We start from the raw sequence: 72089 nt of genomic DNA on the forward strand, positions 1-72089 counted from the left end.
AGTCAATACCTGTAATTTATAAAATAACCTAAGGAAGTCAGCAAGGAACTGATTTTTGTAATGCTGAATCTGTTAGAAAAATGGGCAAAGAACTTGAGTAGATAGCTGACAAAAATAACTGACAGAACTAAAATTTAAATAGTTGCAAACTTAAAAAAACAGTTCCAAGTCACTGGTCAGCAGTAAAATACACATTTAAAGCAGCAGGTCTGCTTATCCATCAAATTTGTAAAGATTCAAAGAAAGATCATTTGACCAGGGAGGAGGACTCAGGTACTTGTGTTTATCATGTCTCATATGGTGGTAAAACTTTTCTACCCTTGGTTCAGTAACTCCACTTTTATGACTGTTTTCCTAGGAAATACTAATCATTTGATAAACCTTCAGTATGGGAATGATTCAACTGTAATGCATCTTAATGATGACTTATTAATGATTCACATCATTCTTATGAAGAATTATCAGTGAGATGGGAAGGAATTATGAATGAAAAAAGTAACACTACATGTTATACATAGTTTTATATTTAAATGTATAGGAAAGCTTTATTCTAAAATATAGAGAAAAGTTTCTTTAAAAAATACACAATTTTTAACAACGATTAGCTTCTGGGTAATAGAATTTTCGTATTTTATAGTTAGCTCTTTCAAAAATAATTTCCTGAGGGACACATGGGTGCCTTAGTCCATTAAGCATCTGACTCTTGGTTTGGGCTCAGGTCGTGATCTCATGGTTTGTGAATTTGAGTCCTGCATCCAGCTTAGAATTCTCTCTCTCTCTCTCTCTCTCTACCCCTCCCCCACTTGTGCTCATGATCTCTCTAAAACAAATATTAAAATATAATAATTTATGAAAGTAACAGTGCAATCTCAAGTTGAATGATAATGGCTAGTAAATGAATTCAGAGTTCTGAGAAGAGTGTAAATAGAATATGGTATTAGAGAAGGCTGTGGAGATTGTGGGACTTGACCCCTAGGCCCTGTCAAATTTATGTGCTTGTAATAGTGAATAGTTGAATAGTGCATAGTGAATGCTTGGGATTGCATTTGAGGTAGTATGAAGACTGAGAGAACAGGATTGAGAATACCATAGTGTTGTAGGGACAGCAAATGGATGCCTGAGTAGAGCGTATCCATAAGATTGGTAGGGCCAGACTGTGGTAACCTTTGAAAGTCTAGCGTAGTTGATGTTGTGTGCCTGTGATGTGATCAACATTTTCTATAAACTTAGTGCTATTTGGCTGCTTTGAGAAGCAGTTTGGTAGAGGGATCAAAAGAACGGGCTTTGATAAATAAACATTTTTTAAAAATAAAATGATTAAAAAATAGATTATGGGCTTTGGTGCCAGACTAGATTAAAACCTGCCACTGACAATACATGTGACCTTGGGTAAGCTCCTTACACTCCATGTGCCTAGGTTGTCACATCCACAAAACAGGGATAATAACAGGACCTGCTTTATAGGGTTGTTGTGAAGATGAAGTGAAATACAAGTGCCTGATGTGGGACCTGGCGTTTACTAAGGATTCAGTAAATGTTTGCACTGTCATTATTATTTGGAAAGAGGATAGACTGGAACTAGAGTAAGGTCGAACCTATTAGAGAAATTTGCAATGAGGATAAGAACGTGCGTCTTTATTCTAACTATAAAGCACAAACTCTTCGTTTTCCTCAGTATTTTTCCTAACCCTGTATTTACCTAGTTTCTCTCTATTACTTTTTTCTTTGTTTTGGACGATTCTGAGAACCGTCCAAGCCATGCTCCTACTGTTCATAGTCCTTACTATCTCTCTTCCTGCTTCAGTCCCAAATATGATAGCTTCCTTTACTACAACAGGACATACCCTATTTATTATTTCTTTTAGAGTGTGAAGCTAGAGGTGAACTGAAGGAATCCTTTCGAAATCAAGATGCTCTCCTGGATGAATCAACTTTAAATAAAATAATAGAAAGATGCCTAATGGGTGGGGATCATGGCTTGATGGGAGAATCCCGGAAGCGTAGCAGTAAGGAACATTCACAAGGTGCAGTCACACAAAAGAAATCTCATGGGAGAGGCAGTAAGGGTGAGGAATTTGACCCAGAAAAGAGCCCCTTTGGAAGTAATTTCAAACAAACCTCGGACATAATTAAACATCTGAGAGTCTACTTAAGGAAGAAATCTCGGAAGTATAACGAATGCAAGAAACCCTTCAGTTTTCATTCAGATCTTATGAACCGCAAAGAGCACACTGGAGAAAAGCCACGGAAATGTAACGAAGGCAGGAAAGGCCTAGGTCACTCTTCATCTCTTAATGAACATCAGAAGCATCAGAAAATCAGTAGGAATTTGGGGAGGAAGGCCCAGAAATGCAGTAACTGTGGGATAGCCTTTACGCGAAGCCTGTCCCTTACTAAGAGAAGAAACTGCACTATATGTGAAAAATGTTGGAAAAATTTACATCAAGATGCAACCTCAGATAAAGATGAGGGAGCTGAGATGGGAGAGAAGACCCACAAATGTAGCAAATGTGGAAAAGCCTTCGGCTATAGTGCCTCCCTGACCAAACACAGGAGAATTCACACAGGGGAGAAACCCTATATGTGCAATGAATGTGGAAAAGCTTTCAGTGACAGCTCATCCCTCACACCGCATCACCGAACTCATAGTGGAGAGAAACCCTACAAATGTGATGATTGTGGAAAAGCTTTCACCCTGAGTGCCCACCTCATTAAACATCAGAGAGTTCATACTGGAGAAAAACCCTACAAATGTAAAGAATGCGGGAGACCCTTCAGTGACAGTTCATCTCTTATTCAACATCAGCGAATTCATACTGGAGAAAAACCCTACACATGTAACAATTGTGGAAAGTCCTTCAGTCACAGCTCATCCCTTTCCAAGCATCAGAGGATTCATACTGGAGAGAAACCCTATAAATGTGGTGAATGTGGAAAAGCCTTTAGACAGAATTCTTGCCTTACTCGACATCAGAGAATCCACACTGGAGAAAAACCCTATTTGTGTAATGACTGTGGGATGACTTTCAGCCATTTTACATCTGTCATTTATCATCAGAGGCTTCATTCGGGGGAAAAACCCTACAAGTGTACCCAGTGTGAGAAAGCCTTCCCTACCCATTCACTCCTCAGTCGTCATCAGAGAATTCATACTGGTGTAAAACCTTACAAGTGTAAAGAGTGTGGAAAATCGTTCAGTCAGAGTTCATCTCTCAATGAACATCATCGAATTCATACCGGAGAGAAGCCCTATGAATGTGACTACTGCGGAGCGACTTTCAGCCGGAGCTCAATCCTGGTGGAACACCTAAAAATCCATACCGGGAGGAGAGAATATGAATGTAACGAATGTGAAAAGACATTTAAGAGTAACTCAGGCCTCATCAGACATCGGGGATTTCACTCTGGAGAGTAATTCTTGAAATACTGTAAGGTGGCGGGGGTGGGAGGGTGGAATATCACCAAATTGTCCCTTATTAAAAACCTGGGGTGTAAACTACCACAGCATTGATCCGCAGCCACCACTTTGATGGGTTGGCAGCTAGGAAAAACACTTTTTCCCATGCGCACTTTGGCAAATCATAATTCGGGTTGGTAAAATCACATTGAAAGTGAACACAGGACAAGATGACCAATGATTCTAGAAGGCCAAATGCACATTTAAAAATCAAGAAGAGGTGCATGGGACCCACTTAACCTTTTTCTTCCCCAAGAAGTTTCTCTCTTTTAGCTTCTAGCAAGAACTGGTCGAGATCTGTTCCAGTTTGCCAACCACTTTGCTATGTCACCTTGGGGCACGTCATTTGCCCTTTCTAAATTTGAGTTTCTTTACTGGCACAGTGAAGGGACGAGGGCTCATAATTTCTAAGTTTACCTCTGATCCTGTCTGAAGCTGTGGGAAGAAGCTGAACACTTTTGATTCATTGGAATTTTCAAGTTTCTGTGGTAGGAAATTCCTTAAGATCCTGAGCTTCTAGCTTAGTGAGAATGAAGTATACTCTTTGAATACTTGAATACATTGGAATTTTCAAGTTGCTGTGCTAGGAAATTACTCACTTAAAATCTAGCTTCTAGCTCAGTGAGAATAAAGTATACTCTTTGAATACTTGACACTGAATCCCTAGATCATCAGCAGGAACAAGTCAGTGAAGCTCACACAGGTGTGTCTTCAGGGAGTGTTTTCATTGGACAAAATACCTCAACTTGTTTTTCCTCTGGGCTTCGGTTAGGGGCTTAGGGAACTAGAGGGTGTTCACAGGAACCGTCTCACTCGAGAGAGTAGCAGTCCTGGGAAAATAGGTTGGGGCTGGGGAGGGGGGTGGGGGGAGGAAACAGGTGCTGAAAGCAGAGCTATTCTGGATGGATTGTCTTTTGCAAAATAGAATTCTATTTTTTTAAAAGTTTGCTTATAGTAAGTACAGCTCCTTGTAATCAGAGCGCAAACATTGTGTATGGCAGAGGTCACAAGCTAAGAATGGGCCGTTCGATACGTTTTATTTGGTCTGCACGGTAAGGTGTGTGTGTGTATGTGTGTGTTTGTGGAGTAAGTTGTCACTATTTAAAAATTTGATTTCCTATTTAAAAAAAAAAAAGGGCTTGCCTTGAATAATTGCAAGGGCTGACCACACTGGCCCATGTTTCAGTGGAGTAGTCAGCTGGTTTAGGGTGGCGCCTGCTGCCCTTACGTGAGGAATCCACTCCTACTTGCCAAGTTCTCTCATTTATAGGACCCGACTTGCCCACTATAGGAACTTGATGTTATGATCCCCTACCATCTGGAGAATGCATATTCTAACATTTAAAGAGACTCTATTGATAGTAAAATTCAAGAAAAGAATGTAGAAATCCCACAAAATAACTTCTCAGTTAACATTTTTTGTTGAAATGGGACCTGAAAGGAATAGAGTGTGCAGATATTAGTCGAGTGTTCCTTAGATATCTCATTGGTGGAGTGTGAATAATAATTTCTAACTGAAAAAGGAACTAACACCCAGAATCAGAGTTAGTTCTCAAGTGATGGGGTTCTGCAGGCACCCTACTGATTCAACAGTAGCACCAGAAAGTTCCTCAAGTTGAAATTTGAGGCAGCTGTAACATGAAAGAATGAAACCAGAAAACTTAGGGCTTATGGAAGAAGATCCTTCATGCTTATTGGAGACTCAGCAAGATTGGCTGTGATTTAATGGGTGTGGGTTTGCAATAATGCTACCTCTGTCCATTCTCTTGTTTTCTTCCTTGAACCCCAACTCTCCCCACCCTAAAGCTTGTAGTTCAGATACTGCTGGGTGATAAATTGGTCTGCATAATTAATTGCTCAGTGGACCAACAGACATTCTAACCATGAAAGGAATGTGGTTTATGAGAATCATTCATCCTGTGAATATATATAAACCCTGGTTTCTTTTTTTCAAAAAGATACAATGTGTAAAGGGAAGTATATAAAATTCTTGAGAAGCTTGTTCCAGGATGTTTACTAGTTCATTCTCCAGTATTCTTAAGAGGATGTTTATACCATTGTTAGTTGGGAATCTGGAACATAGTTTTTTATAACCAGTTTATTGGGGTGTACGTTACATCTAAAAGTCATTTCAAGGGTACAATTGAGTGAGTTTTGGCAGATTGACTGAGTTGTGCAGTCCTCACCATACTCCATTTTTAGAACATTTTATAACCTCAGATTCCTTGTGCCCACTTGCAATTAATCCCTGTCCCTACGCTTAGTCACGGGCAACCACTCCTCCGTTTACGCTGTCTGTAGAGTTGCCTTTTCGGGACATTTTATATAAATGGGATCGTATGTGGTCTTTTGTTTTTCATTAACATGTTTCTGATTTCGTAGCATATCAGTCTGTTGTTTTTATTGTTAAATAAGACCCTATTTTATGGGTACACCCTGTTTTGTCCATTCACAAGTTGAAGGACATTTGGGTTGTTTACAATTTTTGCCTGTTAAAAAAAATGCTGCTTTGAACATTGATGTGTAAGTCTTTCTGTGGACAGGTTTTCATTTTTCCTAGGTAGATGCCTGAGTGACTGACTCATCTGGTAAATTTTTGTTGAACATCTTAAGAAATTGCCAAATTGTTTTCTCAAGCGAGTGCATCATGTTGCATTCTGAGCAGCACTGTATGGTCCCCTATAATCCGGGAAATATAGATCCTAAAATCTAAAGAGATTGACAGTAACTAAAATTTAGGAAAAGAATGTAAAAATCATACAGAGTAATTCTTCAGTTTTCTTTGTGAAATTATACCTCAGGGGGATAGAGTGTGTAGATATTAGTGGATTTATTTCTTACGAATTTCATTGGCAGAGTCTGAGTAGTAATTTCTAACTGATGAGGCAGTGGAAGCCGAGTCCGTCAGGTATCTCTACATCCTCATAACCCTTGTTACATTGTCCGTTTTTATGAGAGCCCTCCTGGGTGTCAGAATGGTATCTCTTTGTGGTTTTAATTTGCGTTTCCCTGGTGGCTAATGATGGTGAGTCTTTTCATGTGCCCGTTAGCTATTTATGTATCTTTGGGGAAATATTTATTCAAGTGTTATTTTTTCTTCCATTTAAAAAATTGCCTTATTGAGCTGTCACGTTTTTTAGTCTATGTAAAATTCTTCTCTACAGTATGAATTCTCTAAAGATATGATGTACTAGCAACAGAGAGCACCTCAGGCCCTGCTGCGGGCTATTTATCAGAAGCTTTCAGTAACTACTTCTGCATAGTTGCTTAAAGGATATTTGATCCGAGCCATTATCCAATTACTTAAATTCATTTTTATGCCCTAGGAGCTCATCAAGAGATTTTAAAACTTTTTTTTGATTAATAGATTTGTTTTTATTAACTAGTATTTGACTTTATGCTATTTAGGTACATTGACGGGTATTAAAATCAGCCCTTTTTTTTTTTTTTTTTTTTCTAAAAAAATCAGCATTTTAACACATTCTACTTTAAAATGCAGACCTTGCTTTTAAAACTGTTTCTTCTTAAGGAGAGTTTCTCTTGAAGAAACTTGTTTCAGCTCACAGGACAAGATAAAAGCTTTTCCTGTCAGTGAGTCTACTTTTATTTACTTATTTTTTAATTCGTTTTGAGTGTGGTAAAGTACACAGAACATAAAGTTGACCATGTTAGCCCTTCTTGGGAGTACAGTTCAGGGGCGTGAGGTGCATTCACGTTGTTGTGTGATCTTCATGACTGTCTATCTCCAAACTTGCTGTGATCCCAAATGGATGCTTACTAAACAGTTACCCTCATTCTATCCTGCCCACAGCCCCTGATGACCACTCTTCAGCTTGCTGTCTCTCTCAATTTGAATATTTGTCCTTTTGTGTCTTTCACTTAGTTCTTTCACTGAGTTTTTTTTTCATGTTTTTAAGGTTCATGATGTAGTATGTGTCAGAATTTCATTTCTTCTTGAAGCTGACTAACATTTCATTGTTTGGATGTACTATGCTTTGTTTAGTCATCCATCCACGGACATTTGGATTGTTTCCGCCATTTTGGCTATTGTTAGTGGTGTAAAATAGAGTCCCTACTTTCAGTTCTTCACGGATGTTCTTAATAGTGTTCAGAATCATGACTCCATTCCAGAAGGTTTTCTGTTTACTTTGTCGAGTTCCATCAAAGGAATCACCGTCTATGGCAGCTACAGCCTTATGAAGTGTGTGTGTTAAATAAATAATAAGACCAGGAAGTTGAAATTAGGCCTTGCTCCAGGGGCTGCAGAGTAGATATGTTAGCAGTGATGAAAACAGCAATCTTGTACATCTTCATCAGAGCTCTTGGGTGACCAGCTAAATTGTCTTTGAGCAGTAATACTTTGAAGGAATTTATTTTTTTTTCTGAGCAGTAGATCTCAGTAGTGGACTTAATAAAATTTAGTAAAAACCATGTAGGAGGGGTGCCTGGGTAGTTCAGTCGTTAAACATCTGACTCTTGATTTTGGTTCAGGTCATGATCTCAAGGTTAGGGGATTGAGCCCCGCATGGGACTCTGCAGACGGCAGGGAGCCTGCTTGGGATTCTCTCTCCCTCTTCTGTGGCACTGCCCCCACTTGCACTTGCATGCTCCCTCGCTCAAAAAAAAAAAACAAAAAAAACCCATCTTGTAAACAGATATGTTGTCATCTAGGTTTTATTGTTCCATGTGTAGAGCACAGGCAGAGAAGATTTAGTATGATTCTTAAGGGCCCTAGGATTTTCAGAATGGTAAATGAGCATTGGTTTCAACATTCAGTCACCAGCTGCATCAGTCACCAAATGAGAGTTAGCCTTTCCTTTGAATATAGGCACTGACTTCTCTCTAGTTATGAAAATCTTAGATGGTGTTTTCCTAGAAGGCTGTTCAATCTGCATTGAAAATCAGTTGTTCAGCGTAACCACCTTCGTTGATTGTCCCAACTAGATTTTCTGGGTTACTTCCTGCAGCTTTCACATCAGCATGTGCTACTTTGCGTATTGTTATGGAGACAGCTGCTTTCCTTGAACCTCATGAACCAACCACTGCTAGCTTCAAACTTTTCTTTCTACAGTTTCCTCTCCTCTCTCAGCTTTCAGAGAATTGAGGGGAGTTAGGGCCTTGGTCTGGATTAGGCTTTGGCTTAAAGGAATGCGATTGGTTTGATCTTCTCCATATCGGCAACGAAGCTGCCTTGCTTTCTTATCATTCACGTACTCACGGGAGCAGCGTTTTTAATTTCCTTTAGAAACGTTTCCATTGCATTCACAACTTGGCTAACTGGTGCAAGACGCCTAGCTTTTGGCCTATCAGCTTTCAACATGCCTGCCTTATTAAGCTTAATCATTCCTAGCTCTTGATGGAAAGTGAGATGTGTGATTCTTCCTTTCACTTGAATACTTAGAGGCCACTGGAGGGTTATTAACTTCAGTATTGTTGTGTCTCAGGGAATAAGGAGGCCAGAGGAGAGGGAGGGGGACAGGGGGACAGAGGGTCAATGGAGCAGTCAGAAACATGCACAATATTTATCATTCGAGTTTGTTGTCTTATGTGGGTGTGGCTCGTGGCACTCCAGGACAATTACATTAATAACATCGAGGACCACTGATCATAGTTTACCATAACAGCTATAATAATAATGGGAAGGTTTAAAATTTTGTGAGAATTCCCAAAATGTGACACATAAAGTGAGCAAATGCTGTTGTCAAAATGGTGTCGGTAGACTTACTCAACACAAGGTTGCCACAGGTCTTCAGTCTGTAAAAACAACAAACAAAAAACACCACACGCTATCTGTGAAGCACAATTAAGTGAGATATGCCGAGGTTCATTTTCACAAATGCTACATTTATTAATGCTTCATATATACCATGCACTTTAAGAGATGAGGAGATGAATAATAAATATTCTCCAGAATATTCCTGCAGAAATCCAGTCGTGTGTGTAAGACTGATGGGCATTGGAGGGGAGGTAGAACGCATGTCAGAGTGTGGTTGCAGTTAACGGCGAAAACGAACTGTGTTCAGTGCTAAAAACGAAATGTAAACATAGCACGTGGGAACACCCAGGAAGGTGGCTCTGACACTTGGGGATAGGAGTCTCTCGTGCTCCTTGCTGCCACGGTGCAGGCCCTGTATTGTAAAGACCTTTCTTTCCAGCCCTGGTGAGGAAAGGAAAGGCATTGGGGAGCCATTGGAGGTTCTTCACGTATACATGTGTTTGCTGATAGAGAACTTCTATTTTTGCTGTGTTTTTGTTTTGTGTTTTCCTCCGAATTGTTTCTCCAGTGTGGGACTGTTTGACGCAAAGACAGAAACGTTTTGAGATTCTGAAAAATACAGTGTCAAACTGTTGTCTGTAAAGGATAGCACATTCATAGAGTCTCTCCCTATGAGAAATATGGATGTCTCTATAGATCTGATCCAAGGGATCTCTTCCCCAAACCAGGGAACTTGTTGTTATTTTTCTCTATTTTTTTATTTTTAGTGTTTTTATTTATTTTTTTGAGAGAGAGTGTGTGTGTGTGAGAGGGGGAGGTACAGAGAGAGAGGGAGACACAGAATCCAAAGCAGGCTCCAGGCTCCAAACTGTCAGCACAGAGCCTGATGCGAGGCTCGAACCCACAAGCTGTGAGATATGACCTGAGCCGAAGTCAGCTCCCCAGCTGACTGAGCCACCCAGGCTCCCCCCAGGGCACTTATGAAATGTCTCTCCAGAGTTAATCTGATGCTTAGTAAATTGCAAATTACCAGCAAAGTGTTTTCTACCCTGAGAACATTGGTGAGATCCCTCTGCTGGGCTTTCTCTCTCACAGGTTCCAAGGTTGAGAGATTCTTTCGGGTTACAGTCCTCAGATATCTCTCCCTGTAGAGTGGTTCTGATAATCTACAAGCTTTGCTAAATTATCTCTAGCTCTTCTGGGGGGTTTATGCCATTGGTATGCAAGATGTGTTAGTCAGGATGTCCCATATAAAATGGGACCAAGGAGAACGTTCGCCTCTAAAGTAGTAATTAATGGATGTATCGTTCCTGGTTTTTACTCTTTGAAGAATCTTCATTTTTCTCACTGGATTTGCCAACCTCATCAGAACCTTCCTTTAGCTCTCAGAGCATCTCTACAACCATTGTTTAAAGGTTTTGTCTAGCAAGTGTGACCTCTGGGCTTCCTGAGGTACATTTTCTGTTGATTTATTCCTTTGAATGGGTCGTACTTTTTTGTTCTTTGTATACCTTGTGATTTTTTTTTTTTTTTTTTTGGTTGTTGAAAACTCAACATTTGCATCTTACAGTACGGTAGCTCTGGAAATCAGGCTTTCCCTCTTTTCAGAGTTGTTTTAGTGTGTTTCTGTGCTAGGGACCAGTCTGTGGTGAATGCTTAAACTTTTCTCAGCTCTCTTCTGACTTGTATTTCACTGGGCCGAGTCCATGGTATTCTAAGTTCTCCCATATATCAGTTGTTTTTTCAATATCCAAAATAACCCAGATCTTGTCCCTTAATCCTCTGAAAGCTACCTGAGCCAGCAGGGGCTGGAAAAATGGTGAGTGGCTTCAGAAGCCACCCACAGTCAAAACCCAGAACTTCGATTATTTCGAGACAGAGGTTTTTATTGCTTCTCTGGCTTCAGCAAGCTCAACTACAGATGTGGCTTTCGTCTCCACAGCTGCCCCCTCCCCGGGCTGGCCAGTAGAGAATGAGTGGCTCCTACTGCCCTGAAGGCTAGAATCCACCACTAATCATTGCAGTTTACCAGTCAAGATTTCCCCTGGGAGCTATGTTTTAAAATAGTCTTCTTCTATTCCAGAATAGTCATTAGATACCTTCTTCAGTACAATTGTTGTCTATGTGGAGAGATGGATTCCTGGCTCTTCCTTCTCTGCCATCTTTCCTGACATCACTTCCTTCATGTCTTTGATCTTTATTTTGCTTTCTGCAAAATTTTTTTAGCTTTATCTTCCAACTCTACTGCTAAGTGTTTTGAATGTTTTATTTCTGTTGTCACATTTATAATTCTAAGTGCATTTTCTGATTCTCTGTTCCTTTTGTGTTTCATGGGTGAATTTTTTTTCCTCTGAGAATGCTAATAGAGTGTCTTTATTTAAATGTTCTTCTGCTCCCTGCATTATCTTTCCTCTGAGTTGTTTTTAACCTGTTTTCTGTCTTTTCACATTGGAGGCTTTCCTCAAATGTCTGGAGAGCTTAGACTGTCTATTCACATTTAAGAAGAGGGCTCTAAAAAGCTGACTGGAAGGTACTTCATTTAGTGCAGCACTGTCCAATAGCATAATGTGAGCCACATACATAATTTCAGATTTTCTATTAGCTGTTTTTAAAAAGCAAAGCAGATGAGGTGAACAATATATTTAGAGACATACTATTTCAACATACAGCCAGTATAAAAATTATTGATGAGACATACTATTTTTGCATGTCTCCAAAAGCCAGTGTATATTGTATAAGAGTTGCAGGACATCTTAATTCATACACTGAATTTTCCTTTGGAGTACTTGAGCCATGTTTAGATTTATTAAACTTAGCGTTGAAAAGTAGATTCACCTCGTTCTTTCAAACACTTCTTGTTGTTAATCTGAATGTACTTAAAGTTTTCCAACAACTGGATCAAATATCAAAAAAATTACTTTGATATTTGCATCCACATTGACAAAACTGTTCATCGTTTTATTGGAAGAATCAATTTGATTTTGAAGCAAAAGCATATCATTTCGAAAATTAAGTCAGTTCACTACTTGTGAATTTGTGGATCTTGGGTCCACTCAGTATTAACGTCAAATTTGGCAAAGTGTTTTATAATATGGAAACAAAACTAAATTTATCCAGTCAACAAACCATTCTTCACATTTGTTTTTTGGCAGCCAACGTATACAAAATACTATCGATTACATTTAAAATTTACATATTTACCAGTGTTAGAAAAATGTGTAAAATTGTCATTTTTATTTGTATTTTGAAATGTTTCGATTTTAACTAAATTATTTTACCTAAGTAGGTACAAGTTTTTCCTGTTCTAAGGAGCTTCAAATTGAGCTTACTCACATGTAGTGTTCTGTTAAGGAGAAATATGAATCACACTGCCACTTTTTGTCCATGAGTATTGAATATATAGCAAGCATTCCTTTCATTTGAAGAAACCTTAAATTGGAATTCCTAGTACAGGAAATCTTTGTAAAAATTACTATCTAACTCAACCAAGGAACATTGGTAGAGAACACAAGATCATTAAAAACATTATCCTCACCAATTCCATAACCTGGCAATGATAAAAATTTTATAGCATTTGCATATGATATACTGAAGAATTTTAACATCTGTATTCTTGACTCTTTTTAGAGTCTGCTTGAGAAAACTGAACACAAATATTTTCAATAGTTATCAGACAGTGGAACAAAGCAATGAGGGAAACCTTCTCTTGCTTTCAAATTCTAATACAGCTGGTCCTTTGACTTAGCATAGCCTGAGTCTCATTCTTAGGATAGAAACTCATTCTATCTCTAGCTGAAATTCTTCTTTGACAGATGGAAAAATGTCAAAAATACCTGTCGTGAGTTTGAGTTTTTAGGCTGCGAATTGATATTTCTTTGTAAATTTGGATGTTCTTTGAGACAGAATGTACCAGATTTTCAGTGGGCACTGTCTGATATTACATGACTCATCCAAAGCTAAAAGTATACATGGAACTTTTCGAATTTTAAGTCAATTGTTCTTTAATAGCATTAGAAACTTCTTGTATTCTATGAACAACTTTGTTTAGAGAGTTAATTGAAAATTTCAATTTTTGTAAATGTCTTAAGTCTTTCTCATAATTTTCTATCTGAAGTACCATAACTAACAATTTCTTTTTCTTGTCTCTCCATCCAAGATTCTTTGTGTATGTGTTAATTCGACTATTGTACAGCTGGCCAACTTTACAAGTTCAAAATCTTGTTAAAAACTGTTTCAATTTTTTTGATGGAAATTGCTCATTTCGTGTAACTAATTTTGTGGGTTTTTTTTTTTTTCTTTTACTGTTAGGAGAAAACTTAAACTCACTAGATTGTTGCTGAAAATGACAAATATTAGCTATTGTCTTAAACATTGTCTACGGTATCTAACACATTTGTATACAGCAAACCGCTTTCTCATTTTGCTGTGCCTGCCGTCAGTTGCAGTGGCCATTCATCATTGAATGTGCACTATATACCCTCTTCCCCTTTTGTCTTTACTAGTTGTAGTACTAGCTTCTGTATTGCACTGAACTCTGCCTCAGTAACATGCCTTCATTTTAAAATTTAAATATTTTCCCTTATTTTTTTTATCTAGAAAATAATTATAATTAAAATAGTGAGTGTCTCGGTGGTTAGGATTTGCGTAGGTGTCACTGTAACTATGCTGTCTGCATAGGTATGCTTTAACTTGTGCTAGCTACGTAAGATACCCGAGTAAACACATTGTGGTGTTATTTCAGTGCATACGAGAAAATCATCTGAACCGAAATCAATTCGTTGATCACTGTCTAGATTGGTGAAGTGTTTATCTGTAATACTAGAAATAATGCACGCTTCTGTACAAGCATTACAGTACAACAACATCCTATGCGATGCAACAGTTAAAAGTGAATTGTAGTTCTTCAAAAACAATAAAGTTGTGTTCAGTGGAAAAACATGGACTCTGCTTCAGTTTTCTAAGTCTCAGAATGTGACCCTATCCTCAGGCACCTTCTGCAGCTACCATATTGGATGGTACAGTGTCAGAATAAGCACGAGCCACAGAGAGCCCAACAGATCGAAGTGACTTAACTGAATAACAAACAGTTCATTTCCCAGGCAGGCATCCTACATTTTGTTGCGTTCCAGCGTTTTGTAGCTATGCCATCTGGAGGTCTCAGAAGCAGAGAAAGCCAGAATGGAACATCATACAACGTATTTAAGCACTATCCCGGGAATGGCTTAGAACTGTGGGTCCCAGATGGGTGCCAAGGTGTCCCAGGTCACTGTAGACAATTCTTAGGGGATTCCAAGATATTTTAAACTAGGGAAACACAGCTATAACTATTGGGCATAGCCCAGCTACTACTATTTTATTGTTTAGAACTTATTTAGCAAATGGAACAGTTTGGTATTTCTTGTGACCAGAGGCACTGTGAAAAGATGATTGTGATGCTAAGAATGCTCTAACCAAGAAACTTTGGGAACACGTAGCTTAGAAATAACTTCTGCACTCCCCCATTGGCCAGAAATCAGTCACATGACACTAACTGCGAAGGAGGCTGGGAAATTATCTTCCCCTCATTGTGAGTACTCAAATTGCTCCTGCCACTACTTGTCCTGATCACTTCTATCCTTTCATTCTCCCTGCCCACCCTCCTCCTCCCTTCTTTCCCCAAGGTAGATAATCCAGTCTGTTGATCAGTGTTTCCACCTTGAAGTCCAGGGTCTCTGGGTTAGAAGCTTGAGTACCTGGGAGCAGCAGGTCAATTTGTGGGCTTCACAGAAAGATGATTGCGTATCCACTTAGTTTTTGCCTCGGGGACCCCAAATGTCAGTGTTTGTCAGTCCATCTTGGAGCGGTATAATTTCTCCAGAAGGATCTAGTTTTTTCCAGAAAAGGAGCTAACCTGCCAGGGGCTATACACCTGGCTATTGTGTAATAGGCAGAAGAAATGTTGCATTGCAGGATGGGAGTTGAGAGTTCACTCCCTTATACAGACTTCCACTTAATGTGCTTGCAGCCTGGCAAGGTAGGAGTGCCATTGTGGGCTTCAACTGCTCTTTCCACAAATTTTCAAACACTGGCTTTCTTTTTGGCCCTCGATTGCCCCTCAGGTACACTTCCAGAGTACCTGATGCCTTCACCTCCCAAATTTTTGTAGATTTCATCAGTACCCCTTGAAAGAAGGCAGTCATTGGGGCACCTGGGTGGCCCAAGTCAGTTAAGCATCAGACTCTTGATTTCAGCTCAGGTTATTCACGGTTGGTGAGATCCAGCCCCACATCGGGCTCTGTGCTGACAACATGGAACCTGCTTGAGATTCTCTTCCTCTTGCTCTGCCCCTCCCCAGCATGATCTCGTGGTTCCTCAGTTCGAGCCCCGCATCAGGCTCTGTGCTGACAGCTCAGAGTCTGGATCCTGCTTCAGATTCTGTGTCTCCTCTCTCTGCACTTCCCCCACTCACACTGTCAAAAATAAACATTAAATTTTTTTTAAAATAAATAAAAGGCAGGCGTGTCTTTTTTTCCTGTGCTGTCAATAAAAGTTCCTCTAAACAATGTGTCTTCATGTAATATTGTTTGCAGTTACATGTGTTTAATTTTTTATAACAGCTCTAATGAGATAATTCACATCAAAATTTTACCTCTTTTCAGCTTTGTAGAGGTAAAAGTCAACAAAATTGTAAGATACTTAAAGGATACAAAGTGATGATTTGATGTGCATATACATTGTGAAATTATCCCCCCCCCGCCCCCATTGAGTTAATTAGCACATCCATCACTACATATTTACTTTGTTGGGAACATTTAGGTTGTACTCTCCTAGCAAATTTCAATTAGGAAATAACAGTGTTATCAACTATACTCCTCATGTTATACAGTGGGTTCTCAGAACTTCTGGGGCACCTGGGTGGCTGAGTTGGTTAAGTGTCCAGCTTTGGCTCAGGTCATGATCTCATGATTCATAGATTCAAGCCCCATGTTACGCTCTGTGCTGACAGTGTGGAACCCGCTTGGGATTCTCTCCCTCTCTCTCTCTCTCTCTCTCTCTCTCTCTGCCCCTCTCTGACTTGTGTTTTCTCTATCAAAATAAATAAATAAACTTACAATTTTGACTTTTTTTCCCTTTTTTTTAGACTCCACATGTAAGTGATGTCACACACTATTTGTCTTATTCTGACTGGCTTATTTCACTTAGTATAATGCCCTCCAGTTTCATCCATGCTGTTGCAAATGACAGAATTTCCTTTTCTATGGCTGAAGGATAGTGTGTGTGTGTGTGTGTGTTTATCCATTCATATAGATACTTTATCATTCATATGGATACAAACACTTAAGATTGTTTGCATATGTCAGCTATCCTGAATAGTGCTGCAAAAATTCATTTAAGTGTACAATTCACTGGTTTTTAGTATAGTCACAAAGATGTGTAACCATCACCACTATCTAATCCAAGAATATTTTTATTTCCCCCCAAGTAAATTCCATACCTATTAGTCATCACTTTCTATTCCTCCCTGCCCCATCTGTCCAATTACTAAATTTTCTTTCTGTCTCTAAATTTGCCTGTTTGTTCTGGACATTTCATATAAATAGAATCATACAATGAAATGGCCTTTTGTGTCTGTCTTTTTTCACTCTAGCCTAAGATTTTCAAGATCTATTTATGTTGTAACATGTATCAGTGCTTCATTCCTTTTTATGGCTGAATACTATTCCATTGTGGATATATCACATTATCGCCATTCATCATTTGATGGACATTGGATTGTTTCTTCTTTGTGCTATTATGAATAATGCCACTATGAACATTGTGTACAAGTTCTTGTGTTAGCATGTGTTTTCAGTTCTCTTTGGTGTTTATCAGTGAGTGACATTGCTGGTTCACAGGGCCATTCTGTAGCATTTTGAAGAACTGTTGAACTGTTTCCCAAAGCAGCCACACCACTTTACATCCTCACTAGCAATGTATGGGTACTGCTAAAATCAATTTTTCACCTCTTTGCCATCACTTGTATTGCCTGTCTTTTTTTTTTGATAATAATTTGTTACAAAAATCCTACTAGTTCCTCTTTATTTTTCTTAAATGGAGTTTGTATTTTTTTTTTTAAGTAGGCTTCATGCCCAGCACAGAGCCCAATGTGGGGCTTGAACTCAAAACTCGGAGATCGAGTCCTGAACTGAGATCGAGTTGAATGCTTAACTAACTGAGCCATCTGGGTGCCCCTGGAGTTTGTATTTTTGATCCTTATGACTTATGTTATTTTGGATGATTTTCCAGAGGAGAAGGCAGAATTCTTTACTCCCTTAAAATTAGAAGCCCTATTCACATGTACCCCAATGTTCATAGCAGCACTCTCAACAATAGCCAAAACATGGAAAGAACTTCAGTGTCCATCAACTGACGAATGGATCAAGTGGTTTATCTACACATGGAATACTACATGGCAATGAGAAACAATGAAATCTGGCCACGTGTAGCAACATGGATGGACCTTGAGGGTGTTATGCTGAGCGAAATAAGTCAGGCAGAGAAGGACAAATACCATATGTTTGCATGTATAGAAGGAATAGGAGGAACTTAACGGAGGACTGTGGAGGAGAAGAAGGGGAAAAATAGTGGGGGATGTTGCGGACGAAATGACACAAGACACACACAAAAGACCGACAGAGACACAACTCCGGCCGGAGGAACAATTCTATGCAAGCCCCTCTTGCGGTTTATTTNTTTTTAAAAATTTTTAATAAATAAAAATAAAAAAATAAAACAGTGAATAGGAAAAAAAATTAGAAGCCCTATAGATCTTGTTAAAATTTTTCAGTTGGGCTAATAACACGCTATCAGTGCTGATGTCCTGCCTGGTTCTTCATCTGGAAATGTCTGTCACTTTACTATTAATATTTCACTGCAAAAATTATATTCCTGGGCTATACACAAATTCACAGAACATATTACATGCTGGCAAAAATCACATTTTTTGATGCAATCATTTGTATCACCTCAAGTCCAATTAGGCACCTGGAAGCAGTTCTGGATTATGTTGTCAGCGTCAGGCTAAAACACTGCAGTGACTGTTTTAATAATGAGTTCATCTGAAGTACTATATTAAAAAGAGCACTCTTTTCGGGGCACCTGGTGGCTCAGTTGGTTAAGCGTCTGACTCTTGGTTTCAGCTCAGGTCGTGATCTCACAGTTTTGTGGGTTCAAGCCCTGTATCGGGCTCTGCACTGGCAGCATGGAGCCTGCCTGAGATTCTTTCTCCCTCTCTCTTTGCCCCTTCGCTGCTCACCATGTCTCTGTCTCTCTCAAATAAATAAACTTAAAAAAATATTTTTTAAAGGCCTCTTTTTTATTCCAAAAATGCATAATTGTGCATAGATTGACAAATTATTTAAAAACTTTCCCAAACCCTGGGGCACCTGGGTGACTCAGTCAGTTAAGTATCCGAGTCTTGATTTTGGCTCAGGTCATGATCTCACGGTTTATGAGACTAAGCCCCTCATTGGTCTCTGCACTGATACTGCAGAGGCTGCTTGGGATTCTCTCTCCCTCTCTCTCTGTCTCTCCACTGCTTATGCACGTGCATGCACCCTCTCAAAATAAATACATAAACATTAAAAAAAAAAAAACTTTCCCAAGTTCTAGCAATAGCTAATAAAAAATTTAATAGGAAAAAATCCTATTCCCATTAGTGACAAAATAATAAAACATGAAGATCAGTTGAGCAGGTTAGTCTAGCTATGAACCAAGTACCGATGAATAGAAAACAGTAAAAGATGTATTTCAGATCAATGAAGGACAGATGGAGTATTCCATAAACGATATAGGAAAAACTGGCTCCTAACTTGGAAAAAATAAAGAGGGATATGTATCTTACAGTGGGGACCAAGATAAATTCCAGAAACAGATGTAGATGAGAGTGGGGAAACATGAAGACCTGTGTTCATCCTGCCTCCTCTGAAGTTGAAGATATTAATTCCCACTTGGGAGGCTTTCCCACAAAGTATGTACCTCGTGGTTGCAGATCGTACAGACAGACTTTGGCCTTATGGTGGCTGTTTATCATATTTCTTTCTCCCTGCAAGTAAGTCAGGAGTCTGTAGTGGTTTGGTAGTGGCCTGCCTTTTGTACTGGACATATTTTTCTTCTTTCTAAAAATTAACTGTATTAAGGTATAATTTATATACAGTAAGATACACATTTAAATGTACCACTTCATGAGTTTTGACAAATGTCTCCCGTTATGTAATGCCCACCCCAGCAGAACACTGAAATCACCCCCAGATAATTCTCTCTTGCTTCTTTGCAGTCAATCTCAATCCTCTATTCTCTGCTGTCACAGATCTAACACAACAGCTAAAACTGTAAAACTTACAGAATAAAATATGGGAGAAAAATTTCATGACCCTGAGCTAGGCAAAGATTTTTTAGGTGTGAAACTAAAATCAGTAACCATCGAGGCACCTGGGTGGCTCAGTCTGTTAAGCGTCCCACTCTTGGTTTCGGGTCAGGTCATGATCTCGTGGTTCGTGGGTTTGAGCCCTGCATTGCTCTGTGCTGGCAGCCTGAAGCCGTTGGGGTCCTCGCTCTCTCTCCCTCCCCCAATGGCCCTGTCTCTGTCTCTCTCAAAATAAATAAATAAACTTTAAAATAAAATAACATCAGTAACTATAAAGGAAAAAAATTATCAAAATTAAAAACAAATGCTCTTGACTTCCAGTTTCTGGGTCAGCCTGTGTTGCATTTGGATGTCATCACTCTTTCCTAACAAGAAATAAATTGAGGAAACTGAAAAATCAACTCTCTGTAGATACAGCAGAGAACTCAGGCCACAAACTGTTGGCCCCCAAGTTAGAGAGTCAGACAGACAGATACAGAGAGTCATGTTATTGGAGTCAAAGCCCAAGAGTAGAAATCTCCATGGGAACCAGTAGTCACAGGAAAACTTAAACTGTAATTGAGGAATTACTGGAGGCTCAGTTTGGATATCTTTGAGAGTTAAAAAAAAAAAACCAGGGGTGCCCATCTTGGGGATACCCCCACACTTGCTTTTTATCTCATCCCTATATGGGGGACCCAGAAGGGCGAAGATTTTTATTTTTTAATTGTATTTTTAAAAGTAGATAATTTGTAAGACTTAGAATTTAAAAAGTACAAAAGGTTATATACAGTGTAAAGTTTCTTTCTTATCCCTTGCCCTTCAAGCACTCACTCCCCAGTTCTCTTCCCTGGAGACAAATCATATTATCAATAGTTTATTACATCCTTCTAGAGGTTTCTCTCTCTCTCTCTCTCTCTCACACACACACACACACACACACACACACACACTCTCTCTCTCTCTCTCTCTCTTCGATTTTTTCACTTCCATTTTTCACTCTGGTCTGATTTAACCCTTCCCCTATTTGGAGGCAGAATTGACATCTTCATAACTCTGGATCTTCCTATCCAAAAGCATGGTGCCTTTCCAAATGTTTAAGTCTTTTGTGTTCCTCAGTGATGCTTTAAAGCTTTAAAGTATTTGTGGGTGGGCACCTGACTGGTTCAGTCAATAGAGCTTCTGACTCCTGATCTCAGGGTCATGAGTTCAAGCCCCACATTGGGTTTAGAAAGTACTTTAAAAAAAAAAGCTTGAAAGTGTTCTTCATATAAATCTCAAACATTTTTGTAGGCTTATATCCCAATGTGTTATCTTTTTGTAGCTGTTGGGAATGATAAATCCCTTCCTTGGTCTGTCATATTATTAGACTCAGCTGCTGAGAACCAATGTGGGCTGCCCTGAGATCCCCATGCATGAGCAATGATTATTTCTTCTCGTGTATAATAAGCAATAAAGGTGGTAATCTTATGATTTCAAATTCACTGATTTCTGCAGGGAGATAACTAACACTGGGTACCTAATACAGGCCAGGCATTAGGCTGACATTTTAAATAAATTTATAATATGTACATAAAACAGATGTTACTATCCTCACTTTACATATCAGGAAAAAAATCAGAACTCCAAAGTCACAGAGGCAGTAAACTTTGGGCCTCCCAGCCATTATTTTCTCCCATAACCCAGAAGGAGCTGTAGTTGGCAGTGACGTGACTGGCCATTGTTCGCTAGGAATTTTCACTCCCTGTTGCTAATTACATACCACTTAAATGTGTTTTATTAGATAGATCAAACTGATTACAATTTCTTAGATAATGAAGGTAGTATATATTTTTACTAAATGGTTAAAAAGACCTGTGGTAATCATCCAAATGAGTTCCAGATTCCATGTGTCTCTTTTTTTTTTTTCATACTTTCACTATTGTTTTCCCCAAATTTTCGCCTTTCAGCATTCCCATAAACGCAGCTGGCATGTTTTCAAACCCTTCAGTGATGTATTCATGGTACTGGATCTTACCCTGTATCAAAACGACAACAAATATAGCATGTTAATTTCATATTCGGAATGATATACTTTACTCATCATAGCAACAAACTTATCAGAACATCCTTATCTTGGACATCTAAGAGGGAGGCCCAGTCTGCCGTGAACGCATAGGCAATCTGGGGGCATGAGCCACAAAGTACACATAATGATTTGGTAACAGGCGTTAGGTCGCAGGGTAACAATAGGGGAAAGGTCACAGGAAGTGATTAAGCAATTTCTAAGTAAATCATATGGAAAAGTTTGATAATGCAATGATCTCAGAAAAGGCGGAAGAAGATGGAAAAAGGGGCCCCGTCCAGAGTATTATCTGTTTTCATCCTTCCAGTAGCTTCATGACGTAGCATCATTACCTCTCTTGGACCCCTGAAGCGGCAGAGCCCGTTCAGGAATTGTGAATCCCACGGCAGCCTAATAATCCAGCCTCCCTTCAAGCCCAGATTCTTTCAATATGTGTTGAACATTCACTTGGGCACATGGGAGGGAAGGGTTCATTTAGTGAGGGTTTTTCATTTCTCTGCTGCAAGGCAGTCTACACAGTGGAACTAATTTACATTTTCAAGGTTTTTATAAGGGATCTTCTGTGGAGACTGGAGTTACCTGATACCACTTATTTTCCTAACGTATTCCAGTGATGGCTTAGCACCCTTTATGGATTTATGGAGGGACGATTTGCTTGGGGTTACTCAACTAATTAATGTATATGGAGGCTGGGATTTGAAGAACCCTTGATGAGAAAGCCCAACTCTTTCCTATTCTTAAAGGAGGCAGAGAGCCTGTAAAGAGGCAAATGCTGTAATCAAAAGTTTGCAAGTTAAAAGTAGAGGATGAATAGTAATCTGTAGGTGATAATAATATGATAAATCAAGGTGCAGAATTCAGGGCATATGGACCCCCTTTGTACTATCTTTGTGATTTTTCTATAAATCTAAAACTATTCTAAAAGAAAAGCATGTTTTCAAGAAGAGAAAGAGATGAGGAAACAAAACTGAGTAGATGAGAGAGAAATTAGGCCAATTCACTAGTTACTGAAAACAAGACTGTAATTAGGTCCACTCTGCTAGAAGGAGGCACTAGGAAGACCAGCACAGTGGTTTCTCGTTGTCAGCTGCCATCGTGGGAGGGCTAGGTCAGATTTCATCAACAGGGACAAAGAGGCTCCGCACTGGGAACTTGAAGATCATTTAGCTCTTCCCAGCTTCCTGGAAAGAGCCCGGCTCCACACTCCCAGCATTGGACCGGGAAAAACACCAAGCTCCAGTGGCTGCCAGAGAAGCAATCTATTTCTTTGAATTGGGAAATGATGACAAAGCCAAGAGTTTAGAAGTGTGATACCACTTTTCCCCTCTGAAACTAAAATAATACCCTTTGGTTATTCAGAGTTCTGTTGACTAAAACTCCAAACTGTGCAAGGTGGGAAAGTGTCACAACATAGGACAGGGTTGGCCTTCTCCTGTGGATTGAAAGCCATGGCTACAGGAAGATGCCAATCTGGACCTGGAAGAGCCACAGCCCCAAACAGATGTCCCTCCAACATTTGTCCAACCATGTTCATCTCGTGTTTACATTGATTCAGGCAGCATTCTAGGTGGTGGGGATACATCAGAAAACAAAATGCATGAGCGTTGCTGCCTTCATGGAGGATACATTCTCACAGGAGGGTGATGGGCAATAAATATAAGTGAATTATAGTATACATTATGTTAAAAGATGATAATTGCTATGGGTAAAAGTAAGATAAGGAGGCTCGAGAATGGAGGGGGACTGCAATTTAAAATAGGGGCATTCTGGGTCACGTGGGTGGCTCAGTCTGTTAACCGTCCGACTTTGGATCAGGTCACAATCTCGTGGTTCGTGAGTTTGAGCCCCGCATCCAGCTCTGTGCTGACAGCTCAGAGCCCAGGGCCTGTTTCAGATTCTGTGTCTCCTTCTCTCTCTAACCCCTTCCCTGCTCGCACTCTGTCTTTTTCTCTTACTAATAATTAATAGATAAATATTTTAAAAATCATAAAAAATAGAGTAAAATAGGGCCATTTTAAAAGTTTGCCTCATTCAGAAGGTAGTTTTTAGGAATGACTTGAAGGAGATGAGTGAATTAAGGAAGCAGTTATAGAGGGACAGAGCGAAGTGGAGAGAGATGGCAAAGTAAGCAAGGGATGAACACTAAGAAATAAAATTAGAGAGGTAATGGGGGCCAGATCACGTAGAGCTTTGTAGGTTTTATTCTAAGTGAAATGGGGAACTTTGCAGAGTTTTGAGCATAAGAATGACATGGTTTGATTTATGCTTTAAAAGATCACACTGGCAGCTGTGTTGGGAATTGTCTGCTGGGGCACAAAGTTGGGAGGCCAGACAGAGGCTACTGCAACATCTAGGCTGACAAGATGGTGGCCTGGACCAGGGTGGTAGCAGTGGAGATGGGAGAGCTGGACAGATTCTGTGTATATTTTGAAGGTTGAGCTACCAGAATTTCCCAAAATATTAAACGTGGGTTTGAGAGAAAGAAAGGAATCAAAGATGATTTCAAGGTTTTTGGCCTGAGNATATGGAATGGATTTGGCAGGGAAGATCAAGACATATTTAGCTTTTGACGTGTTGAGTCGAAGATGTGTATTACACATCTAAGAGCAGCTGTTGAGCAGCCCGGAGCCCAGGGGAGAGATCCAGGCTGGAGACAGACATTCAGGAGCTGTCAGCATACCAATGATATTTAAAGCCAAGAGCCTGGGTGAGGTAAGTAAGGGATAGATAGACTGTGGGCAGAGAAGAAAAGAAGCCCAGTGACCGTATCTTGGGACACTCTATTATTAATCTGAGAGAAAAAAAGAAGCTAGTAGAGGAGGAGGTCCTCTGAGGAAGACAAATCTGTGAGGAAAACCATGAGCCAAGGGAAGGCAAGGGAGGAAAGTATACTAAGGACAGTGTGATCATCTCTGTCAAATGTCACCCAGAGCCAAAGGATTTTAAGAACCAACCACTGCAGTCCACAATCTGAGGACACTGTCAACCTTGACAAAAGCAATTATGATGGAATGGCAAGAGTGCAAAAGCCTGATATGTGGGTTTAAGAGAGAATGGAAAGAGAGGAACTGCAGACAGTGAATGTAAACGCTTCTTGGGGCGCCTGTGTGGCTCATTTGGTTAAGTGTCCGACTTGGGCTCAGGTCATGATCTCATGGTTCCTGAGTTCAAACCCCCCATCAGACTCTGTGCTGACAGCTTGGAGCCTGGAACCTGCTTAGGATTTTATGTCTCCCTTTGTCTCTGCCCCTCCCCTGTTCACACTCTGTCTCTGTCTCTCTCTCAAAAAAAAAAAAAAAAAAAAAAAAAAAAGCATTAAAAAAAACCCACTTCCTTGTATTTTGTTCTAAAAGGGGGAGCAGTGAGGTGGACCTGTATTTGCAGTGGAAACGAAGCCTATCATGTCAGAAGGGAATGGGATCCAGTGTACAATTGGGGGAGTGGCTCTGGAGCCCCTCACCTCTAAGACCCATTTCAGCAAGTCTTTCAGAGCCTTCTGGCGGACATCTCCTTGCCAGCGGGTGACGATGAACCCTTCCATGCGGAGTTGCTGATAGATGATAATCTCTGGGGGTGGGCCTGTGAAAGAGGAGGACACATTTAGCTGACAGGGTCCAGGGAGGTGGCCATGGTGAAAACACAAGCAGTACAAGTCACATCACTGTTCTGAATTTCTGTATTCTTTTCTGATCCACAGAGCTATCCACAAATCAACATATCCTCTGTGGTAGATGGAGTCATGGTCCCCAAAGATGGCCATATCTTAACTCCCAGAACCTGTGAATGTGCTTCCTTACATGGCAAAAGAGACTTGGCAGGCATGATTAAGTTAAGAGCCTTTAGATGAAGAAATTATTCTGTATTATACAGGTGGGCCCAATATAATCACAAGGGTCCTTGTAAGGAATGCAGAAAAGTCAGAGTCAGGAAAAAATATATGATGATGGAAGCACAGATCGGGGTGAAAGAGAAAAACAGACATTGGAAGATTCTGTGCTACTGGCTTTGAAAATGGATGTAGGGACCACGAGCCACAGAATGTGGGCAGCCTCTAAAAGCTGGCAAAGGCAAGGAAACAGACTCTCCTCTTGAGCCTTCAGAAAGGATTCAGCCCTGCTGATCCATGTTAGATTTTTGAACTCCAAAATTAGAAGGCAATAAATCTGTGTTGTTTTAAGCCACTAAATCTGTGTTAATTTGTTCCAGCAGCAATAGGAAACTAACACACACTCAGAGACCTTGCACAGGCCAGGCAGCCAGGGAATGTTCAGCCCGCACACGTCAGAAGCAAGGCCCACCCCAAACCGCCCAATCAGTTCTATAGAACAGAAGCAGGTCCTGAAGATAACATGAAAATGTTCCTGTGCTAATCAAGCACAAATACCCTGATATTCCTGACACTTAGAATTCTTTTTCAGAATCATATGGAAGGCTTGTGAAAAGGGATTGCTGGCCCCTCCCCCAGTTTCTAATTGTCAATATGGAATGGGTCCCAAGAATCTATACGTCTAACAAATTCTCAGAAGATGGTGATGCTGCTAGTCCTGGGCCCATACTTTGAGAACTACCAGCCTAGAGAAAGAACCAGGCTACCCTGTGGCCTATCAAGAAGGCAGTACTTAGGGCGCCTGGGTGGCTCAGTTGGTTGGGCATCCGACTTTGGCTAAGGTCATGATCTCACAGTTCGTGGGTTTGAGTCCCACAATGGGCTCTGTGCTGATAGTCAGGAGCCTGCTTTGGATTCTGTGCCTCCCTCTCTCTCTGCCCCTCCCTTACTCACACTCTGTCTCTCTTTCTCTCTCAAAAATAAATAAACATTTGGGGCACCTGTTTAAGCATCTGACTTCGGCTCAGGTCATGATCTCGTTGTTCATGGGTTCGAGCCCTGCGTCGGGCTCTTGTGCTGACAGCCAGCTCAGAGCCTGGAGCCTGTCTTCGGATTCTCTATCTCCCTCTCTCTCTCTGACTACCCCCCCCCCATTCACGCTGTCTCTCTCTCTCAGAAATAAATAAAACATTAAAAAATTTTTTAAAATAAATATTTAAAATTTTTTTAAAAAGAAAAGGTAGCACTCTTCTGTGTGAGAGAGAAAAGGTTGTGTTGGTTGTCTGGCTTATTTTCCCAAGGATCCTGAGTAGCCAGAAACTGAGGGAATGACACCTGAGCATAGTCTTAAAAGTTCCAGGAAGTCAGGTGAACATGCCCGGGAAACCTCAGCACCAGAAGAGCTGAGGTGACTGGCAGAATTTATTTGCAGCATCCTTGATAACTGGCATCACTCAAGCTGAAAGTTCCCATTCCCTACTCTGGAGACTGTCACAATAGCAGTCAGAAAAATAGGGCCTTGTCCTGAACCCTGGTGCAAGAGGAGTGATAAGTGAGAGGGACTCAAAAGACAGCGGCATGACTGAAGTGCCAGGTTGCTCTTGCAGAAAAGGTGCTTCTTCAAGAACATGCACACCAACCATAGATCTCTTTAGGTTTAGAGTTGGAATCCTCATTTCCTCATCTTGGAAGAGGATGGAATACCATTTCTGGGCTTATCCACCCTGATGGGAATATAGTTTCTTTATTGGGAGCAATAAGAATGTGGCATTAAAGCCGGGGCAAATAATTACCTCTGAGCTATCCTAACAGTGAAATATGTTAGGATTTCTAGAGCTCAGAGGCAGGGCAGGACCTCATCTAAGGCGAACGGACATGGCCAGCTGACGTCTCAAAGACCTATCTGAGCCGCTCAGCTTCCAAACTCTAATTGCTAAAAAGACGAGATCAAGTTACTGGACCCAAAATATTTGGCTGTACCTTACTGGACTATGGTCAAGAAAATGCATCCTGGTGCTTTGCTCAACGGGCAGGCAGAAGATTTCCCAGGATTCTAGCTTAGCTTCAATTGGAAAAAATAGAGGGGGAGAAAGTCCGTAGCAATAAGGCTGCCAAGTGCACCCGGAGTCCTCTTGGAGATGGTCGTATCTTTGATTCTTCCCAGCCCGAGAGGGAGTCTGCAAGCTGTCCTTTCTCAGGCCCTTCCACTCTCACTCACCTGTCTCAGTGCAGTTGTGGGGTGTGTTAACTAGAAGGGCTGTGGGGTTTCATTCCCATGAGTGAAGCCCGTCACAGAATGAATACCCAATTTATTTATGGTTATCATCCCAGATCCTGATGATAACCTCCAAGATTCCTTTTTGCTCTTTTTTTCCTCCTTTTTTTGGGGGGGGGAGCACAGGTCAATCTGTAATCTCACCAACAGCACAGGATCGTTGTAGTAGAAAAGGACTCTGTACGAGAAGTGCTGAAGGCCCATCTTTGAGCCTCTTGCTACGAGGATCTAAAGAGCCTCTGCTCTCTCCATTCATCTCCCCATTCATAAAATAAGAGGCCTGTGCAACAACTCTCAGAGAATTAGGACTTAACAAATAGCGTTCTCTAGTGGATACTGCTTTTGGAGCCCTGTGGGTAGAGAGGGCAGGGGGCAGCCTCAGCATAGAAGAGTGGAGAAGTGGGGAGATGGAGGCGCAAAAGAAACAAAGTAAGGACAATCCAGGAATGGAGGGGAAATGCATGCTCCTCTCCCTCTCCAGTTTGGGGGGGCCAGTTTCTGCAGCTCTCGGAGGCACCGCCCACTACTGTCAGAAGGAAATGGCGGCCTGTGGTTTCCTTCACCCACATCACGTCATCCTCTCCCATCCCCACCCCTCCAGCAATGTCCTCAATATCCCAAAGAACCCTAATATTGCACCAGCCAGACCAAGGTGTTCTGTCTCTAAATCAAATCATGGCTGTCTTCTCACAACTTTGCCCAAAACAATAGGTAAACAATTAAAACTCTTAACAATTATCAACATTTCTCCCATATTTTCAGATTCTGTTATTTCTCTATACCAAAATCTAATATAAGCGATTTAGCAGAAACATATAAAAGTACATATTTTTAGTTTAATAAACACTACTTCATCAAGAATATCAGGAAGTCTGGGACTCCTGGGTGGCTCAGCCGATTAAGTATCTGACTTCACCTCAGGTCATTTTCTCGTGGTTTGTGAGTTCGAGCCCCACAATGGGCTCTGTTCTGACAGCTCAGAGCCTGGAGACGGCTTTGGATTCTGTTTCCCTTGCTCTCTGCCCCTCCCCCACTCACACCTTGTCTTACTCTCTCAAAAATAAATAAACATTTAAAATAAAAAAAAAAAGAATCTCAGGAGTCTTTTAATATTTTGATAGTCACTGGCCTATATACCATATCCATGAATTTTCTCCTTGCCCAGTGTTTCTACATCTGTGATCATGTGCATGAACTCATTACCTGGGGGAAGTGGGCGAGTAGCATTATATACAGAGATGGCCCCACATATAGCAATTCTTCCAAATTTCTTCATCTGGGGAATAACAATGTTTGAAAACTCTCCACCTACCTAAACAGGATGAAAAAAAAAACATTAACAACCCACTTCATGTAATCTAAACACTAGAAGATTTAGGAGAATCATTAAGTCACAATTATCATTTCATAACATTTGTTTTAGAAGCAAAAAATCAGACTGAACTAGCACAACAGTGCAGAAAATTGTATTTGGAAAGGGACATGAGAGGCTGGATGTTTCTGTTTCACTGTAGGAACATACTGTATATAACTTACACATTTTACTTTATTATATTTTGGAGTTCTCTGACCACTTGAACAATCTTTTTGCCTCTATCTAAAAGCATGGAAAAAAATAGTCAAAAGCCACATCAAGAACAATGTTGGAAGACTCACATTTGACAATTTCAAAACTTACTACAAAACTATATCAATCAAGACAGCATGGGAGCAGAAATATAGATCAATAGAGCTAAGCTGCAAGTCCAGAAATAAACTCTCACTTTATGGTCAATTGATTTTTGACAAGAGTCTCAGCACAATGAAATAGGGGAAAGAACAGTCTTTTCAACAAACGGTACAGAATGACTGGATGTGGTAAAGAATGAAATTGGACCCCTCCTTACACAATACACAAAAATTAACTTAATATGTATCATAGGCCCAACTCTATAAGCTAAAGCCATAAAACTCTTAGAAGAAAACATAGGAGTAAATCTTTATGACCTTGGATAAGACAAAACCTTCTTAAACATGACATCAAAAGCCCAAACAACAAAAGGAGAAATAAATCAGCCTTCATCAAAATGTAAAACTTTTGTGGGGCACCTGAGTGGCTCAGTCAGTTAAGTGCCTGACTTTGGTTCCAGTCATGATCTCATGGTCTGTGAGTTCGAGTCCCACATCAGGCTCCGTACTGACAGCTCAGTGTCTGGAGCCTGCTTCAGATTCTGTGTCTCCCTCTCTCTCTGCCCCTTCCCTGCTCACACTCTTTTTCTCTCTCTCTCAAAAATAAATAAACATTTAAAAAAATTTTTAAAGATTTAAAACTTTTATGCTTCAAAGGACACCATCAAGAAAGTGAAAGGAAAAAAAAGAGAGAAGGTGAAAGACAACTCATAGAATAGGAGAAAATTATTGTAAACCATATTCAGTCAATCCTCATTATTGGTATTTTCCATAGTTGAGAAAGAAACTACTTGCTAAATCTATTTATAACCCTCAAATCAACACTCACAGAGCTTTCCTGCTCATTTGCTGACATGCCTAGAGCAGTGAAAGATACACAAAGTTCCCAGCTAAAGTCAAACAAAGCCAAGGTTCCTTTTTTCACCCCTCCCAGACATCACCAAAGGAGGAAGGCAGAAGGAAGCAGTACAGAGTAGTTCAAAAAGCTCCAGCTCTGGCGCTGGTTGGGTGGCATCTGAATCCCATCTCTGGGAGGATCAGTTTATGGGGAAGCCTCAGGCAAACTTCTTAACACTTAAAAAATGAAGAAAAGAGAAGCTGTAGGAAGAGTTGTTTTTAGGATTTAGGATCATAATGGAGGTAAAATGTGTGCTTGAATATACATACTTGCCTGAGAAGCAGTACTCATTGTTTGTGGTGACTTGATAGAACATAGCTACCAGGAATACTGAGAATTGACTATATCTGATAAGGGACTTATCAGAACTCTAATAAGGAACTCTTTCTTAAAATTCAGCAAGTTGAAAAATGGGCAAAAATATTTGAGTAGAGATTTCTCCAAAGAAGATATGTAAATGGCTAAAAGCACATTAGCAATTAGGAATACCATTAGCAATTAGGAAAATGCAAATCAAAACCCCAGTGAAATACGACTTCAAACCAACTAGTATAGCCATAATCAAAGTGATAGGTAGTAAGTGCTGGTGAGGATGTAGGGGAATTGGAACCCTCATATGCTGCTGGTGAGGACATAAAATAGTGGAGCCATTTTGCAAAATAGTTTGTCAGTTCCTCAAAATGTTAAATACGGAGTTATCACATGACCCAACAATTCTACTTATAGGCATATACCCAAGGTCATGAATATTCACAGCAGCATTATACGTAATAGCCAAAAAGTGAAAATCATGCAGATACCCATCAATTGATGGATGGATAAATAAAAAGTGGTATATCCATACAATGGAATATTATTCAGCCATAAAAAAGGAATGAAGTACTGATACATAATACAACATGGGTGAACCTTGAAAATATGTAATGTACAGTGTAAAAAGCCAGTCACAAAAGTCACTTTGGGGAGGAGATGGGGAGTAACTACTGATGAGTACAGCATTTCTTTCTGGGACAATGAAAATGTCCTAAAATTGATTGTGGTGATGCTTGTACAATTTTGTGAATATACTAAAAACCACTGAATTGAACACTTTAAAATGGGTGAATTATATCTCAATAAAGCTGTTTTTTAAAGGCATATGAACTTTATAGATTTGAAAAAAATTTTTTAATGTTTAGTTTATTTTTGAGACAGAGAGAGACAGAGCGTGAGTGGGAAAACAGAGAGAAAGAGAGAAACACAGAATCCGAAGCAGGATCCAGGCTCTGAGCTGTCAGCACAGAGCCTGACACAGGGCTCGAACTCGCCAACTGCAAGATCATGGCATGACCTCACCCAGGTGCCCCTGTACTTTATATATTTTAGGTGGAAACTCTAGAAGGCCATTCCATTGTATAGTACTTTGTTAGTAAACAAGATATTAAGTCCGTTTTGTGCTTACATTATCAAAATAACAATCATAACCATCAGGAGAGGCTTTTTTCAAAGTTTCTTCCAAAGACTCTACTGCTTTGTAGTTAAAGGCAACATCAAATCCAAGCTTTTTAAGGTAGGCAACCTTTTCGTCAGACCCTGCCGCTCCAACAACTTTGCAGCCCTAAATGGGGAGAAAAAAACCGTTTATAAGCCGAAACCATGGACTAACTCACCTTCCTAGCCTAGTATGGTCAGATTCCCCATGAACACCTTCTTAGGTGATGAACCACATACATGAAGATACCATGATAGGCTAATAGGCCCATAGGTGAAATTAGTCCATGAATCAGCCTACAATCCAACTATAACTTCAGCTTGTCTCTGATCAACCCACAGATTCTGGTCTATGTTTATGTGGTTTGTGGCTCGTTTCAACTTGCTGGGTGACAACCTATTCATTTGACTCTCGTTTCTTTATTTTGGAGCTTCTTTTGCAGTGGCTTGCATGCTATCTTTTGGTACAGTGGTTCTTTAGGCTATAATTTAGGCTCAGCTCTGGAACTCTCAGCCCTCTTGTCCCCCCCCCATAACTGCCCCCCTTATTCTTTGATTTGGGCTCAAGCATTGGACTAAATAGAACCTGTCTCATCATAGAATCACAGAGGAACTGGAGAGCATTCTGAAAAGCACTTTCAGGATGAGACTAGAAACTATACTGGTACATGGAGAGTAGCTCTTCAGAAATCTCTCTTCTATTCTGAACGTATCTTCAACTTCCAGGCAAGACCCACTAAACGAAACCCCCTGAGACCAGAGAAGGTCTGGTTTGTTCACTGTTGTATTCTCAGTGCACACAGTGGGTATTGAGTAAATGTCTGGTAATGGAAGAAGACGCTTACCTTGAGCTTAGCTATCTGACCCACAGCAGAGCCCACTGCTCCTGCTGCCGCATTAACCATCACTGTTTCTCCACCCTTCACACCACAGATGTCAAGTAGGCCAAAGTAGGCTGTTAGCCTGAGGGAAGAAAATTAAAGGTATGTGGATTGATTTGTAGCCTTCTCTTATAAGTTGTTTAGATATATCCTGAAGGCCTTCTCAACACCCTAGTGCCATGGGTGTAATAAAAGACAGAAAACATAGGAATTGAATATTACCAGCCACTGATGGTCCACCTCCTCCTTCCTCGCTTCTAGATAGGAATAGATATGATGGGAACTAGAGAAGAAATGGAGAGTTGGTTGGAAAGGGGCTACACCTTGTCTATCCCCAGGCTAAGTCTCAGGAGCAAAAGAAGATTCCAGGACTCTGGGGGTCCTAGAATAGAGAGCTTTTGTCTCATTCCTATGCAATCCTGGGGAGATGGTGAACTTCATGGGGAAAGCCTCTCTGTCATCATGGTGCCATAGCCATAGAACAGATGAGAGGATCTGAGAGAAACACCTTGAGTTTTCCATGGCTCCTACGTGGGATGGAAGAGCTTCTGAGATTTCCCCACCTCCTCCTAAGTGAGATGTTGAAGTTAGCTTGCAGGGAAAGAACTATGGAGTCTACAAAGATGCAGCTCAGACAGCACTCACAAGAACCAAGTGAAGAAGCCACCAGTTCGGGTGGACAGCTTGGAAGGGGATATCACTGAGGACTCAGTGGGAAAAGTTACACTTTGAAGCAGAAGACCAGCATAAGACTAAGACAGGTCAAGATCAAGAAGTTATTGGGGCACCTGGGTGGCACAGTCGGTTAAGCATCCAACTTCAGCTCAGGTCATGGTCTCACAGCTCATGAGTTTGAGCCCCACATTGGGCTCTTTGCTGTCAGCACAGAGCCCACTTCAAATCTTCTGTCTCCCTCTCTCTCTGCCCCTCCCTTCCTCACACTCGCTCTCAAAAATAAATATTTTTAAAAATTAAAAAAAAGAAAAAAAGATCAAGAAGTTGTTGTTTTGCCCCTACTGACACAGAATCTGTGTTAGCCCTGGAAGCTTTGCATCAATCCTGAGGAGAAAAAAAAAAGGAAATTCCGGGTTTTGAACCTGAACGATGTGAGAAATCACTATATTAAACTGAGGCTCTGTTTTACTACACAAGCCAAGATGCAGGCTTGGGATGGAGATGAGGTACAGCAATAGAAAAATTTTAAGTTCTATTTTTGTGCCCCTGAGTCTGAGCCAAAGAAATCTACATCCACTATGGTGATTGCTAAGCCACTTGCAAAATTTCAGACAAATTCATGTAAAGTTGTTTCTATAAGAAACAGAAGCTACACGTTAGCCTTTGACAATATCCGGGGACCCATTAGAGTTGGACATTAAAGGCAAGGCAGTGAAAGGCATAGAAATCTACACCTTTTCTGAGGACCCAAAAGCTAATAATCCTAGTAATGTTCAAAAGATGGATGGAGCATCACTTGCCTCAGAATCATCTGGAGTTTTATTAAAAATTTAGATTCCCAGGCCCTACCTCAGACGCACTGATTCAGAAATACTGAGACTTGAACATCTGAATTTTTAAAGACTAGGTGATTCTTATGGATTTCAGCAACAGAGAACCACCACCTTAATGGATGCTGAAACCGGAGCATGCTGGGTGAACTAGCATGCTCATAACCTCAAAAGAGAAGCAGAAGGTGCATTTTCTGATTATACCATTCCACCCATGACAATCGGTATCCCTCCCCACCTGGATCTCCCCTCTAGAAATTCTAAAATCACCCCTCAATTAGACATACTGCACTAGGAGACACAAGGCCTCTCCCAAACATCATATCCTTTTACAAATAAAATGGAGAAGCCAACCATAAAGAAATCTGAGAGGAAAAATTAAAGGCACACTTGGGACTAAGGTGGGGGGGGGGACTTAACATAATTAACAGTTTGGAGAGCAAAACACAGGAACTCTTCCAGCTTAACTGAGAAGATACAGGTCCAGTGAAGGAAGTGATGCTGATGCAAACCTGGGGGAAATGTTAAATCTCTGGAGCCTAGACAGCTGAAAGGCACCCTAGGTCTCAGTGCTCAACTTCTTTTTTAATAATGTTTCTTTATTTATTTTGAGAGAGAGAGAGCGAGCAAGAGGGGGGAAGTGGGGGAAGACATAGAGAGAGGGAGAGAATCCCAAGCAGGCTCCACACTGTCAGCACAGAGCCCCACGGGCTCACGAAATGTGAGATCATGACCTGAGCCAAAACCAAGAGTTGGATGCTCAACCCATTAAGCCACCCAGGCACCCCGAAGTTCAACTTCTTTTATGGTCTATAGCAGAAGAAGTTCCAGAAATCTTGAGGGCTAACCCATCCCACAGGTAAGGAGTCCAGAATGGCAGGAACTGCTCAAAGAATGTGCAGTGTGTCAGTAGAGGAGGTTAGAAACCTGGGATAACTCCTCTCCCTCCATCAGTGAGAACCAATGGTATGGAGTTGACTTCATGTGTATGAAGTAAAAATGCACTCCTTGGGGGCTTGGAACAGGGTGAATGAGAAGTACACACAAATGAGTAAGTTATCCTCTGTTTTAGGATTCAAATCTCCTAATATTTTACACATTACTTTCTCCCCAACTAAGTCATGGGAGATTTGCTTCAAGGTTTCCTCATGTCTGCCTTCACCCCTGCATTCCTATACCTGGCTCACAACTTAGAGAGAAGGACAGGTGAGATGACAGAAGAAAGGGGTGCCTGGGTGGCATCAGTTAAGCATCCCGCTCTTGATCTTGGCTCCGGTCATGATCTCATGGTTCGTGAGATCAAGCCCTGCATCAAGATTCTCTCTCTCCCTTTCTCTCTGCCCCTCCTCTGCTCATGCTCTCTCTCTGTCTCTCAAAAAACAAACTTTAAAAGAAGACTTTAAAAAAAAAAAAAAGAAAGCAAAAAGGTATTAAGCACCCTCTAATTTCACAGCACTGCCTCTTGGCCACAGCAATTCTAAGGAGTTCATAATCTGAGTGCAATCTAAACTGGGGGTGTGTGGGGCTGGTTTTTGCTAGAGGCTGATCGTTTGGGGTATATATTTCCATTTCATTCTTTAGAAGTCCTTCAAAGTGTGAAAAAGAAGGAGGGAGGGAGGGAATTGAGGGGGGAAGGAAGGAAGGAAAAGATCATACAACTTAGAGAAAGAAAGGAAATACATGAATTCCAGGTTAAAAGAGTTTTGGGGGATTCCAAAAGAAATTAATTTGACCTTGTTTCCCCAGACCATAAAAGGAAATTTAGGGTCCAAAGTACAACTGAGATATGATGAGCTGACCGGGAGTCTTCTTGAGGGACAAGGCCAAGGGACTCTTGTGTAGTTCAAGTCTGTGTCAGCTGAGTGACTGTGCAACCATGCTTGTGATTCATCTCATTTAAACTTCAGCTCCCTTTATACCTCAGGAAATTCAGATGTGCAAAGGGAAAGGTGAGGTATGAGAAACAGTACAGAAAAGTCAAGGTAGATTGAATCCTTTTTCTCTTTTTAAACTCTGAAATGGAGGCAGAGACCCTGAAGCCAAGACCCTCCCAGGGACAAAAGGAGCTAGTTCCTTTGTGTTACCATTTGCCAGCTGCTAGAAAGGGATTGTGCCCCATGCCGCTTCTCACTGCTGCTCTCTGGATCTGAGGGTCTCTGGCTGGACTTTTCCCTTTCTTTCCTTCAGTCCAAGGCCAACTCTAACCCATCTTTTTCCCTTCTTAGTCCTACCATCTACTCTAACCGGCCCCTGAGCCTAGAATGTCTTGGGTCCCTTCTTGTTGACCACATTCTGGACAAACTATTTTGGAAAACCAGAATGTCAGATATTCAGACAAATGAAATATACCCACGAAACTCACCCTGTCATGCCAACTATTCCCAGAGTCAAAGACATTGGTAACGTGTCTGGCCACTCTGCAGGCAGTTTTTCCAGATCTTTCCCATCAGAAATGGAGTGAGTTGTCCAGCCTGAAGAAGCCACTACCACAGTTCCTGTTGGGAAGGCTGAGTTTTTACTTTCTACAACTCTGAAATATAAAGCACAGTAAGATGTAGGAAACCTCTTCTCTTTCAAGGGAATTGGGATGCTGCATGGTTAGTGTTCCTAAAAGGGCACTGAAATTAATATTCCATGATCAAATACTCCACCGCATCTCTCCATCTTATTTCTAGACATCCGTTTCTCCTCCTCCTTGAGAAAAAAAAATATAGGCCACTAGAGAGGAATTCTCTGAACTGGTTCAACATCTGTCTCTGTCCTCACCCACTTTTCTCTAAGCGAGAGGTATGCATCCTCTGGTTCAAGGTGCTCTGGATACTGGCCTCTTCTGTTCTTCAAGGGCCACCCTCCATCCCCTAACCCTTTCTGTGTCCTGAATATTTAACATTGTCCTCTCCACTGCCCCTTTTGCCTTTTACATTCTAACTTCTTCACTGTCCAATCACTTGATAACCCAATGCAACACGGTTTCCACCCCATTACTCCACTAAGGTCACAATTTCTGATTGCAAAATCTAGTGGACATTCTTCACTCATTATCTGATATCGCCTTTCCACTGTATTCAACACTCTGGGCTACCCAAAGTCTTCTTCGTTGGATTCCACAATACTGCCTTCACTGGGCTTTTTTGCCTCTCCCTCCAAACTGCTCCTTTCCTGTCTCATTTGCTGATTCTTATTCTCCCATCTTCTCCTGCTGTTACCATTTTTTACTGTCTTTCCCTTGACCATAAAATTATGTAACACATTTATTTTAGAAAAGTTATACTATACAATATAAAAAAATCAATTCTAACCCCATAATACAAAGACAACTTGCTAATATTTCGGGGTGTGTTATGGCAATCTTAACGATATATTTTAAAATGTGTATTATAAGAATGCAAACTGGTATAACCACTGTGGACAACAGTATGGAATTTCAAAAAAATTAAAAATTGAATTACCATATGATTCAGTAATTCCACTACTAAGTATTTACCCAAAGAATATGAAAACACTAATTGAAAAAGATATATGCACCTCTATGTTTACTGCTGTGCTATTTACAATAGCCAAACTATGGAAGCAACCCAAGTGTCCTTCTATAGGTGAATGGAAAAAGACACACATACACACACACACACACACACACACACACACACACACACAGCGGAATATTACTCAGCCATAAAAAAGAATGAAATCTTGCCATTTGTAGTAACATGGATGGAACTACAGGGTATAACGCTAAGTGAAATAATAATTCAGAAAGACAAATGCCATATGATTTCACTCATGTGTAGAATTTAAGAAACAAAGCAAATAGCAAAGAAAAAAAGAGACAAAAAAATAGATCCTTAAATATAGAAAACAAACTAATGGTACCAGAAGGGAGGTAGGTGGGTGTAACATAGGTGAAGGGGATTAAAAGTACTTTTTGGGACAGCTGGGTGGGTTAAGCATCTGACTCGATTTGGGCTCAGGTCATGATCTCCTGATTTGTGGGATCAAGCCCCACATCAGGCTCTGTGCTAACAGTGCAGAGCCTGCTTAGGATTCTCTCTCTCTCTCTCTCTCTCTCTCTCCTTGCCCTCCCCTGCTTGCTCTCTCAAAATAAAGGAAAAAAAAATTAATGTTTATTTTAGAGAGAGAAAGACAGACAGACAGAACACGAGCAGGGGAGGGGCAGAGAGAGAGCGAGACACAGAATCCAAAGCAGGCTCTGGGCTCCAAGCTGTCAGCACAGAGCCTGACATGGGGCTCGAACCCACGAACTGTGGGATCATGACCTGAACCAAAGTCAGGCACCCAAGTGACTGAGTCACCCAGGTGTCCCAAAATAAATAAAATTTTTACAAAGAAGTACACTTATTGAGATGAGCAATGAGTAATATATAAAATTGTTGAATCACTATATTGTAACTAATATAACACTATATGTTAATTATACTGGAATTTAAAAAGAAAATAAGTAAATTTTTAAAAATGTTTATTATATGTATTTACATAATTGAAGCCACCTGGTTTTGCAACCCAGTTTTTCTCTGTCTACACAGAATATATGACTTATACTTCTTCTCATGTTAGTAAGAATCCTTTAAAAACTGAAATGAATTTCAGGGTGCCCTTCTGGCTCAGTCAGCAGAGTAAGCAACTCTTGACCTTGGAGGTAGGAGCTGGAATACCCACTGGGTATACAGATTACTTAATAATAAAAGCTTTTTAAAAAACTGAAATGAATCTATTATACCAGTACTAGACATTTAGGTTATTTCCGGTATCTTCTTTTTAAACAAAATTTCTTAATGTTTTATTTATTTCTGAGAGAGAGAGAGTCAGCGTGAGTAGGGGAGGGTCAGAGAGAGAGGGAGACATAGAATCTGAAGCAGGCTCCAGGCTCTGAGCTGGCAGTCAGCACAGAGCCTGGCACGGGGCTCAAACCCACGAACTGTGAGATCATGACCTGAGCAGAAGTCAGACACTTATCCGACTGAGCCACCCAGGCGCCCCAATTTCCAGTTATCTTCTAAATTATACTTCAATTAATATTTATAAATGTGAATTTATTATTTCCTTAGGCAATGTTTCTATAAATGGAATTACTAGGTCAGAGACTACTAAAACATCTGTTAACTCTTGTTGCATATTGCCAAATTCTTTTCTAGAAGGTTATACCAACTTTTCTTCCACCTTCAGTGTATATCATAACATTTCCATCACTGAGTATTGTCTTAAAAAAAACAACTTCTGCAAATTCAGCAAACACAAAAATATGTTATTCATATCTTTGATTATCAGCAGGAAATATATACGACTTATATGGAGAAAAGTTGTAATGGGCCATAACACAAAGATAGATAAATGGAGAGATATACTTTGTGCCTGGAGAGAAATGTACTAAAGATAACAAGTTTCCTCTAAATAAACCTATAAAGTCATTGAAATCCCAAAAATCCAAATATAATTTCAATAAATGGTGTTATAACTGACTAGTCATTTGGACGTAAAGTAAATACTTCACCCCTTATTCCAAAATAAAAAGTAAATGAACTGAAGACTTAATTGTAAAAAATTAGCATGTAAAATACCAGAAGAAGGGCATCTGGGTGGCTCAGTTGGTTAAGTATCCAGCTTTGACTCAGGTCATGATCTCATGGTTCATGAGTTCGAGCCTGGAATTGGGCTCTCTGTTGTCAGCACCCAGCCCACAAAATAAAATAATAAAATGAAATGAAATGAAATAAAGTAAATAAAATAAAATAAAATACCAGAAGAAAGTATGAATAAATATTTTAGTCATTTTGGAGGGGAGGATGACTTTTTAATGATGAAATGAAACTAAAAAGCCACAATCACAAATATTAATAATTTTATCACATAAAAATTTTAAACCATGATTGGACACAAGGGAAAGATAAAGATAAACGAAGACCCAAATATTTGCAACACTCATACTCCTAACATATAAAAAGCTTGTACAAATCATTAATAAAAGATAAAAAGACCTAAAGGAAGAAAGGAAAGGACATAAATATACTTCACAGAAGAGAACTGATAATTTACAAAAAGAAAGTCAACATCACTAATAATGAAGGAAACGGAAATTAAACTAAGCATGAAGTTTCGACGTGAATTCATCTCAGATTGCCAAAACTGATGGTAAGCAATGGGCATTTGGTATGAAGGAGAAAGGTTCTCTAATACTATTGGTGGGAGCGGATGTTCAGACAATATTTTTGAAGAGCAATTTGACATCGAATCCTCAAATTAAAAATGCACATCTCCTTTGACCTAGAATTTATACTTCTGGGAATTTAATGTGAAGCAATATTTATCCAAGTAGACAAAGAATACACAGACATGCACATAAAGATGTACACATGTTCCCTGCAGAACTATTTATAATAGAAAAAATTGGAAACAGTTGCTATCAGGAATTTAGTTAAATGACAGATAACAGTGGAATAATTTACAGCCATTAAAAGGTAGGTAGTATATTTATATACTACCAACAAAAGATATCCATAACACATTAATAAAAAGAAATTTGCTGAAGGGCATATAATACTGCTAGTTTAGAAAAATCATAGATATTGTTTTGTGTACCGAACAATTCTGAAATAAGAATACACTAACAATAGTCATCTCTAAGGCTCAAATGATGGGGGAACTTTCAGTTTCCAAGATATAAAATTTTGATTTATTGGTATTTTTTACAATAGTTGTAAACTGGACAAAAGCAATTTTTTAAGTAATTAAAAGCAAGACTAGCAAAGTGAAATGGCAGTGCTGACAATCTCACAGACTTCCCTTCCCCTCGGGAAAGGGGCAAAATATCCCAAGTTGCTCCCAAGGTCAGTGAGTGAGCCACATGGGCTGAAGAAACTGTACGGGCGACGGACGGAGACAGGGCCCAACAGGAGCTTAAGAGAGACACATGTGTCAAGCACTGGGACAAACAGAAATACCTGGCCACTTGCTGCCCCATCATCATATCACCCTCCTTCAATCTTTTGGCTGCCACTCTGGAAAAAGAAAACAAACATAAATTCTTAATACATAAGAGCATCGAGGGAAAACCGTCTTGAGTTTCAGGCCGAATGGAAAATCAGTGGGAAAGTGTGTGCTGATACATGAAGGTAATATAACTGGGTGAAATGCAGAAGGAGAGCTGTTAGAGGTAGTTCGGCTTTGTGACCCCAAAGAAGCATTCTGATAGTATTTTTCTGGGAAATGAACATGAGAATCTTACTATCATGTTCCATTGAGGATAAGTTTCTACCAATGCCTTAAAACAACGAAGACACTGCTGAGTCCTTGTTACTCAAGTCACAAGTTGTGATATTGTGATTTAGAGTTAGGATTAATATATTCTGTCTACATCCGGTTTCTGGCACAGAGCTCCTAAAACTCCTGGGATTTCCCAATTGCTGAGGCTGATAAAGGTATCTTTTGTTATGTTAATGAAGCGGCTCTAGGAAAGCTCCTAAGGATGGGAGATGGTTGCCAAAACCAACCATGTGGTTAGAGGGCTGTAACTTTCATTTCCCTTCCCCAGATCTCAGGAAATGGAGACGGACTAGAAATTGAATCAGTTGCCAACGGCCAATGTGAATCATTGTAAATCATCAAGCATGCCTATGTAATGAGCTTTCATAAAATAGGTTCAGAGAGCTTCTGAGTTGGTGAACAGAAGATCTGGGGAGAGTAGTGCCCTCCGAGAAGGCATGGATGCTCCTTGTCCCTCCCCATGTACTTTGCCCTATGTATCTCTTCCACATGACTGTTCTAGAGTTATATATCCTTTTATAATAAACCAGTAACCTAGTGAGTAAACTAGTTTTGTGAGTTCTATGAACCACGCTAGCAAATTAATTGAATCCAAGGAAGAGGTCGTTGGAAACACCAAAGTACAGTACTGTGGACCTGAGACTGGCATCTAAAGTGTGTGGGGATAGTCTTGTAGGACTGACTCCACGTGTGGGATCTGACACTGTCTAACTGTAAATACTGTCAGAATTGCGTTGAATTGTAGAACACCCCGGGGTTATCAGAGAATTGGTTGGTACTGTGGGGGTGGGGGGAACCTACAAATTAGAATTATTATTGCAGAATCATACTAGCCACACAAAAAGGGATGCTATTAACATTTTGAAACATTTTTTACATTAGATTTGAATCTCTACTGATCAGCTCTGAAAACAATCATTTTAAAGAATGATGACTACATTATTTACCTCGGCAAAAACCACTGAGAAGTTAGTGCCCCATAAAGGCAGGCCTTTTATTCCCTCCCCTCCCTAAATTTTGTCCTGAGTATACATGTTCCATTAAATTATAGGAATACAGGTAAATGGAAGACAAGAAAACCTTATTTTAGTCTTTCCATTTTCCTTCGCCCAAATTAGGTGCCAGGAGTGAAATGGACCAATTGGATTTGTCTTAATTTTTCGGGAAGCAATTCTGGTGAGCAATGAAAGGCAAATGGTGCACATTAAGATAGGAGATGATGGTAAAATAAAGGGACCAAAGTAACTCCTCATCAAACTTCTCACACCTTTGCTGGCAAAGATGAGCATCCATGAATCTTATCGCTGGTATTATACTGGGACAATGGGGGGAAATGACAATCAGTTGGATATTTGAAAAAATGGACTATTTCAGGGGTACCTGGGTGGCTTAGTCAGTTAAATATCTGACTTCAGCTCAGGTCATCATCTCATGATTCGTGAGTTTGAGCCCCACATCAGGCTCTGTGCGGATAGCTCGGACCCTGGAGCCTGCTTCAGATTCTATGTCTCCCTCTCTCTCTCTGCCCCTCCCCTACTCACATTCTCTCTCTCTCTCAAAAATAAATAAACATTAGAAAAATGTTTTTAATAAATAAACAAATGAAATTTAAAAATGGACTATTTCAAAACACGGTCCCAAACACAACACATGAATTTTTTAGGAGGAAAATAATACCTCATGTAAGGATCCACAGTGAGAAACAAAGCTTCCAGCAGGACCTCTACAAAACAAAGCATTCCATAGGCAATTAGATACTCGACACTCTATGCCTTCCTTGACTTTGGCACTCTAAATAAACACAGGTAACCATTCTGCTTCAAGGTTGCCCTTCCATCAGTGCTTTCTATGGAAGACACAATAGGGGCTCTCACATTTGGTCCAGCCCAGATCGTCGTCATCGTCGTCATCATCATCATCATTATCATGTTATTTACTCAACACTCCATGCTTTACATAAATTCTTTTATATGATATTCTCAACTAGTACTGTTTCCATTTTATTTAGGCCTAGGTTAAGGAATTTGCTCAGGGCCACATCTGTAATCCCTACGTTACAGTGCTCATATAAGGTTTCACTAACAGCACCCGTCAGTATTAAAGAATCTGTATTTTGTTGCAGTGACCCTCATGCACACATTCTCTGGAATTTTGAATCTGAGTCCTGGCTACCCCAACTTAGATGGGACTGAACTTTGCCATGCTATTTGATTACATGCCCTTTTCTCAAAGCCTGTCTATATACCTGTAAACGCCCTTTATTGTTTGCTCTATAAAGCTAATCTCCAAACATGTTATAGTGTGTGCTGCCATTTCTCTCCCCTAGATTTCTTTAGGTTTGCCTTGTCCTTCCTCTTCCCCCAAGGGGATGGGAGACTCCTCAATGAAGGAAGAGAGCTTTTCCCTCCTGTCTATGTACAGGATAATCTGAGCTCTGCACACAGCTGCTAGGCATTGCTTTCCCCTCTTGCTTACTCCATCATCAGGCTTGCCAGGACAGAGAGGAAATCCTCCTCAGAGTCTGATCAAAGTCATGAACAATGTATCCAAGCTTGAGTTTCAATTATGAAGGAAATCAGTGGGATCCTCCAACATGATATGACATGAAGGCTTCACATAAGAAAACCTTGAAAAAAAACTCTGTTGCAGATTGAGAAATTGTCACAAATGCTTCCTATCTCTTTATGTAGGGTCTCCTTGCCACTCCTTCCATCAAGAAGTCTATTTCTCAATCCTTGAATCTGGACTTGGCTAATGTGACTTGCTTTCCATATTAGCAAACATGATATAAGTAGAGGCATGAAAGTACTTGTACGTTGGAGCCTGCCAACTCCTACTGTTCTAGATCAACAAGTCCACTGTAAAAGCAAAGAGCTCAAACCAGCCCACTAGAAAGGCCACACACAGGAGAACTGAGGCACATATACCTCGGCAGAAAGCTTGCTAACCATCAGCCATATGAGGGGGATGTCCATCCTAGATTAAACATTTAGCTCAGATGAGACCTGCAGAGTTACCACCAAATTAACCCAGCCCAAACTGCCAACCCACAGAATTGTGAGCTAATAATGCTTGTTGTTTGACATCACTAAATTTTGTGGCATTTTTGTTATGCAGCAAGGGCTAACTGATATAGTCTTTTCGATCTCAAATCTAATGACTTACCTCCATTGTTTAAGGGTGGGAGTTCAACTGTCTTCAACTCAAAGTTACCATGAGTGGGGCTGCCTTCTAAGTGCTTCTTCAGGATCCAGCTCTTAGCATAAACCATCCTGAAGTTCCTGGAACTCAGTAAAGATGTAGTCAGCTACCATGAAATGACTGGATTATTAAGACTTCCTAGCCATTATACTGAGGCCAGACAGGATGGTCTACTCATCATCTACTTCTCTTCATTATCATTTAACACCAATTATATTTATTAAGTATTTACTACATTTCTATTGCTGTGCTAAGCGCTTCATACACATTATTCTCATTTTATCCTCATAAATTCCCTATTAGATAGGCACTGCCAGTACAAATGAGAAAACTGAGGTTTCCTCAGAAATCTCCAAGGCAGGGGGCGCATGGGTGGTTCAGTCGGTTGGGCAGCCGACTTTAGCTCAGGTTATGATCTTGCGGTCCATGGGATCGAGCCCTGCTTCGGGCTCTGTGCTAACAGCTCAGAGCCTGGAGACTGTTTCAGATTCTGTGTCTCCCTCTCTGCCCCTCTCCAGCTCGTGCTCTGTCTCTCTGTGTCTTAAAAATAAATAAACGTTAAAAAAAATAAAAAAAAAATAAAAGAAGTCTCCAAGACAAGCAAAAATGTAAACTAACACAGAAAATCTTCCCAGCTACCACTAGGGTTTCCCCAGGACACTCGACAGCCACCTCATGTGCAAATACTGTTTCTCACCTCACATAAAGCTAATCCTGAGAAAGAGTGTCAAACACAAAGAACCAAAGGGAGGAAGGAACACGCACATCTTTCAGACAGATAGAGCAACGTTCTAAGGCAGTCTCATCCTGCTGTTCACCACAGCGTGGCGCTGCTGCTCCGTTCAGTGGTGAGTTTACTTTGGCACCAAATGGGAAATCCAGGGTTTAAATTCGCCTCCACAGGAAACCAAGAGAGATGATCCAGGCTGCCCTGAGCTTTGGGATCAGGACATTTTGCTTGAACCCATCTCCCCGCATCACGTGGGAGCCTCTCCTTCCTCAGGTGTGTACCGGTAGCTGAGAGGCCTGTCCCCCCTCAGTGTAAGCAGAGAGAGTCAGGGGTCGCCAGACATAGAAAGATGAGACACAGCTTTCGAGACACAGAAGTCATTTTTAGCCCTCAGCTACTCTTGTGATCTAAGCCCTCCTGACACTACTTACGCAAGCACACCTTCTGCAGGAGGTGTTACAATTACAAAGGAATGCAAAAACCTCAAAAGTTAAGAATTTTATGGAAACAAGTCCTCTTTACTGAGTCAGAAAATAGCCTAACCTTATCAGAGACAATAAATCAATGGCAAAACTCCCAGCTCTGTTTCGAAAGCAAAGACTGATCTCATGCGCATGGTTGGGCTGTTCTTTGCTAGACTGGAACCCCTTTGAGCACTCAAATTCCGGACTAATTGGAGCCAGAGAACTGATTACGCCCACCCCTGCTGACCCTCAAGACTTCAATCGACTTAGGACTGGACTCCGTCGACTTAGGATGACCTTTGCCCCAATTCATAATGAACTTGCCTTTGCAGAGCCCCTTCACGAATATGCATGAACCCTTAGCTTAAAACCTCCTCACTTTTCTTGTTCAGGGAGACACTACTTTGGGAAATATCCCTGATGTTCTCCTTTATTCTTGCAAATAAAATCCTTCCTTTTCCTATTCTATGGCTTGGTTCAGTCTTTCGACTGAACACGCATGAAGAGGCGACTCCAGTTTAGGGTAACAGCAGAGCCCCGGACACTTCTGCATTGCCGGGGGAGCATTCCCAGCGGGCGCATCCGTAGCCCTGCTCTTCTGCTAATCTCTTTCCCCCCAAAAGGCAGCTGAGAGCGAATTCTGCATTCGCTGCCGGTGCAGAAGCTCCCTGGAAAGAGCGAGGCCGCAGGGGCCGCAGAGTTCACGGAGTCCCATCCACCAGAGGGAGGTGTCCGGGTGCAGTGCCCGCAGGCGCGCTCATTCCCGGCTCCCACCTCGTCAGCCTGCACACACCCGTGCCCACTAACCGAATTCCGACCCCTATCTTTCTTCTTCTTGCGCACTTGTCCCAGTTTCGCGGTTCGGCAAGTTACTTGGCTAGCCGCAGGCCGGGGTAGGCAGCTAGGCCGTGCCCTTCCTCCATCAGGTCTCTAATTTCTCCAAGAACAGGCTGGGACTGGGAGACATCGATCGGGACATCTGGCTTTCTAGTTTCCTCCTAGTGCAAGACTCAGAGGTTATGCAGCAAGAAAAGAGGGAGAGCAACGCGCAAACGCTCCACAATAGGGAATTCTAGAAAATCAGCAGGAAAAATCGGTGGGGCGGCATGCTTACTCACGAGAGTCCGCGGGTTCCGCTACCCAGACACAGAAGGCGTTCGGGGTTGTGCGGCAGGGCTCTCACCCCTGAGATTTAAGGCGGGTCCCAGGAGGGGGGTGGGGCTTCCTCAGGGGCGGAAGAGGGTGGCGCAGCCCGGGCCCGCAGAGGGCCTCGGGAAGGAGGTCAGGGTTCCCCACAAGTGTGTGTGTATCTGTGTGTGTAGGGCGTGCTTCCAGTAATAAAGGCCTCTATCGGAGCCCTGCCCACGTGCAGCTGTACCTGTCCCAGCGTCCTACCTGGCAACCCGGTGGAAAGACGCCGCGTGGGAGAACGAGCCTCGGCCTCCACCGTTCAGGAAGGAAAGACCCCAAACGCAGTGTCCCCCAGCGGCCGCAGCCCAGGTCAGGCCCAGTGCTGGTTTTTATCTGATCCGCAAGGTCCTCCTCAGAACTCTGCTTGCCTGGCGTCCACACCTCCACCCCAGTCTAAGTCTCCCTAATGAACACATGTTTACCTTTCCCAAGTCTGTACAAGAGTTCCAACGTCTGTGAGCTGTGATCAGACTGCCCCAGGCAGGAGTGAGCGCTCTTCATTGAGGCGCCCCTACGAGTCAGAACATCCAGCCCTTAACGGGGCCTTTCTGAGACTCGGGGAGGAGAGGTGGTCTAAGGAAGGGGGTGTGCACAAAGCGAAAGTGCTGGTTTGGGCTACCCTGATTCGAAACTGGTGTTATTCCCTTTTCCTAGCTGTGCAGCTTTCAAGGAGTTCCTTAGCCTCTTCCTGCCTAAATTCACCCCTCTGCAAATAGGGAAAAGAATAGTGCTTTGTGAGGTCTCCCCCTAGTAGCTCACCCCCCAAAGCCTGCAACTCTTGATCTTGGGTCTGAGTTCCAGCCCCATGCTGGGCGTTTAAAAAAATAAGTAAGACATTAAAAGAAAAAGAATAGTGCTTTATGAACATTAAATATCTTTTTTCCCCCTTTTTTCTTCTAGAGAGAGAGCTCGCCAGCTGGGGAGAGGATCCCAATCAGGCCCCGTGCTGAAAGGAGCTTGGTCCCGTGATCCTGGGATCATTAACTGATCATTAATTAACTTGATTAAGTGGAAATCAAGAGTCCAGAGCTCAACAGACAGAGCCACCCACACACCCCATAGCTGTCTTTTTAAAGAACAAAATGAGTTAATAAAGATCAAGTGCTTAGATTAGTACAGGTGTGTGGTAAGCTCAATAAACCTAGCTCCCAGGAACAAGATCTTTGGAATTCCCTGTTGGCCCTAAGTCAGTCCCAGGATCAGTCAGTCCCACAATCACATTGTGCCTGATTCAATTATGTATCCCCATCTTCTAACCCAATTCTTGCCAGCCCTGTCATGTAAATAGTGAAACAATACAAAGATGTTTAAGGAATTTTAAAATTACCCCTTAATTTCCTCCATTACCCTCTCCCTAAGGTAACTCATGTTACCTTTGCAGTATTTACCTTTCACTCCCTTCTCTGTAGCCACTCAGACATCTACATATACATAGAGAAGGGTTTTTTCCCCTGTTTTGACACCACTGGGATCATTGTCAACATGGTACTCTGCATCTCTTTCCCTTTTTCTTTTTTTTCCTTCTGCATCTTTTTTTCTGATTGAACATCAGGGACCTATTTCCAAGCAAAGAGATACAGATATAACTCCTTACTGAAATAGTTCTTAGATAATATTCTATACTTTGGATGTATGATAATTTATTCCTCAATGTTGAGATGGTTTCTAATCTTGCTTTGCTTTGTCACTATCAACAGTGTTGCAATAAATACCTATCTACGGGCAGGGGGCGGTGCCTGGGCGCCTCAGTGGGTTAACGGTCCAACTTCAGCTCATGATCTTGTGGTTTACCAGTTCGAGACCCATTGGGCTCTGTGCTGACAGCTCAGAGCCTGGAGCCTGTTTCAGATTCTGTGTCTCTTTCTCTTTCTGCCCCATCCCTGCTCACATTCCTGAAAATAAATAAACATTAAAAAAATAATAAATACCTATCTACAAGGAGTTTTATATTCTAATGCTTTTATTCCTACGGGCTAGATTCCCAAAACTGAGATTATTAGGTTAAAGAATATGTGTTTTTAATTTTTTAAAATATTTTTATTTATTTTTGAGAGAGAGAGAGAGAGTGCGCACGCGAGCAGAGGAGGGGCAGAGAGAGAGGGAGACAGAATCTGAAGCAGGCTTCAGGCTTTGAGCTGTCAGCTCCCAGCTCGATGCTGGGCTTGAACTGGTGAACCACAAGATCATGACCTGAGCCAAAGTTGGATGCTCAATCAACTGAGTCACCCAGGTGCCCCAAAGAATATGCTTTTAACGTATTGAGTTGAATCACATGAAACTATTGATATTCAACCACTGTGACCTAAAGAAACCACAATTTCAAAAAGTTAAGCCTAATGTATTACCAGATTGTTTTCCAAAATAAAATAGCAATTTACATTCCTCTCTTTTTAAAAAAAAAGTTTGTTTATTTATTTATTTATTTATGAGAGAGCACGTGCATGAGAGCACGTGTGCACGAGCACGAGGTAGGGACAGAGAGAGAGGAAAGAGAGAATCCCAAGCAGGCATGCTCTCAGTACAGAGCCCAACTCAGAGTTTGATCTCATGACTGTGAGATTATGACCTGAGCCAAAATTAAGAGTCATCACCCAGGTGTCCCAGCAATTTACATTCTTACCATCAATGGATGTGAGCTTCTGTTACCCAAAGCCAATAATCAGGACTGGTGTTACTGTTGTATTCACTTTTTATCAGTCTGATCAGTGCAAATGAATTTATGCCCACCAACAGCTGAGATCTGATTTTATTCACATTTAGACCCTTGCATCTACCTATAGTATCATTTAGAATATCTTTCCTTGCAAGTTACAGAAGATTCACATTGGCTTAAAGAATAAGGGGAATTTCCTGGCTTATGTGACTGAAAAGTACAGAAGTAGAATAGGCTTCAGAGTTGGTCTGAATCAAAACCTGGCGTATTTCATCCTTACCTGCTACTTTCTGTGGCATCAGCCTAATCCTAAAGCTTGCTTCCCTCATGGTGACAGAATGGCTGCAGCAGGTCCACTAATCTAAAGGAAAGAAAAATATCCATGTCACAAAATTTCTAGAAAGAGTCCTCTACCTCACATTGGTTGAAATGTCTCTGAACCAATCTCTGGCCAATTAAAGACTGAAAAGCTTGGGCCTAGGTTATCTAAGCCTATTATATGTCATCAAGGATAGGATTCCTCTTTTCCCTTTGCCAGGCTTTCAATTAACAAGGCACTGAAAGATTCAGAACTCCAAGAGAAAAACTTCTCAGTTTTCAACATAAAATGGCATTAAGTAATAATCAGATGTTAGCTGTACAGTATTGTCAGTTTTGTAGGAAAGCTTGTTTGTTGGCTTCAAAGGCTTTTAACAGAAGAGCTGAAAGAAATCTGGGCATCTCTGAGAAAGTATATTGGACTTCTAGAACTGCCATAACAAAATACCATAGGTTGGGCAGCTCAAACAATAGAAATTTAGTTTTTCGTGGTTATGGAGGCTGAAAGTTCAAGATCAAAGTGTTGGCAAGTTTGGTTTCTCCTGAGCCCATGCTTCTTGGCTTGCTCATGGCCACCTTCTTTCTGTGTCCTCACATAGTTTTTCTCTGTGCACCCACATCTCTGGTGTGTCTCTCTTCTTTAAGAACACAGGTCATATTGGAGTAGAGCACCACCTCAGAGTCTCAGTTGAATTTATTCATCTCTCTGAAGGTCCTGTTTCCAAATACAATCACGTAGATTAAAGCTTACTCATTTATGACTTCATTGAACTTTAATTACCTCTTTTGTGTGTGTGTGTGTGTGTGTGTGTGTGTAACCATATCTCTTTTAATGAAGAAAATTTAGCAAAAAAAGAAAAATCATGATGCCTAATGAGATGAATAAAAAAACCAAAAAATGTGTAATACTATGAATGAAAGATTTTTGAAAGCCTACATAGATACAATCCACAAAATAGGATAACTTGCATAGAATCTACACACTTTTTTTTCATATCTGGAAATGTCTTTATTCTTTTTTTTAAAATAGTTTATTGTCAAGTTTTTAATTACCTCTTTAAAAGCCCTATCTCCAAATGCAATTATATTCTCAGGTACTGGGGTTGGGCTTTGATATATGAATTTGGGGGGAACACAATTCAGCCCATAACAAAATGTATGGATGCAAAGTGGATGGATATACACTGTGAGGTATAATGCAGCAATCAGAAGCACTGGGTTACATGTACATAAAGCAATGTGGATGGATCTTAAAAACCCAATGCTGCCTAAGAAAAGAACACAACAAAGTGGGGCATATAGCTCAATATAATTTCTACAAATTAAAAGTATAAGCCCACAGGGGTGCCTGCTTGGCTCAGTCTATGGAACATGTGATTCTTGATCTTGGGCTTATGAGTTTGAGTCCCACATTGGGTGTGGAGATTACTTAAAACAGAATCTTAAAAAAATAAAAAATAAATAAAAGTTTAACTCCCAGTATGCATTATGCAAGAACATTTACAAAAAAAGACAAACTATACATTAAACACATCACAATAATTGCCTACAGTAGAAGGAGGAGAAGAGTAGATGTGGTTTTTTTAAAGTATATAAATTAATGAGAGAGAGGGAATTTTGGGAAGGCCAGTGGTGATAATACACCATAAATTATGATGAGTATGAAGAACTCAGCCCTCTAGCACTGAGGTCCAAGATCAAATATGAACAGTTAAGAAATCAGGACATCTCTCTTCTTAGCAGGGTGACAGAAAGCTTTTGCCATAGTCCAGCTCTATGGACAAAAGCAAGCTTTGCCCCTCTTTTTAATCTAAAATAGTTGGCCCATATGGTGACATCCAATTGCAACATATCCTTTCTAATTTGGGACACAGACAGTTTATGGTTTTCTCTATTATCGAACAGAAACATTGCAAAATAACCAAAGTGGCAAGCATGTACAATTAATGGCAGAGAGCCAGATATAAACACTCAGAAAAATATTTCATGCTTGATATTGGCTGTTCAGTATCCACTTCCCCTTCATCTTTCCTACAAACACATCCCAATTTTGTTCAGGGTAGCAGTGTGCCCAATTAAAGAACTCTGGTTTCCAGACTCCTTTGCAGCTGGGGTTTTGACACAGTTCTAGTCAGAAAGATATAAGCAGAACTCTAATATCTAATGGTTAGGGCTTTTAGGAAAGTTATTGTTTTCCTGATTAAAATGAAAAGGGAAATTTTTTTTCTTTCAGATGGTGTTGGTGTAGTGTATTCTTGGTTTTCAAAATACCCATAGTTTTGAGACTTTGAAATGGTAAATATTCACGGTGTGTAAATAAGCATGACACATAAGTGTATGATCTTAAGTGTATGATCTTAAATACACACAGGGGACCCAGAAATTAAACTATAAATTGCTTGTGATTATGGATGACTTTGTTCTTTGCTTCTTGTGTTTTTCAATTTCCTTTTATCCACTTATATTAACTTAAAAAATTTTTTTTAACCTAAAATAAAATTAAATAAAATGAAAAGGGACAAACTTAATAGACATGATTTTTGTTTTCATAAGCTCTAAGCCCAATGTGGGGTCTTTAACTCACAACCCTGAGATCATGAGTCACATGCTCTACCAATTGAGCCAGCCAGGTGCCCCCAGATATGCATCTTTTGTCTTTGGTCTTTCTTCCTGCCTGGAATGTGGAGATGCTGCCCAGTGGTACAACAAACATTTTGTGACTATGGAAGAAAGCCTTTCACTATAGACGGCAGTGGAAGAAGAGAAAAGGTTTCTGGTTTCCTGAGCAGTTGCATGAGCCCTGAACTTTCTACTTTGGACTCCTTGTTACATGAAAAAAAAAAAAAAAAGAAAGAAAGAAAGAAAAAGAAAGTTTTAAACCATCGTGATTTTGATTTCTGGAACCACTGAATGCAGCCCTGACATCTGGGGAATGGAACAAGATAAGCCTGTGCCACCATGCTCCCCTCATGAGGATTTATCAACGCTATCTTTCTTCTAGATAGAGGACAATCATGACAATTGGTCAAGAAGTCCCTTCTGCCTGTGGGGTGAGAATTTCCAAAGCTTACCCTGCACGCATGGAGTAGATTTTGGGGAAATATCTGCAGTACCCACTACATTATTAAACAAGATTGTTGAAAAGATTGTGACATGGGATATAAAGTACCGGCAAGTGGCAAGCCCCCAAAACATATTCACTTCCTTCTCCTCTTCTCTATGTTGTTTTTAAAAAAATCTATTAAAAAAATACTTATTGACACCTTTTAGAATGGCTAAAATAAAAGACAAGAAAAAAAAGACAAGAAACAAGCATTGACGAGGATGTGGAGAAAAAGGAACCCTCATGCACTGTTGGTAAGAATGCAAACTGGTGCAGCCACTGTGGACAATAATATGGAAGTTCCTCAAAAACTTAAAAATAGCAATACTAGGGGCGCCTGGGGGGCTGGCTCAGTCAGTTGGGCGTCTGACTTCAGCTCAGGTCATGATCTCACAGTTCGTGAGTTTGAGCCCCACATCGGGCTCTGTGCTGACAGCTCGGAGCCTGGAGCCTGCTTCAGATTCTGTGTCTCCCTCTCTCTCTCTAGCCCTCTCCTGCTCACACTCTGTCTCTCAAAAATAAATAAACATTAAAAAAAGTTTTAAAAATTAAAAAAATAGCAATACTATATGATCCAATAATTCCACTAATGGGCATTTATAAAAAAAGAAACACTAACATGAAAAGACAGATGCACCCCTATGTTTACTGAAGTATTATTTATAATAGCCAAGACATAAAAGCAAGCTAAGTGTCCATCAATAGACAATGTATAAGGAAAGTGTCACACACACACACACACACACACACACACACACCAGAATATTATGCAACCATAAAAAAGGATGTGATTGTGCCATTTGAGACAACAAGGATAGACCCAGAGGGTATTATGCTAAGTGAAATAAGTCATACTGAGAAAGACAAATACCAGGTGATTCCACGCATAAATGGAATCTAAAAAAAATTGAACAAACAAAAAGCAGAATCAGAACTATAAATACAGAGAACAAATCAATGGTTGCTAGAGGGGAGGGAGGTGGGGATTGGGCAAAATGGGTGAAGGAGAGTGGGAGATATAGGCCTCCAGTTATGGAATAAATAATTCATGGGAATAAAAAGCACAGAATAAGGAAGAGAGTTAATGATATTGTAATAGCGATGTAATGGGACAGATGGTAGCTATACCTGTAGTGAATGCACCATAATGTCTAAGCGTGTCAAATCACTAAACTGTACACATAAAACTAATGTAACACAGTGTGTCAAGCATACTCAAATTTTTTTTAAAAATTACTTATTGAGCATCTATTGTGAGCAAAGCATGTTTCAGGTACATCAGAATTCAAAAATGAGAAAGATACTGTTATTGAATATTGGAAGAGCTAATAAAATCACAGGTATGAAAAGTCTTTGTATAGCAAATAAGAGTTATAGAAAGAAAGTGCCAGGAACAAAGTCTGTCTTGAACACTTGCTTGCTTGACATTAAATGGAAGGTATGGGTAAGATGTGACCACTCCAGGTCAACCAGGATCTCTTTCTCAGTCAGTCATTGTGACTCAGGCATATGAACGAAATGAGTGTCATGATGATTATGCTAAATCAAGGCTGTTACATCATCATGCAGAGTTAGTTAATATATGGATTAAAGGATCAAGGAAGATTTTCCCTTAACTTTGCTCTAGGACAAAATCTTATTCAATTCAGTGCTCTGACGTTAGGTTTCAAAGAGCTCTGATCTAGTAAGCTGAGGGAACACTTCACTTAAAACAATACAATCACACCAATAATAAGAGAATGTATCTGGGCAAAGAATTCAGACAATACAGATGTGTACAACATAAAAAGCAAAGGTCATTATCTGTTTTGTGGAAATTACTTTTGATGGCTTTCTATGGCAATGTGCTTTAAAAATAGATCTGTCTTCCCTTTCTTTTCTACAACTTCCATTGCATTGGTCTGGTGAGATAAGGCTTATGAAATAATTAGAAAACAGGATAGTAATATTCTTAGTGAAAGAATCCCTTAATACACATAAGACACTACGTTTGGAGAGATAATGATTATGCCTCTTCCCACATAGCAGTATGAGGTGTGGCTGGTGCAGCACCAACTAGGAGCCTTTGGTATCTAGTATTTCTTTCTTTTTTTAAAATTAAAAAAATATTTTAGAGAAAGAGAGAGAGAGATTGAGAGCACGAATGGGGGAGAGGAGCAGAGGGAGAGAGAAAGAATCTTTTTTTTTCTTCTTTATTTCTAGGAGAGAGAGAGAGAGAGAGAGAGAGAGAGAGACAGCGTGAGCAGGGGAGGGTCAGAGAGAGAGGGAGACACAGACTCTGAAATAGGATCCAGGCTCCGAGCTGGCAGTCAGCACAGAGCCCGACGCGGGGCTCGAACACACGAACCGCGAGATCTTGACCTAAGCGAAAGTCGGATGCTTAACCGACTAAGCCACCCAGGCGCCCCGGGAGAGAGAAAGAATCTTAAGCAGACTCCACACTCAGTGGGGAGCTCAATGAGGGGTTCAATCCCACAACCCGGGGATTTTTTTTTTTTTAATATAATTTATTGTCAAGTTAGCTTACAGTGTATACAGTGTGCTCTTGGTTTCGAGAGTAGACTCCCATGATTCATTGCTTACATACAACAAATACCCAGTGCTCATCACAACAAGTGCCCTCCTCAATGCCCATCACCCCCACTCCCATCAACCCACAGTTTGTTCTCTGTACTTAAGAGTCTTTTGTGGTTTGCCTCCCTCTCTGTTTGAAACTATTTTTTCCCTTTCCCTTCCCCTGTGTCTTCTGTTAGTTTCTTAAACTCCACCTATCAGTGAAAACATACGACATCTGTCTTTCTCTGAATGACATTTAACTTAGCATAATACCCTCCAGTTCCATATACGTTGTTGCAAATGGCAAGATTTCATTCTTTCTCATTGCCATGTAGTATTCCATTGTATATCTAAACCACATCTTCTTTATCCATTCATCAGTTGATGGACATTGGGCTCTCCATAATTTGGCTGTTGTTGATAGCACTGCTATGAATGTTGGGGTACATGTGCCCCTATGCATCAGCACTCCTGTATCGCTTGGGTAAATTCCTGGTAGTGCTATTGCTGGGTCATAGGATAGTTCTATTTTTAATTTTTTGAGGAAACACCACCCTGTTTTCCAGAGCGGCTGCACCAGTTTGCATTCCCACCAACAGTGCAAGAGGGTTCTCTTTTTTCCAATCCTTGCCAATATCTGTTGTTTCCTGAGTTGTTCATTTTAGCCACTTTGATCCAAGTGCAGTGGTATCTCAATGTGGTTTTGATTTGTATATCCCTGATGATGAAGTGATGTTGAGCATCTTTTCTTGTGTCTGTTGGCCATCTGGATGTCTTCTTTGGAGAAGTGTCTATTCATGTCTTCTGCCCATTTCTTCACTGGATTATTTGTTTTTATTATTTATTTTATTTTTGTTAAGTTCTTTATAGATTTTGGATACTAATCCTTTATCCGATATGCCATTTGCAACTATCTTCTCCCATTCCGTCGGTTGCCTTTTAGTTTTGTTGATTGTTTCCTTTGCTGTGCAGAAGCTTTTTATCTTGATGAGGTCTCAATAGTTCATTTTTACTTTTATTTCCCTTGCCTTCAGAAATGTGTCAAGTAAGAAGTTGCTGCAGCTGAGGTCAAAGAGGTTGTTGCCTATTTTCTCCTGCAGGATTTTGATGGTTTCCTGTCTCACATTTAGGTCTTTCATCCATTTTGAGTTTATTTTCCACAACCCTGGGATCTTGACCTGACCTGAAATCAAGAGTCAGATACTCAATAGACTGAGCCACACAGGCACCCCCGTATCTAGCATTTATAATCCTCATAACAGTCCAGGGTAGCAAATATTATTATGATCTTCTTCAAAAGCCTAGGAACCTGAAGTTCTAAGAGGTAAAAATCAATTAGACAAGCTCATAGAGCTAGTCAGTAGGAGGGCTGAGATTTGAATCCAAGTTAACATGCTCCAACGCCCTGCACTTTTCACTCTCCATGTTAACTCTCGATATAGGTAAGATGGATTCCTCTTGTAGGTAAGAACAAACTTAGGAAAGATTACCTTATGGGATTTCTGTAAACAACCAGTAGTGATGTTATTTTGGACCTACAAATACACTGAATGTCTTGGAATGTCACTCTCTCATCTTGGTTTCCTCTCTTAGTCCCTCTTCCCACCCTCCTCTCCACTTGGCTGGTCTCCATTGTAACTCTGTGGCAGAGCTCCTTTCTGTCTCATGATGGCTATGGCTTGGACAGGGACAGAGTAAACATAAGATGAACCTGAAACAGCTTTTTGTTACCAGTAAGTAAGAAAACACATAAAATATGATGGGAACAAAAAAGGACATGGGACATGTTAAAAGAGCTTCCCTCGGCCAATTCTAAGACAATTTGAGCATCAAAACAAGTAATGAAATTAACAAATTAGCACCCATATGATTAACAATAACAATACCTTAATTGAATTAAAATATTTTATCACCCATAAAATAAGTTTCCATGAGTTTATAAATGTAGAGGTCAAGAAAGATCTTCCTTGGGGTGCCTGGGCCACTCAGTTGGTTAAGTGTCTGATTCTTGATTTCTGCTTACATAATGATCTCGAGGTTCGTGGAATTGAACGCGGTCTACGGTCTGTGCTGACGGAATGGGGCCTGCTTGGGATTCTCTCTCTCTCCCTCTCTCTCAAAATAAATAAACTTAAAAAAAGAGAGAGAAAGATCTTCTTTATAGTCAGAATGTCAACTAGTAAAATGTGGGGGGGGGCATCTGAGTGGTTCAGTTGGATGAGCGTTTGACTTTGGCTCAGGTCATGATCTTACTGCTCTCGAGTTCAAGCCCTACATTGGGCTCTGTGCTGACAGCTCAGAACCTGGAGCCTGCTTCTGATTCTGCGAGTGTGTCTCTCTCTGCCCCTCCCCCACTCATGGTCTGCCTCTCTCACTTCTCTCTCAAAAATAAACATAAAAATTTTTTAAAAAATAAATGTGGTTAGAATGACAAAATTAGAATGTCACCATTCTGCAACCATCATATTAATCATTGGTTCAGGCAAAAATCACGGAAGCTAAAATAAATAGGTGAAAGTTTGTTTCTGAAAAGAATACACCTAAAAGTATCTCTTCACACATTATTTATTAAAGGGGGAAAAGATAACTTTACAGCATAAAAACCTGGCAGACAAGTGGTCAAAGTTAACAGTACCAATAATGAGACAGATGTTATCATGTTCTTTCTGATATTATCCATTGAGAAGGACACTGCACCAGTTCTGTGGTATCCTGACAGGAATGCATACCTGGAGTTAACTATGAGGAAATAGAAAACTCAAACTGAAAGAAGACCTTTTACAAAATAATTAGCTTGTGATCTTCAAAAGTGTCCAGGTCATGGAAGTCAAGGAAAGCCTGAGAGATTGACTTTCTGGATTAAAGAAGACTAAGAGACGTAACACTTAGAAGCACTACAGGAAACTGGGTTGGAATGGGTATTGCAGGACAGCTCTAATTGCATGATTGAAACAGCCGGTGAGATCTGACTATGTACTATTGGTTAGAACAGGAACTGGCAAACTGTGTATGACCCTCCGGTCAAATCTGGCCTAGAAGTTTTATGTTGCTGGCAAGCAAAGATGGTTTCCACATTTTAAAAAAATCACAGGGAAAAAACACAAAACAGTTTATCATCTAAACCATTTTGAGGTGTACAGTTTCATAGTGTTAACTATATTCACGTTATTGTGCAACAGATCTCTAGAACTGTTTTTGGAAAACTAAAACTCCATACCCATCAAACAACAACACCCCATGGCCACCCCCCCCCCAGCCCTTGGTACCACAATTTTTTATTTCTACAAATTTGACCTCTTTAGATGTCTTCTAAAAGTGAAGTCATATAGCTTTTGTCTTGTGACTTGCTTATTTCACTTAGCATAATTTTCTTCTTAAAAAATTTTTAAAGTTTTTGTCCATTTTTTTTTTTTTTGAGAAAGAGAGTGAGCACAGGAGGGGCAGAGAGAGAGGGAGACATAGAGAATCCCAAGCAGGCTCTTTGCTACTAGTGCAGAGCCCAACGCAGAGCTCAAATCCACGAACAGTGAGATCATGACCTGAGCTGAAAGCAAAAGTTGGACACTTTTAACCAACTGAGCCACCCAGGCATGACACTTAGCATAATTTTCTTAAGATTTATCTGTGGTGTAGCATGTGACAGAATTTCCTTCTTTTTAAAAGCTGAATAGTATGTCATTGTATGTATATACTACTTTTCTTTATCCATTCATCTATCCATGGACTTTTGGGTTCCTTCCATCTCTTGGCTATTGTGAATAATGTTTCAGTGAACATGAGTGTGCAAGTATCTCTTTAGGATCCTGCTTTCAATTCTTTTGGGTTCTATTTTTAATTTTTTTCAATATTTTTATTTATTTCTAGGAGAGAGAGAGAGAGAGAAAGACAGCGTGAGCAGGGGAGGGTCAGAGAGAGAGGGAGACACAGACTCTGAAATAGGATCCAGGCTCCGAGCTGGCAGTCAGCACAGAGCCCGACGCGGGGCTCGAACCCACGAACCACGAGATCATGACCTAAGCGAAAGTCGGACGCTCAACCGACTAAGCCACCCAAGCGCCCCTATTTTTAATTTTTTAAGGAAACTTCATACTGATTTCCAAAGTAGCTCCACCATTTAACAGTCTCACCAATAGTGCACAAGGGTTCCAATATCCCCCACATCTTCACTAACACTTATTTTTGTGGGTTTTTTATAGTAGCCATCCAAATATGTGTGAGATTATATCTCTTTGTAGGTTCAATTTGCATTTCTACAATGATAGTGATATTGAGCATTTATATACTTGTTGGCCATTTGTATGTCTTCCTCAGAGAAATGTCTATTCAAGTCCTTTGCCCATTTGTGAATCAGGTATCTGTCCCTTTAAAATTGATTGTAGGAATTCTTTATATAGCTTGGTTATGAATCCTTTGGTTATGAATCTTTATATAGTTTTGGTTATGAATCAGATATGTGATTTGTAAGTATTTCTCCCATTTGATATGTTACTTTGTTACGGTGTTATTTCCTTTGATGTGATTTTTACTTCTGTTTTGTTTTGTTTTAGAGAGAGAGAGAGAGCATGCAAGCAGGGGAGAGGCCAGAGGGTAGATGGGTGGAGAGAGAGAGAGGAGAGAGAGAGGGAGAGAGAGAGGGAGAGAGAAACAGAGAGAGAGAGAATCCCAAGCAGTCTCCGCACTCAGCAAGGAACTGGGTTCCCTAAGCTCAGAGTTCCTCTGCTGTGATATGAAGCCACTGCATGTGCAGTATTCACCGGGGCTCCCCTATGTTGTCCCTGTGGGCTGGGGTGGGGTGCAGGTGGGGTGCCTATGTGAACATTAACCTCACGCTGCTTGCTGGGCTATAGGTAATAAAGTCCTTTTTCTCTGACCAAGGAGTCTGTGTCTTCTGCCAGCATCTGTGAAACTGTGGCAGGCTAACTTGCTAGCTAAAATCTCAACCCCTCACAGTTCCTGACAATCACAAAGTACAAAAGTGTGCAGTCATGTATAAGGAAGCACAGTTTGGCATCCAAAAGTGATTATAAAAAGTAATTTCATTTTCACTCCTATCTCTAAATGAATATTTAAAGGATTCAATTCATAATTACCATACTGTACAACCATGGCACCCTCCGGCCTCTTTCACATACAATTATGGTCCCCATCTTATCTCCTGGTTTGAGGGATACTACAAATGACCCATGGATTCTAAATCTGCCTGGCCATTATCCAGAACCACTGATAGGTGGGCAAGGGGTAAAGAGTGTTTTAAGAGGATTGGCATTTCTGAACTCCCTCCAATGTCTCGACTGACCCCTCCCTCATTGATCCTGGTGTGTAACGCACAATCCCTAGCATCTTCTTTCCAAACACCCAGCTTCAGAGCACCTATATAGTTTTGTTCCTGTTACTTCTCAGTCCACTCAGTACCTCTGACATCCTGATGACTGATCCATCCCTAAAAGAAATACAGGTCATCAAGAAGGACATCCAGGAAACCTCGTGTGTGTGTGTGTGTGTGTGTGTGTGTGTGTAACACTATTAGAACAATGATTAGTGGTACTAGCTCCAGACCGAAAACCCAAGTGGTGGACACTGTCTGGTTCTTTCACCATGATTTACATATCTTCAAGCTCAAAGGTGAAGCACAGTTACTTGAGTTCTCTCAAAATGAGGGAAGCTAGGGGCATCTGGGTAGCTCAGTCAGTTAAGTGTCTGACTCTTGATTTTGGTTCAGGTAATGATCTCACGGTTGGTAAATTCAGCCCCATGTCAGGCTCTGTGCTGACAGTGCAGAACCTGCTTAGGATTCTCTTCCTTCCTCCCTCCCTGCCCACCCTCCTCCACTTTCAAATGCTGTCTTTCAAAATGAATAAATATTTTTTTTAATGTGATGAAAGTTGTCAGGCCAAAGCTCTTTGGGCCCAGTGTAGTTACCCTGTCTTTTACCATTATTTGTCATGCCAAGTTTAAAGAGGACACAGAATAGATAACAAGAGAATGTTGTTCTGGAGAGGTTGGACTCCTGGCAAGTCCCAGTACACAGAGGATGGTCATGGGGATGGATAACCAGAGCCTTGCTCCACCAAATGTGATCCCTGGACCAGCAGCACTAGCACTAGCTGTGAGCTTGTTAGAAATCCAGAATTTCAGGTCCCACTTCAGATTTACTGATTCAGAAACTACATTTTCAACAAGATCCTTGGGTGATTCAGATGCACATTTCACAAACTGAGATGTATTGCGTGAAAGCCTTCTATGTGGGAAACCCACAGAAATGCAAGTTCTGCCTTGTTAATGATGATCTGAATGTGAATAAGAGTGTGTGTGTGTAATCTAAATGGCCTTGTAGCCCCTAATAACTCTTCATACATCATTGTGGGCTATGCTCCGTCATCCTAGGAATTATCTCCCACTCCTGCCTGGCATTCTCAAGCCACATAACCTTTTCTGGGGTCTCTGATTGCTGTCTCTTTATCTTGTACTGGGTTATCATCTCCCTAATGCTTAACTATCTGCTCCACCCAATTCCACCTTTGCGTCCTCACCTCCATATGCCATGGGACAATCTCATTCTGCCTGCATCCCACAAGCCCCATGTTAGACCTCCCAAATTTTGCTTGTGTGGGAGTGGGGTTTAATGACACGCACCCACCTCCCTGCTAGAGTTATACATGCCCAGCTGGAAGATTTGGGCCAAGAAAAAGGGAATCAGTAAGAAAGTTGTCTATAGGAGCACCTGGCAGCTCAGTCAGTTGAGCATCTGACCTTGATTTCGGCTTAGGTCATGATTCCAGGGTCATGGGTTGAGCCCCACATCAGGCTAGAGCATGGAGCCTACTTGGGACTCTCCCTCTCTCTCTCTCTCTCTCCCTTTGACCCTCTCCACTGCTTGTGTTCGCTCTCTCTCTAAAATTTAAAACGAACAAAATGCCTATGGCCTTTGATCTTTCTGGAAAGCCTAGAAGAAACATCTATTTCTTGGTTGGGTCCCACAGCAGAGGCTGAGGACTCTGGCTAGCCACTTCTGGGCATACTTGTTTTGGCTGAGGCTGAAATGCAAAAGCTGGTGTTTGCTACTGCCTTCACTACACTTGTCAGGCTCTGTGAAAAGCCTCTTGACAGGAAAGGAACAAGGAATGAGGCGTTGGCAGAGTCGGCGGGGCATAAAGTTCAATTTCAGTAACATATGAGTTCTTTTATTTATGTGCTTTTCTTTCCCTGGTTTTGACTTTCTGGCCTTTAATTACCATTATCATAGTGGGTATAAATTTTAGTCCAATTTAGTTCAGGTAAGATTCCAAGGTGCTTCACTATAATTATTGCCTGCCAAACGCCTTCAACTCCCTTGCTTCTCTCTCCTTTATCAGTCTCTTTGGCATAATACTAACCCTGAATAAAAATGATTGCCTTTTTCATATCTGCTCATGAGCAGCTGAACATTACTGGAGAAAACCACACAACCAGACTGACTGGTTTTACTTTAATGATCACAAACAAGGTTTTGGCATGCTCAGTCCCATCCAGCAATCCCACTCATTCTCCAGCAAATTTGCTTTCTCATACATTGTGATAACAATCTTATAATTTCACTTCTGTTCTCAAGTCTTAGTCCTCAAGAGATCATCTTACCTTAGGCTTCATTGAGAAAACGAAACCATTAGATCAGAGACCTTGTCTTTTCATGATCAGAGTTACAAATTTCTCCGCATCTGTACACATCTCCCCTTTTCTTCCTCTGATACGGGAAGCCCTCTCCTCCTACTGAAGGTTAATGAACTTGGATTGTGTCCCTCCTAACCTTCTTAGGCTACTTAGGTTATTTCTCTTCTCCTGCATAATCAAGTTCTTCTGTATCAACCAGAGCACTTTCCACAACAAATAAAAATACAAAAAACCCTTGAAGACTAAAGGCTCTCAGATTTATATTCCCTGCCCAGATTCAGGAGCCAGACAGGTCTGAGTGGGCATTATGATAATTAGTAGATTCATATGTCCTTAAACTTCTGTAAAACCTTACCTTGGAGAAAATTTCCGAAATGACTGTTTACCTAATTTTACACATTATTTCAACAAAAAAGTAAGTAGATATATGTTTGTATATTGGAGATATTTCTTTGCAAATGTTTTTCCTCCCTTTGAAAACAGAGCCAATGCCAGTGTTTACATTATATGTTTGCTGCAAAATCCTTGTAACCACCATCCTGTGATGATGCATGCCAGGGAGTGGGAATTGGAACTATATTTAGCTTTCCCTTTTTGTCTATGCAACCAATCAGGTTTCTTTTCCCTTATTAAATGCTTGGTTTTAAAAAGTGCTTTATTCAAGAATTCTGAGGGAAGGCTAAGAAAAAGAGAAACCATTGTAAATTACGGAGTTTATCCATCAGATAGCTGTAACAGACCGTGCAGGAATGGATAGCACCCTCTGGTGGACAAATTAGAACTGGCATAGTCTCTGTTGGGTGCACTGGAACCAGTTAGAGATACAGGGCCAGGTTGAGTTCTCTCCAGAATTTCTGATCAAAAAAGATTTATCTGTGGTTCTCTGGTGGTCAGCAAGTAAACAACTGGCTTCTGTCAGCAAGTAAACAACTGGCTTCTGTCTGCCTGATGGCCTAGCAGGTCCAGGATATAAGCCCAGTAGGAGTGGGGTGTGTGAGTTGTGTAATTTATCTCCTTACATTCAATAAGAATAACAGAGGAGGGGAGAATTATAAAATGAGCTTCTCCACAGAAGCGACTGAGCGGGCTAAACAGTTAAAAGGCAAATGGATGTGTGGGGCGCCTGGGTGGCTTACTCGGTTAAGCGTCCGACTTTCGCTTAGGTCACGATCTTGCGGTTCATGGGTTTGAAACCCGCCTTGGGCTCTGTGCTGACTGCCAGCTCAGAGCCTGGAGCCTGTTTCAGTCTGTGACTCCCTCTCTCTCTGACCCTCCCCTGCTCACGCTGTCTCTCTCTCTCCTAGAAATAAAAATAAATAAATAAAAGGCAAATGGATGTGAAAAACAAAACCAAGAACTAATACAGTCATATACTACTCCCCCAACTCCCCCTACCCCCATTCTTCAAGTGGATGGCTGGTAGAAGGGATAAGAAAGAAACAGACATTAACTTTTAAAAAAAAAATAGACATATATAAAGCAAGCAGGAGAGAGGTTATTTTCATAAGAGTCTGACAAAATTTAAAAATGTGTTTGGCAATGAAATTAGTGGTGTTCCAATCCCACTCACACGACCAGACCTCTGGGCTAATAGCTATGACCAAAAGGAAGTTCAAGAGCAATGATGGTTTTGAGTAAGTCTTTTTTTTTCCTTCCTAGTTTTATAAAACTCTTCAATTAAAAAAAAAAGATCTTGTAGTACCAATTCTTTGCCTTATAAGTATAGAGACTTTTAAAATAGTATAATATCCCAACTTGTATATAGAATGGTTGTTTTTCAACCATTTATTGATTTGTGGGTATATAGATGTGATGTGACTTTTATTTACATAATTCAAGTCAACTTTTGAGCCAAGCAATTCAATGTAAGTATGAAAAAAAAGTATTCTCAATCTGAATAGAAAGACCTTTTAAAAGTCTTATACCAGATATTATAAGGTTTTCTCCCACTTCAGATGACTTTTAGTCAGACTGATCAGTAGTCATCCAGCGTAGTGGTACAAATGTCAGCTATCTGGGAGTGTGAATTATAACACCCCACTGCTCTAGTGGGACAGTGTAGATTCACTAGGCTAAAATCCATGGTTAGAGCAGTTTCTTATCGTTACTGTTTCACCATTGGATACATAGAAAAAGCCAACAACTCTAAATTATTTTATCTAAATTATTCACCTGGTAGATGAGTCAATTTGTGCATCAGTTAAAATGTATTTATTGAAAACTAATTACATAAAGACACTAAAAGAATACAAAGAATTACAAGGCATGGCTTTAGTTTTTTTTTTTTTAAAGTTAATTTTTATTTGGAGAGGGGTGCCAGAGAGAGGAGAGAGAGAGAATCCCAAGCAGGCTCTACACTATCAGTGCAGAGCCCAATGCCGGGCTGGAACTCTCATGAACCATGAGATCATGACCTGAGCCAAAGTCAGACACTAAACTGACTGAGCCACCCAGGTATCCCCTTAGTGCTTTCTTTAATAGACTTTTTAAAATTCTTTTTTCTTTGATTTTTGTTTATTTTTGAGAGAGAGTGTGTGAGCAGGTGAGAGGCAGAGAGGGTGACACAGAATCTGAAGCAGGGTTCAGGCTCTGAGCTGTCCGCACAGCACCCGATTTGGGGCTCAAACTCACAAACCGTGAGATCATGACCTGAGTTGAAGCTGGACACTTAAACGACTAAGACACCCAGGCTGTCCTTTAGTAGATGTTTTTAAAGAACAATTTTTTTAAATGTTTTATTTATTTCTAGGAAAGAGAGAGAGAGAGAGAGACAGCGTGAGCAGGGGAGGGTCAGAGAGAGAGGGAGTCACAGACTCTGAAACAGGCTCTAGGCTCTGAGCTGGCAGTCAGCACAGAGCCTGACGCGGGGCTCGAACCCACGAACCGTGAGATCATGACCTAAGCGAAAGTCGGACGCTTAACCGACTAGGCCACCCAGGCGCCCCATTTAAAGAACAATTTTAAGGGTGCCTAGGTGGATCAGTCGGTTAAGTGTCCAACTTCAGCTCAGGTCATGATCTCACAGTTAGTGGGTTCAAGCCCCGCATCAGGCTCTGTGCTGACAGCTCAGAGCCTGGAGCCTGATTTGGATTCTCTGTCTCCTTCTCTCCCTCTCTGTCCCTCCCCCACTTGCACTCTGTCTCTCAAAAACGAATAAATGTAAAAAAAATTTTAAAAGAAAGAGCAATTTTAGGTTCATAGCAAGACTGAGGGTAAGGTACAGAGATTTCCCATGTGGTCCTTGCCCCACATATGCATAGCCTCCCTTATTATTAACATCTTCCACCAGAGTGGTACATTTGTTACACGTAATGAGCCTATACTGACACATCATAATCACAGCAAATCCATAGTTTATACTAGTGTTCATTCTTGGTGTTGTACATTCTATTTGTTTGGACAAACGTACCTGTCATTATAGTGTCATACAGAACATTTTCACTGCCCTAAAAATTCTGTGTTCTGCCTTTTCACCCCTCCCTCTAACCCCTAGCAACCCCTGATCTTTTTACTATCTCAATAGTTTTGCCTTTTCCAGAATGACATGTAGTTGGAATCATACACTATGTAGCTTTTTAAGACTGGCTTTTTTCACTTAACAGTTTGCATTTAAGGTTCCTCTATATCTTTTCATGGCTTGACATCTCATTTCTTTGTAATATTAAATAATATTCCATTGTCTGGAGGCACTACAGTTTATCCGTTTCAACCTGCTGAAGGACAGCTTGGTGCTTCTAGGTTTTGGCAAGTATGAATAAAGCTGCCATAAACATCTATGTGTAGGTTTTCGTGTAGACATAAATTTCCAACTCATTTGGGTAAATACCAAGGAGTGCAATTGCTGGATTATATGGTAAGAGTATATTTAGTGGGGTGTTTTTGTGTGTTTAAAAAAATTTTTTTTAATGTTTATTTCTGAGAGAGTGAGAGAGAAAGAGAGAGAGAGGGATAGTAATGGGGGAAGGGCAGAGAGAGAGGGAGACACAGAATCTGAAGCAGGTTCCAGGCTCCGAGATGTCAGCACAGAGCCCATTGTGAGGCTTGAATCCCCAAGCAGTGAGATCATGACCTGAGCCAAAGATGGACACTTAACCAACTAAGCCACCCAGGTACCCCAGTTCATTTATTTGTTTATTTAAAAAATTTTTTAAAATGTGTATTTACTTTTGAGAGACAGAGACAGAGCATGAGTGAGGGAGGAGCAGAGAAAGAGGGACACACAGAATCTAAAGCAGGCTCCAGGCTCTGAGCTGTCAGCACAGAGCCCGATGCAGGGCTTAAACTCACAAACAGTGAGATCATGACCTGAGCCGAAGCTGGACACTTAACCGAATGAGCCACCCAAACGCCCTACCCCAGTTTATTTTAAGGAATCTCTGTGCCCAATGTGGGGCTCAAACTCATGAGCCTGAGATCAAGAGTTGCATGCCCTACCAACTGAGCCAGCCAATGCTTCAGAGTATGTTTAGTTTTATAAGAAAATGTCAAACTGTCTTCCAAAGCAACTGTACCATTTTACATTCCCACCAGCATTCAATGAGAGCTCCTGTTACTCCACATCCTGCTAGCATTTGATGTTGGCAGTGTTCCAGATTTTGGCCATTCTAATAGGTATGTAGCGATATCTCATTGTTTTATTTTGCAATTCCTTGATGACATATGATGTGGAGCATTTTTTCACATACTAATTTTCCCTTGATAAACTTGCTTTGATGAGATGTCAAGATCTTTGGCCCATCTTTTAATCAGGTTATCTGTTCTCTCATTGGTGAGTGTGTTTTTTTTTAAGACTTTTATTTTTAAGCAATCTCTACACCCAACATGGGGCTTGAATTCACAACCCCCAAGATCAAGAGTTGCATGCTCCACTGACTGAGCCAGCCAGGTCCTTTCATTGTTTAAAGAGTTCTTTGTATATTTTGGATAGCAGTCCTTCATCAGATGTGTCTCTTGCAAATATTTTCTCTCAGTTTGTAGCTCATCTTTCCATTCTCTTGATCTTGCTTTTCACAGAGCAGAAATTTTTAATTTTAATGGAGGGTAGCTTATCAATTATCTCTTTCATGGACCACACCTTTGGTGTTGTATCTTTAAAGTCACCACCATACTCCAATTGATTTAGCTTTTTAAAGTGTAATTCCATTTTTTAAATATATGTGAATTAAGGCATTACTTCCTCCACTTTGAAGGGGATGATTTAAATTTTGAGACTTCCTGTCATGTGTGTGAATTGTGCTTGTACTTGCAAAACTTCAACTGTTACTATTAATAGAGACACATTTTGGAACAAGTTTGTGTGCTTATTCCAAATGTAACAAGTTAACATCAATATGCTTAGGGAGGTCTCAAGACCATGCTGACACTACAAAATCAATTGTATTCCATATGACTTTCCAATATTGTTTATCAAAACCCAGAAATGAGTTCAATCTCAAGTACCAGAATCCTAAATACAGTTGTCATCAAGTTGCTAATAAACTTGGTTAGCCTATGAACCTACTAACTCATTGAAGTCATTTGGTGAAAGGATATCTGTAAAGAAATCACTATTTACTATGCTTATTACTTCTCCTTTCATATACCTTATGAAGAAATTCAAGGTACAGATAATTGAGGAATGCAATGTAAAAGCTACATCTCAAAATTCCATCTGTGATCATCTAATCTGGAACTTTGGACTACAATAAGTGGAATCAAAGGCCAGAGTTTTAAGTAATAAGGATATTTTGGCTTAAGATGTTCTTATTCAGATAGTTTATACTGGTCAATCAAACCTACTGAGAAGATTTTTCTGATTTATTGAACATGTTTTTAGCTAAGCAGTTGAGTCACAGGTAGTAATAGCCTCAAACCCCAAAAGTCTGATGACTTTTCAGTTTCCTTCATATCTGCATAACCACCAATCTTGGCATTTTATATATTTCTAGGAACTTTTGCATCTCATCCAAATTATCCAATTTACTATACATACAGGAGTTTTCCTGATATTTTATTCCAGATTCTGTTTCATGGAGTTTCCTATAGTGAGAGAGAGAAAGTGAGACATAGGTGGGTCAATATTTTTCAAGCACCTTGTTCACCTCTCTGAGTAGGGTAATTCTTACCAGAATGTAGTCTCCTGTTACTAGTCTAGTACCTGACCCTGGTCTGGCCTGGTCTTTTTGTGGTGCTCCCTGGATGTCCTCTGGCTTGTCTTATCTTTCCTCAGAGTTCTAACCCCAGGTTAGGCATACTCCTTCATGGTGCTGGCTATAGTTAGTGACTAAAGTGGGGTTTTAACCCCAGAGCTCTAAGGGGCACAGAGCAAAAGATGTAGTAAATGCATGCTTCAACAGATACAACATTTCCTTTGGAATGATGAAAAGTTCTGGAACTAGATCATGGAAATGGCTATATGCCACTGTTAAGGTACTTAACACCACTGAATTGTATATTTTATTTATTTATTTTAAATTTTTTATTTATTTTTGAAATAAAGAGAGAGCATGCAAGCAAGCAGGGGAGGGACAGAGAGAGAGAAATGGAGACAGAGGATCCAAAGCAGGTTCGTTGCTGTCAGCACAGAGCCTGATGTGGGGCTTGAACCTATGAACCGTGAGATCATGACCTGAGCCAAAGTTGGATGCTTAACCAACCGAGCTACCCAGGCGCCCTTATTTTAATTTTATTTTTTAACTTAATCAATTTATTTTACGTAATCTCTACATTCAACATGGTTTTCAAATTCATGACCTTGAAATCAAGAGTCACATGCTCTTCCAACTGAGCCAGCCAGGTGTCCCGAATTGTACATTTTTAAACATGGTCTAGATGGTAAATTTTATGTGTGTTTTACCTCAATAAAAAAGAAATTAATCTCAGATGTGGGGCAAGACCCTCCTCTGGCTTTCTGAGTTCCTCGATTCCTTTTCCCTCAGCCTTAGGGATAGTAGTTGCCCTTTGCATTTACTGTTTTTTTTTCTTTCTTTTTTAAAAATGTTATTCATTTTTGAGAGAGAGACACAGAGACAGAATATGAGTGGGTGAGGAGCAGAGAGAGAGGGAGACACAGAATCTGAAGCAGGCTCCAGGCTCTGAGCTGTCAGCACACAGACTGACGCGGGACTTGAACTCACAAACAGTGAGATCATGACCTGAGCTGAAGTCAGCCACTTAACTGACCAAGCCACCCAGGTACCCCGTATTTACTATTTCTTTTCAATAAAATTTACCGTCTTACCCATTTTGTGCAACCATCACCATGATCTAGTTCCAGAACTTTTCATGACCCCAAAGGTGATCCTGTATCCATTAAGCATGCATTTATTATATAGTACTGTAATTCCTTATGCTCTGAGGAGAGAGCGTGGTTGTCACCGAAGCAGGCTGCCTGCTGCTGTGGCGCAGAAACTGCTGAGAGCTAACAGCTGCCGCCCCTGTGGTGACTAAGACACTGACCGGAGATCTATGCACTTCCTAGGACTGCTGTAACAAATCACTGTGAGCTGGCTGGCTTAAAACCACACACACTTACTCTCTCACAGTTCTTGAGGTTATAATTCTGAAACCAAGGTGTTGGCAGAGTTGGTTCCTTCTGGGGGCCTCTGAGAGTGAACTTTTCCATGCCTCTCTCCTAGCTTCTGGCAGCTGCTGGCAATCCCTGGCATTCCCTGGCTTGAGGTAGCATAATTCCAATCTCTGCCTCTGTCTTCACACGGTCATCTTCCCTGTGTGTAAGGCTGTTTTCTTATTAAGGGGACATGAGTCGTTGGATTAGAACCCAATTGTATTCAGGGGCGCCTGGGTGGCTTAGTCGGTTAAGCGTCCGACTTTCGCTTAGGTCATGATCTCGCGGTTAGTGGGTTCGAGCCCCGCGTCGGGCTCTGTGCTGACTGCCAGCTCAGAGCCTGGAGCCTGCTTCAGTCTGTGACTCCCTCTCTCTCTGACCCTCCCCTGCTCACGCTGTCTCTCTCTCTCTCCTAGAAATAAATAAAACATTAAAAAAAAATTTAAAAAAACCCAATTGTATTCAGCATGACTTCATTTTCTTTTTTTTTTCACTTAAAGTTTATTTAAAGAGAGAGGGAAAACACATGAGGTGGAGTAACAGAGAGGGAAAGAGAGAGAGAATCCCAAGTAGGCTCTGTGTTGTCAGCCCAGAGTCAGCCTCCAGACTCCATCCCTCAGATCATCACCTGAGCGGAAGTCAAGAGTTAGAAGCTTGACTGACTGAGCCACCCCGGTGCCTCCAGTATGACTTCATTTTAACTAATTACACCTGCAAAGCCTCTATTTCCAACAAAAAGTTCACATTCACAGGTATCAGAGGTCAGGACTTGAACGTGTCTTTTGGGGACATGATTCAACCCATAGTAGGAGCCCTCAACAACATGGTGGCAAAGAAACATGCTGAACAGGGAACCTGTTACTGATCCATTTGAGGGGAAGGAAAAAAAAAAAAGGCATCCTCTTTTTCTTTTCCAGCCTTGCAGTGTGCTTCCAGCACCCTCTATAGGCAGAGTTTAACAGTCAGCAGGCCTTGGGGGAAATGCAGTCTAGAGTCCTGTTGCCCAGGGCAAGGAATTTTGAGATTGTAACTCAGAGGCACTAAATTAATACCTGCCACAGATCAAAGTTCTGTTTGCTCTGAAGTGAACCTTCCCTCTGCTAGTTTGAGCTTTGAGTACAAAGCTCAAAATCAGCTGTGGGACGCAACAAGGGAAGAGTTCAAATAGAAGAGAACTACTGCTAAGTCCTGCAGGATACAGGGGGTAGTAGGGGAGGGATAATATTTTAGGCAGAAAGACCAGTGTGAGCAAAAGCAGAGTGTATGAGGTCCTAGATTGTC

At 40.8% G+C, this 72089-nt stretch overlaps 2 protein-coding genes across 5 annotated transcripts in view; one reads left to right on the forward strand and one right to left on the reverse strand.

Annotated features, from left to right (window-relative positions):
* ZNF483 (zinc finger protein 483) overlaps positions 1–3415 on the forward strand; it is a 9224-nt gene extending 5809 nt beyond the window's left edge. The window contains exon 5 of the mRNA XM_077769793.1: positions 1866–3415. Coding sequence (XP_077625919.1) covers positions 1866–3415 — 1550 coding nt within the window. The remainder of the gene's footprint in view (positions 1–1865) is intronic.
* Positions 3416–21295: 17880 nt separating this feature from the next.
* PTGR1 (prostaglandin reductase 1) lies at positions 21296–47491 on the reverse strand. 4 transcript variants are annotated; one of them, XM_077769865.1, is made up of 10 exons: positions 47408–47491; positions 44565–44680; positions 43077–43122; positions 41078–41134; positions 36487–36654; positions 32584–32701; positions 31710–31865; positions 28906–29014; positions 25062–25180; positions 21296–21554 (listed from the first exon to the last, which is right to left on the reverse strand). In XM_077769865.1, the coding sequence occupies exons 2-10, from the start codon at positions 44668–44670 to the stop codon at positions 21444–21446; spliced, it is 990 nt and encodes a 329-aa protein (XP_077625991.1). In that variant the 5' UTR covers positions 44671–44680; positions 47408–47491; the 3' UTR covers positions 21296–21443. The 4 variants fall into 4 exon arrangements, with proteins under 4 accessions (XP_077625991.1, XP_077625989.1, XP_077625990.1 ...); XM_077769863.1 differs by lacking the exon at positions 47408–47491 and adding an exon at positions 46913–47020; XM_077769864.1 differs by lacking the exon at positions 47408–47491 and adding an exon at positions 46909–46985.
* Positions 47492–72089: the final 24598 nt, after the last annotated feature.

Source organism: Crocuta crocuta, unplaced genomic scaffold, assembly GCF_008692635.1.
Source record: "Crocuta crocuta isolate KB4526 unplaced genomic scaffold, BGI_CrCroc_1.0 scaffold95, whole genome shotgun sequence".
NCBI lineage: Eukaryota > Metazoa > Chordata > Mammalia > Carnivora > Hyaenidae > Crocuta > Crocuta crocuta.

What these genes read in the sequence shown, in the direction of transcription:
- PTGR1 (XM_077769865.1), bottom strand. Translation starts at nt 44,670, where the DNA reads ATGGTTTATGCTAAGAGCTGGATCCTGAAGAAGCACTTAGAAGGCAGC. An exon ending in ATGGGGCAGCAAGTGGCCAG is followed by an intron (nt 36,655 to 41,077) that starts GTATTTCTGTTT and finishes TTTATATTTCAG; the next exon opens with AGTTGTAGAAAGTAAAAACT. An exon ending in GGAATAGTTGGCATGACAGG is followed by an intron (nt 32,702 to 36,486) that starts GTGAGTTTCGTG and finishes TTCTTCCCTCAG; the next exon opens with GCTAACAGCCTACTTTGGCC.